The 72,089-nt window shown below is 36.5% G+C and overlaps 1 protein-coding gene and 1 long non-coding RNA gene across 2 annotated transcripts; one reads left to right on the top strand and one right to left on the bottom strand.

The window, feature by feature from the left end:
* The first annotated feature begins 25,127 nt into the window (after positions 1-25,127).
* Positions 25,128-26,890, top strand: LOC142172380 (uncharacterized). Its single transcript, XR_012701720.1, has 2 exons — positions 25,128-26,380; positions 26,455-26,890. It is a non-coding gene; the product is annotated as an uncharacterized LOC142172380 (long non-coding RNA).
* Positions 26,891-41,554: 14,664 nt separating this feature from the next.
* LOC107784319 (peptidyl-prolyl cis-trans isomerase CYP28, chloroplastic) lies at positions 41,555-46,569 on the bottom strand. The gene is made up of 2 exons (XM_016605431.2): positions 45,848-46,569; positions 41,555-42,072 (listed from the first exon to the last, which is right to left on the bottom strand). The coding sequence occupies exons 1-2, from the start codon at positions 46,524-46,526 to the stop codon at positions 41,864-41,866; spliced, it is 888 nt and encodes a 295-aa protein (XP_016460917.1). The 5' UTR covers positions 46,527-46,569; the 3' UTR covers positions 41,555-41,863.
* Positions 46,570-72,089: the final 25,520 nt, after the last annotated feature.

The following is a 72,089-nucleotide window of genomic DNA, read 5'->3' as shown; positions in this document are numbered from 1 at the left end:
TCACGAAAAAATATTGGGGTAAGTATTCCTTATCAATATTGATTGTATTTCATGATTCCATATGCATTTACGTCATGAATTTATGAATTTATGGAAGAAAAATCAGATTTTTTATAAAATCTTCCAAAAATATAAAATAAAGATTTGAAGGTCAATCCGATATCGGAATTCGATAATTTTTATATGGTTGAACTCATATCGGAACGGGTGTTCAGATTTTGTGAGTTTTTCCAGGATTAGAGATGTGGGCCCCACTATCAATTTTTAAAATGAATTTCGAATTTTAATCCGGAAAATTAGCAAATTCATATAGAATCAATTCCTACGATTTGTATTGAGTATATTGAATTGTTTATGACTAGATTTGAGGCTTTTAGAAACTAAATCGCGAGGCAAGGGTTTATTAGAATCTTGAATTTGGTTACGAAGCGAGGTAAGTGTCGTGGTTAACCTTGACTTGAGGGAATAGAACCTTTGAATGATTTGTTATATGAAATTCATGTGAACGACGTATAGGCGAGGTGACGAGTGTCTATATGTCATCAAATTAATTGTTTGCATAATTATTTGAAATCATAAATTTTTTTAAGACATGAATTAATTATTATATTAATTGTTTCTCTCATATTCCTTGTTCATTATTATGCCTTGAATCCATGCTATAGTTGTTACATATTTATTTGACTTATGTGACTTAATTGCTACTTGATATTTAGCATATTAAAAATTAAATTGCCTATTTTCTCCCTGATTTCCACAATTAATTGCTATTTGTCATTACTTGTTCCTAAATAATTTATAAATATTGTGTGCATTGTTGCCTAATAATTTCTTACCAAATGTGGTATTTATTGGAGTATTTTTATTTTATTTAAGAGTTGTTAAATTATATGGCAGGAGCGGGTTGCACGCCGCAAACGGAAATGAAAAGCAATATATTGGGGGATCGGGTTGCACGCCAAAACAGATTATATTTTAAGCTTATATTGTTGGAGCGGGTTGCACGCCGCAGCGGAAATTAATTGAAATAATAGTTGGTTATGACTGCCGAGTTGGCTTCAACTATTGAAATGAGTTACTTATTTTATTTCTATTATTGTTATTGTTACTATTATTGCGTACACGTTAATGTAAGTGACCTGCCTTAGCCTCGTCACAACTTCGTCGAGGTTAGACTAAGCACTTACAAAGTACATGAGGTCGGTTGTACTCATACTACACTCTGCACTTCTTCTGTAGATTTCGGAGTTGGTCCCAGCGGCGTACTGTAGATTGTGCTTGTATTCAGCTACAAGTGGAGACTTGAAGTAAAGTTGCACGGCGTTCGCAGTTCTGAAGTCCCCTTCTACTTTATTTTAGCTGTGTGCTTTCTTTAAGACAACTTTATTTTATTTAGACCCTTGTTTGTATTATTCTAGAAGTTCGTACACTTGTGACACCAATTCTAGGATGGTATTCAGACATCACTAGTATTATGGATTATTCACTTTATTTCATACTTTATTTCTGCATTTGTTTCTTTGTTATTAATTAATTTTTAAAAAAACTTATTCTAGGATGGGGAGTTCTTAGAGGGAGAGAGTCGAGGGTCTATCGGAAACAGCCTCTCTACCCCAGGGTAGGGGTAAGGTCTGCATACACACTACCCTCCCCGGACCCCACTAGTGAGATTATACTGGATTGTTGTTGTTGTTGTTGTTGTTACAAACCAACAAGTAATTAAACTCAAAATACTAATTCCCAAACTTATTATTCTACTCCTTTTAAAACTAAATTATTTTCAGCATATTCACTAGAAATACACAAACTATTCTAGTGATTATAAGTAGCAAACTACAATGTATTGAATATGTTTTTTTTCATGTGTTGAGATTTATCTTTTTGTATATTTAATCTTTAGACTTTATTTTTGAATCCCAACTTGGTTAATATCTTTTCACTCAAGTGATTTATATTTTCTTTGTATTTTGTTAGTTTCTTTTATACTGCTGTAGAATAGTTGATGGATCTATACTCTAGTCATCTTTCATTTTTTCTTAATTCATCATCCTTTAAACAGTAAAATTATTTAGAGAGTTTTGCGAAGTCCTATAAAAGTACATATGTTATTGCATTCTACTTCTGCTAATGACTTTTACGTGACAAAGAAATACCGAAAATTAACCAAATCGTACATATATCGAAGAGAAACCGACATGATTGGAAAATACCGAAAATTAACCAAATCGTACAGATACCGAAGAGAAACCGACATGATTGAGAAATGAACCACATAGTCCAGAATCTCGTCAACCACTGTACTTCCTCCGAAGCAACCCAAAATCTGCAACCGTGACATCCACGCTAAGTAGACCTTCTGTAAATTTAAAGTTGTTTCTCTAACTCCTTTGGTACTGAAGCATAGGATTATTAAAGAGGCGGACATACCGCAAGTCCTAACCTTATCCTCTACAAAATCTCTGGCCTTAAACATGTATAAATTTTGGGGAACCTTTTAGTACCTTTCAGTACCACATATATATATATATATTTCAGGCCAAAACCGATATAACACATGACCCCGCAATCCATCCATTGATAGTGGACTCCCCCACTCGGCGCGAAGTCATAGGTCACAACGTCCGATGATCCACAATATTAATCTTCACAACTCATATAAATCAACCAGATGCCAAGGTCCGTTGCACCCCCACATCATTCACTGGATGATTCACTCGGTGATCTCTCAATACGTCTGCATCTTCCATCGGAACCACACGTTGAGGCAATGTTTGAGCATCTCTGGCTCCCTCGTAGTCCATTTGTGGCATCACGAACTGTCGACGCAAAACTGATACCGAGTGTGCAATGTCATATATGAGTGGATACAAAGGAATATGGTATATATGTTTCAAGTTAAATCAATGCCGCACGATAAGGAATGGAATAAGTAAAATTATTCCTAAACTCTGTAGCCTCTGGAAGATAAGTGCAGACGTCTCTGTACCGATCCTTCAGACTTTACTAAGCTTGCTTGTGACTCGTGAGACCTAAGTAACCTAGTGCTCTGATACTAACTGGTCACGACCCGAAATTCCCACCTTCGGGACCGTAATGACGCCTAACATTTCACTTTCTAGGCAAGCCAACGTTAGAATAAATGCTCTTGGGGTAACTCGAACTCACAATCTCTTTGTTGGAAGTAGAGGGTGCTTACCACTAGAGCAACTCATTTTTGTCTACTTATTGGTTTGTAACTATTTTCATAATTCCAAAGCCCAAGGAAAAAATTAATATTTTATTATTTTTAAACTTAATATATAAATATAATTTTCATATATAAATTTATTCGATACGATTCAGTATTTTTTCGATTTATTTTCATAAAATAAAAAATCTACCCTAATTATTGATACAGTTATAAATTTATATAAAAATTTATAATTTTATTAAAAAAAAAAACCTGAAATCAGTTAAATACGATACGATACAATCAATTTTATCGATTTTTAAATATACATTAACGCCCCAAGATTGTGGTTTCCAAACACACCGCCGTAACGACATTATTATGGAATGAGAAAATAGGATAAAAGGTAGTAGTATTACTAATACTAGTACCAGCTAGGAGTAGAAAAAAAGCGCGCGCGTAAAACAGCAGAAAATGAAAAGTAAGTGTAAAGGGGAAGATGGGGTTTGGGGGTGGGGGGGTGTAGGAACAGGCGTAGGAGTAGGGAATAGACTTTTGCTGTTGCCAGAAACAGAGATAAAAGAGAGAGTCAGTGGTCTTAAAATTCCGTACTGTTTCCCACGCGTCACGCCCTCCTCTTAAATTTGTTGGGACCAATGTCGGGAGCACGCGCCGTAATGCACATAACCAAGTCCGAAACAGCCGGCAAAAGATCCGTTTTGGCCCACCCTACTATCGCAACAACGAAACTTTTGATTTTTAGCTGCCATTTGAATAAATTAGTTGAAACTTCGAAAAATAGTTTTTGAACAATTCAAAGGGTGTCAAAAATAGTTTTTAGAAGTTAAAATTATATTTGAACATATATTTTACATTAAAAAAAAATTAAAATTTTGTGAATGAAAAAAATATTAGAACGAATTTTTTTTGTCTCCAATTATGTGGTAGTATTTGAACTTAACACAAAATTTAAGAAAAAAAAAGAAAACTTTTAAACTTGTTGACTATAATAAAGTTTGTGTACACACTGTTCTCTTTAAATTTTAATTGTGAGATTTTACTAGATATATTGTTGTTGTTTATAAAAATATATGATGAGCAATAGTAATAATAATGTTATAAAATAAAGACTTTAAAGTAAATAAATCGAAAACAAGTATAGAAAGAGGTTGATATATTATTCAACTTCAAACTAATGTACATGATGAACTGAAAACTTCTCTATTTATAGAAGAAAGGAAACAGTTGCGAGGCTTTTCAGGAAGCAGCTGCGAGACTTTTCTTGAGCTGCTTGTAAGCTGTTTGCTTGAACTGCTTGCAACCTGTCTGTTTAATATGAAGCTGCTGCAAATCATTTTATTGATTTGCTTGCAACCTGCCTGCATCAACTGCTTGTAGATAAATTTCAATAGAGTACCAAACGAATAATCTTTTTCAGGAAGATTATCTATAGCGGAGTAATAAATGGACATCCAGATTATAATTATTTTCATAACACCCCCTTGGATGTTCTTTAAAAGATATTGTGCCTCGTTAAAACCTTACTAAGAAAAACCCAGTGAAAAAAATCCTAGTGAAGGAAAAAGAGTACACATATTTAGTAATACGTAATTCTAGCTGCCTCATTAAAAACCTTATAAGAAAAACGCCATGGGAAAACCTTAGTAAGAAAAAAAGAGTGCAGCGCGCATTTCACTCCCCCTGATGAAAACCTTGTTCCAAATATTTGAGTCTCTGCATTCCAATCTTGTATACCATCTTCTCAAAAGTTGAAGTTGGCAAAGATTTAGTGAACAAATCTGTTGAATTGTCATTTGAATGGATTTGTTGCACATTGATGTCACCATTTTTCTGAAGATCATGTGTATAGATTAATTTTGGTCAAATGTGCTTCGTTCTATCTCCTTTTATAAATTCTTCCTTTAATCGGGCTATGCATGTAGCATTGTCTTCATATAAAATTGTGGATCTTTATCACATTTCAAACCACATTTTTCTTGAATAAAATGAATCACTGATCTCAACCATACGCATTCCCTACTTGCTTCATGAATATCTATTATCTCAACATGATTTGAAGAAGTGGCAATAATAGATTGCTTTGTGGAGTGTCGTGATATGACATTACCTCCACATATAAATACGTACCCGATTTGAGATCGAGTTTTATGGGGATCAGATAAATAACCTGCATCTGCATAACCAATACGATTTGCATCGCCTTTGTTCGCATTAGCAAGATACATAAGTGCACCAACTGTACTGAGATAGAGTCCAGGACCAAGGAGTTCCTCATCCTCTTTTGGAGGTCGGAACAGATCCTTATTCACTTCAAGTGATCGAACACCCATTTGGTATACTTAATGGGTGCGCTTTGTCCATGTAAAAGAGTTTTAAGATATTTTCTGTATAGACAGAATGATGCATAAAGATCTCGTCTGCTAAATATTCAATTTGCAGACCAAGACAAAGTTTTTCCCTTTGGAGCTCTTCTGGAGTTCCTATGAGATTTATGTCATTAACATAAACGGCAAGTATAACAAACTCTGATGTTGTTTTCTTTGTAAAAACGCACGGACAAATGCCATCATTTATATAACCTTCTTTTAGCAAATATGCACTGAGGCGATTATATCACATGTGTCCAATTGATTTAAACCGTACAAATATCTTTGTAATCTAATTGAGTACATTTCACGATACATTGAACTATATGCTTCAGGCATTTTAAATTCTTCAGGGATCTTTATATAAATTTAATCAAATGAGTCATATAGGTTATGACTTGCATCTAAATGGCATGACATATTCAAGTGTCTGGATTACATGTCTGATCCTCACAATATTGTGCACTATATTGTATCAAATATATCGTCGACGATCATTTTGTATCGGTTCGCAAGTGACATAACTTGTTGAGATCTCATCACTTTTTTTATTTTCAGGCACCTGAACTTCTTCTGGAGTTTCATGAAATATTATGTCGTGGGCTCTTCTAGAGCTCATTCCTCCTCATTATGATCATTTTGATCATTTGCTCCTATCCTTTTCAAGGATTGTTACCTTTGAAACCGGTCGGTTTACTACGCTTCATGCATGCAGTAAACTTTATCCTTCGGGAACTTTAATCTTAATAGGAGCATTTGCAGCTGAAATATGATATTTTATTTTGGATCAGCAAATGCTTCTGGCATTTGACTTGAATTATATTCTAAGTGAGGATCATATTAATGATAATTTGATTTATATAGCATATTTTTCAGTTGTTTATTCCATCCCCCAAATGTTAGAAAAACTAACTCATATCCCCAGTCTTCTTTGGGAAACCTATCTTTGTGCATTGTGGTAGAGAGATTAATCCTATACCATACATCAAAAGTTATTAGATAGTAAAAATATTTGGTTTCTTATCCTAAACCAATTGTGAGAGGAAGACTTATCATATTTTGCTGGTCTGATGCATACAAGTGTTGTTGTATGCAATTTAGAAAATCTTAGACCAACACATGAGGCTTTGTTCTCATAAGCAATAGTTTAGCCATTAATATGAGGTATTCAATGCTAAACTAGCTTGGATATAAACCAGCATCATCAAGATGAACTATCTTGATTTCATAATCTGAAAATTATGCTCTTAATTGAGAAAGGCAATTTCAAATGCCAAACTGCAGGTTGACAATAAACACACATGTAACCATCTCATATATGCATCTATAAGTGGTTCACATGATAGGTGAATGAGCTCATATTCACCTTTTATATATTCCAGAATTCAAGGGTTTTAGTCCCAACTTTAGCTGGTATAATCAATTTATTATGAGAACAAGTAACACAAGAGAATTCTTGAAGAATCTTCTAGTTCTTCAGTATATGCTTATCTGAATTCTCAAATAGCTCATTTAAAAATGGCAAAAAAAAACTTCAAGTTTATCATGGCATGTGCTATCTCTAAGTAAACTTCTGATTTACTATGGCACAAACTTTTGCATCAGTAAACTTTTTATTTACTGTGGCTACTTTTGTATTAGTAAATTTCTGGTTTACAGTAGCTACTTTTGCCTCAGTAAAACTTTTGATTACTGTGACTGCTTTTGCATTAGTAAACTTCTGATTTACTGTAATAAATGATATAGTACAAATTGAAGAATAAGACGGGTCACTTCTCATATACATATTATTTTACCCTCTATGATTGTGGAGACATGAAAATTTTCAATCTTTCAGTCATTTGTAGTCTCAATATGATAGCCATTTGTATTAGTAAACTTCGGGTTTGCTACAACATATGTTTTGATCATAATCATATAACATGAATAACATATTTGTATATAAGCTCTTCGAGAGCCTTCATTTATTATCCACAATCTAATATTATTTGGACACTATTGGTGTCACGTGTCTTTTAAACAAACAGTTAGTTCTTCAGGAGTTTTTGATACATTTTGTACTATCAAATATTTCTCAGACACTTCTGGTATCATGAGAGAAAATCATAATCAAATAAACAATATAAAGACAATTCTAACTTTATAAATATCAGAAATCAAGAATTTCAATATTTTGTTTACTACCAACTTTGTGACAAATATCTCCTTCAGGGAGAAACGCCATTAATATCTGAATATTTTATATCAAAGCGGCAACCACATAGTCATTACATCCTCCAAGGAAATATACATGAGTTGTTATTTTCTTCGGGGTAGTTAATAATAACTAACCATAATATATCAATGTGATTGTAGTAGAAATTTTGCCTTAGAATAATACTTAATAAAATTATCCAAGATGTTTTACGTACAACAGGTACGTATGACAATGATCTTTATGCTACAAAAATAATATGTATATCCTCTATTATTCTACCTCTTCAGGAGGTGAGTTGTAATATATTTTCATCAAGAGCGCGTTCATATTTACAGCTTTATTAATATTATCACATTCACTTCATGGGAATGGATTAATATTTATAAAAAATTCTCATCCTTCAAGAAATCGAACATAATTATTTGAACGCGCATTAATCACATCAAATTGTGATGCTTCAATCTCTTTTAAAATATTTACTACTTTAGGAGCAAATCGAGGCATGCATGTAATATAGAGAATATTTCTCTAGCTTATCTTTAATTGTAACCATAGAAAACCTAAATTATCACTTCTAGTGGTCATATGTATATACCACTTCTGGTGGTTAACAAAATTTAGTTACAATGAGATATACGAAACATAACCACTTCTGGTGGTTGTATATTTCTTGCAAATTCTGATAGAGTTTAAGTGCAACTAACAATTTTATCCACTTTGTAATCCTTTATTAAGATAATTATGATAAAAGCAAATACCAAAATAGGTACTGTATACGTAACATATAACCAAGTAAGCGATGGTAAAGATATTAAAATATAAGCAAAAGGCTCAAATTAAATTATACAAATTTGGCCACTCTAGACGTAAGTGATATCTAAATCACTGCTATTAAGAAGAAAAACTCACTAGCTCAAGGATATAATCTGGCTTATAATGCTCGGAATGAACAAGATCTAACCACGGACATAAGAGTATCGCCTTACATCGAAGATGAACATTGAAATAGAAATTAAATTCGAAGTAAGTGTTCAAAATGGCAGAGTCTCGTGCTGATAACGTGTTATAAAATAAAGACTGTAAAGTAAATAAACCGAAAACAAGTATAGAGAGAGGTTGATATATTATTCAATTTCAAACTGATGTACATAATGAACTGAAAACTTCTCTATTTATAGAAGAAAGGAAGCAGCTGCGAGACTTTTCAGGAAGCAGCTACGAGGCTTTTCTTGAGCTGCGTGTAAACTGTCTGCTTGAGCTGCTTGCAACCTGTTTGTTTAATATGAAACTGTTGCAAATCATTTCATGGAGTTGCTTGCAACCTGCCTGCATCAACTACTTGTAGATAAACTTCAATAGAGTACCAAACAGATAATTTTCTTCAAGAAGATTATCTATAGCGGAGTAATAAATGGACATTCACATTATAATTATTTTCATAACATCTTACTCATTTAAACTAGTTTTAAAAAAAAGAGTAATCAGACGCGGCAGCAATGGGAGCAGGAGGAGCTGCTTTTTGGCTATTCATAAAAAGGGGAATTGTGGGGCTGACCTATTAACATGTGTCCAATTATACGAGATTGGTCCCCTACCTACTTCTTTTATTTAATTTAATATATTATATTATGTATTGCTGTAGTTGCCGTCACTGCAATGGCAATCGCTCATCAATCAACGCCTTGATCTTGTACCTGTCAATCTACTACTCCTAATTACTCTTTTTGTTTTCTCTCTTTTTTAAATTCGAAGATATTTGTTCGTTAGTCCACCATACCTTGTATTACGTCTGTCTTTATATTAATTAAAGACGGCAAAAATAGAAATTGACTAATTGAAGATGTGGTATTAGTTATATTCGTATATATTTCTATATTTGCATGGCTTATAGGTCATAAGTTCGAGCCGTTGAAACAATTACTTATACTTATATTAGGGTCGGTTGTCTATATCGTGCCCCTTGTGTTACGACCGTTTCTTGGACCCTGCATGAATACGGAATGCTTTGTGCACCAAGACTGTCATTTAATAAAATTCGTTAATTAACAAAAAAGAAATGGAATATCACTTGTTTATTTTATATTATCTATCTTGTTTTCTATTAGTCATTAATTATACCTCGACTAGACTCCATACTGTGAGAATATACTAGATATGTTGTTGTTGTATTAGTTGTACCCGAGGGCATTATGCCCCCACAAAGCCACAATGGCAGACGATATTTTTTGGGATTGGGTTTGAACAGAGGTGGATCCATGATATAAATTTTATGGGTTCAACGTTTAAGGTTCTTAGCATTGAACCCATTAAATTTTTAATACTATGAGTTCAATCTACTATTTATTGTAATTTTAGTGAATTTTTACACATTAATTTATACTCCGCGTCGAAAGTTATGAGTTCAATTAAACCTGTCATCGGAATGCTACATCCGCGCCTGGATTTGAATGAATTCAATAATTTATTAAAGTTGTGCGTAGATATATATATATATATATATATATATATATTAAATTTCTAAAAATATTTACATAGTAGTCGTTTTGTAGGATGTATTAAGGGAAAATATATATATATATATATATATATATATATATATATATATATATATATATATTAATTTTGGTATTATTAATTTCTTATTTAGTAGTAGTATTTTTTAACCTATGTATAACTAATTCGGGGTCATTTGGTATGATGGATAATCAAACATAATCTCAAGATAATTCAATTTTATTGATTTATTGTCACGCCCCGACCTTAGGGAGCGCGACCGGCGCTCAACCGAGATATCCCAATCAAGCAAGCCTACTTGATACCTTCTATCCGACCTTACTCATGAATAAAATAAAGATGTATTCTATTAAATAGACAAGGAGAAGATCACACAAACGACACCAATTTCAATACCAGTAGTTACTTCATTTACAATTTCCAAAAATATACACATTCATAGTTAGAAGTGGGTTTAACTTTCCAAAATCACAATACAACTCACAATATGTCTACGGAGTCTCTAATAGATACAAAGGAGTAATATGATGGTGCAAGCAACAAGGCCCCAACTATACCTCAAAACACTGTACACAGGGAACAAAAGATACAAGGCCCCGATTTGAAGTGGGGCTCACCAATTCAGCAGAGAAGAGGGTGTACCGCTATCATGATCAATGCCGCCTGATGTGGAACCATCTGCATCCATTAAAGATGCAGTACCCCCAGCAAAAGGGACGTTAGTACATATAGAATAATACTAGTATGTAAGACTAAACACCCTCTTAAAGAATCGAGAAACATTACAAGGAAAAAGAAATATAGAATCAATGAGGACCTCAAACAATGATAAAACATCAAGTTAAGAGAAGGATAATATTTCAGTGAATATCAATATTGTTATACAGGGAGATCTTTAGTACCAATATACCACTGTTATTTTAGCACAGAGTCTGATCTCGGTCCAATTGGCTAAGCCATCTCATCCCAAGACATCCGATCACAATACTACCATGTGCGCGATATGGCATCCGTTCTCAGCCCGATTGGCTAAGCCGTCTCACCACAATGCCGTATGGATCGACATCACTTTCCGCTAGCAATCACCTCATCCCAAATAAGGGAAATAATCTCAATACACCAATCTCATACCATTTAAGGAGAATAATCTCCACACATCAATACGAGGATTTACCCCTCAATAACTCCTACACCGACATGTATAGTTTCGGGGTTAGGTTATTTCAACCTACCCTTCCTCGGTGGCTAAATGATGCTCCCAAAACAATTATTATATAAACAAATTAAAACTCATTTCATAGTCTTTCATACATTTCTTTCATTTCATTGGCTCTATTGTCCACAAGTGTAATTTTATTCTTGGCACGATGACTATATTTTATATCTCATACTCACTTCTTTCACTTTCAAGTATCATCATAGATTATCAACAATAACAACATTTGAAATCAAGACTTTTAGTATGTATATGAACAATCGGGGCCTAAAGCACATTGAGTTTCTTTCAAAATTAGGCATAATAAACTTGCAATTGAAACATGATTTCAAATCATAACATTTTGATACATTGGTCATACTTTAATACATTCCCGAAAGAGAACGTAATATGATAGGGGCAATTGGGACACATTTTGGAGTATACATCTTACAACACAAAGTTTATTTGAAATCGCTGAATATACTAGGAATGACTCGAAACATGAGAAATAAGGACTTGGGCCAATCACAATGAACTTACGAGAATATCATAGAATTTGATTTTAGGAGAGAAGTTTAGCCAACATACATGTCTTGGGCTTTCGTTAAATTTACTACAACTTTCCGAAACTCCTAGCGACATTAATATAATTAGAGACATGACAAAAGGTTTTATGGGTTCTGCTCATTTAAGCATTTCATCAAGCACTAGGCGTGCAATTTGGTTACAATGGTTCTTTTATGGGATTTCCTTCACCCCACCACCAATCCAACACCAAGAGTTTACTCATATTAGTTCAATAACCTCCCCACCACCTTTATTGATACATGCATGCACAATAAGAACTCCCATTCCCAAGAATCACACTCCCCACTACCCATCTTCTGCCCCAAATTCGAAAAGGAAAGCTTGGGCTAGAACCTTACCTCTTTCGTAGACAATTTTATAACTTTTCCTTGTGAATTCTCCGAGGCTTGTTCAAGGAATTGAAGTGTGGAGATGTTAGTGCCCTTATTTATCTCTCTAGCTCCCTTCCCCTCTCACAAAAATATCAGATCTTTGCCTTCTAAACGAGCCCTAATGGCTTTTAATCAAAATGGGGTCGGTTTTAAAAAAATAGAAAATGGACCATCTGAACCCAATTCTGCGGTCGATTATGCGGTCCGTATAACGAACCGCAAAATCACCCTCAAAAACTTGGCTGCTCGGGTCAGGTCTATAATTTGTAGACCAGTTATGCGGTCGCATAACGCACCGCAAAAGTCCCTCTCCGAAATTTTTCATGATGAATTTATGACGGATGTGCGGCCCGCGAAATGATTATGTGATTGCATAATGAACCGCAAAATAATCTAAAAAATTAGCATTATTTCTGTAGCACTTTGCGGCGGATCTGCGGTTCGCGGAGTAGTTATACGGCCGCATAATGGACAACAGAAATGACATGCTCTGCAAAAATTATTCTTCCAACTTCCCAACGTATTGAACTACCCAAAAAGTCCGTACCGCGGCGCGCAAGCTCGCCGCAAAGATTGTCTACTACTTTCTAACGCATTAGCCTACTTCGGTACCACAAACCTCGAGTTCTAGGTAAAATTTTATGGGGTCTTACATCCTCTCCTGCTTAGGATCATTCATCCTAGAATGGGGAGTAGAGTCTGTGTAGGAACACCCAATATAATCCACATGTTCCTTCACATATCTCAAGCCCCCAAATTTTGGCCAACTCCCAAAATTTTCAGAAATTTCGGCAGAGTTTCCCCTGTAATTGGGCCCATCCACTTGTTAAAGAATCCTAGAAATCAATCCTAACAACATAACCATAACACAACGATGTATCACAACATGAAAACAACATCTACCATAACTCCATAAGCATTACATTACCAAGAGGAGCATCATTAACATAAGCTATACAAGTTAAACACAATTTATAGAAAGTAAGCTCTTTAACATTTTCATAGAACACAACTACATAGTTATTCAAACAAATGGAGATACTTCTTCTTCATCTCTTCCTCGGCCTCCCAGGTGGCCTCTTCAACCTGTTGATTCTGCCATAGCACTTTCACGAAGGCAATCTCCTTATTCCTCAGCTTTCAGACTTGCCTATCAAGAATGGCAATTGGAATCTCCTCATAAGTAAATTCTTCGTTGATCTCAATAGTTTCTACTGGAACAATAAGCGACGGGTCCCCAACCACCTTCTTCAACAAGGATACATGAAACACCAGGTGCACTAAAGACATCTCTAGAGATAGCTCAAGCATGTAAGCCACCTGAACAACCTTACGAATGATTTTGTACAGTCCGAGATACCTCAGACTCAATTTCCCTTTCTTCCCAAATCGCTTTATACCCTTCATGGGGGAAACCTTCAAGAATACCCAATTATCCTCTTTGAACTCCAAATCCATGTGACGCACATTCGAATGGGACTTCTGGCGACTCTAGGCAGTTTTTAACCATTCCTTAATGATTTTAACCTTCTACACAGCCTGGTGTACGAGGTTTGGGCCTAACAACTCTGCTTCCCCAACTTCGAACCACCCAATGCGAGATCTACATCTCCTACCGTTTAAAGCCTCGAATGGTGCCATTTAAATGTTAGCATGATAACTGTTGTTGTAGGTAAATTCTATGAGCAACAAATGATCATCCTAGCTACCCTTAAAGTCAAGAACACAAGCGCACAACATATCCTCAAGTGTCTGAATAGTCCATTCTACTTGTCCGTCTGTTTGTGGATGGAAGGTTGTACTAAGATTCACCTGAGTACCCAAACTTGCTGAAATTTCTTCCAAAAATTTGTTGTGAACCATGCCCCCCGATCAGAGATGATAGAATTTTGAGTGTCATGCAACCTGACTATTTCTTTAATATATAATTGAGCATATTGTTCTGCTGTGTCGATAGCCTTAATAGGTAAGAAGTATGCTGATTTCGTAAGTCGGTCCACAATCACCCAAATCGAGTCGAACTTGCGAGGCGTGCGAGGTAAACCTACCACAAAGTACATATTGATCATCTCCCACTTCCACATTGGAATTTCTATGTTCTGTGCCAACCCACCGGGCCTTTGGTGCTTGGCCTTCACTTGTTAACAATTTGGATATTTTGCCACAAAGTCTGATACATTCCTCATCATATCATTCCACCAGTAGACTTCCTTAAGATCATGGTACATCTTTGTAGAGCCTGGGTGCACGGAATACTTGGAATTGTGAGCCTCGATCATGATTCTTTCTCGGAGACCATCTACGTTTGGAACACATAATCGCCCCTGGTACCTCAGTGTACCATCATTCATGGTAAGAGAGAAATCCATGGTCTTATGTTTATGAACCCCCTCCTTCAACTGCACCAACAATGGATTGTCGTATTGATTTTCCTTGACTCCTACTACAAGTGATGATTCAGCCCTATTTTGCACCACCAACCCTCTTTCACTAGAGTCCGCAAGACGAACTCCCAAGCTAGCCAACCGGTGAACTTCCTTGGATAACGGCCTTTGAGATACATCCAAGTGAGCCAAACTACCTATGGATTTCCGGCTAAGAGCATCTGCCATAACATTAGCCTTCCCCGGATGATATAGGATATCGACGTCATAGTCCTTGAGTAACTCAAGCCATCTTCTTTGCCTCAGATTCAATTCCTTATGCTTGAAGGTATATTAAAGGCTCTTATGGTCCGTGAATATATCTACATGGACCCCATACAAGTAATGATGCCAAATCTTCAGTGCAAATACCACCGTCGCAAGTTCCAAGTCATGTGTTGTATAATTCTTCTCATGATTCTTGAGTTGCCTAGAAGCATAAGTGATCACCTTGCCATGTTGCATCAATACACACCTAAGGCTGATAAATGAAATATCACAATATACTACGAACCCATCTGTACCCTCCGGTAGGGTCAACACCGGTGTCATAGTCAGTCTTTTCTTCAACTCTTGGAAGCTCTTTTCGCAAGCGTCTGATCATTGAAACTTAATCGCCTTCTGCGTTAATTTAGTCAATTGAGAGGCAAGAGTAGAGTACATCTCCACAAATCTTCTGTAATACCCAGTTAAGCCCAAGAAACTATGAATCTATGTTGGAGTTATAGGTCTACGCCAATTTTTTACAGCTGCGATCTTCTGAGAATCAACCTTAATTCCTTCACTAGAGATGACATGATCCAAGAATGCGACATATTCTAGCCAAAATTCACACTTCGAAAACTTCGCATACAACTTGTGTTGATACAAAGTTTGCATAACTTCCCCGAGATGATCGGTATGGTTCTCCTGATTTCGTGAATGTACAAGAATATCGTCAATGAATACTATCACGAAAGAGCCGAGGAAAGGCTTGAAGACTCGATTCATAAGATCCGTGAAAGCTGCCGGGGAATTCATTAGCCCAAAAGACATCACCAAAAAATTCAAAATGCCCATATCGGGTTCTAAAAGCTAATTTCGGAATATCCTGCTCCCTGATCTTCAGTTGGTGATACCCCGATCTTAGGTCAATCTTGGATAAATACCTGGCACTCTACAATTAATCGAACAAGTCATCTATCCTTGGCAGTGGGTACTTATTTTTTATTATGACTTTGTTGAGCTGCCGATAGTCAATACACATTCTTAGCGACCCATCTTTCTTCCCTACAAAGAGAACTGGTGCGCCCAAGGCAAAACACTCGGTCAGATGAAACCCTTCTCTAACAAATCCCTCAACTACTCTTTTAGTTCCTTCAATTTCGTCGGCGCCATTCTGTAGGGTGGAATGGATATAGGCTGCGTGCCCGGTATCACATCGATCCAAAAATCAATCTCCCTGTCTAGCAGGATCCCACTGAGCTCATCAGGAAAAACTTCCAAAAATTCATTCACAACTCGCACAGACTCAAGTGTAGGTGCCTTAGCATCGGTGTCTGGATCCCGGATCAAATGGTAAATACACCCCTTGTTGATCATCTTCGCGACCTTAAGGTAAAAAATAAACCTACCCTTCGGCACTACATCATCCCCATTCCATGCAATGACTAGCTCATTTGGAAATTCAAACCTAACTATTCTAGTTCGACAATCAAGCTTGGAAAAACATGAATAAAGCTAGTCCATCCCCATTAACATATCAAAATCAACCATCCCCAATTCAATGAGATCGGACATGGTGTCTCGACCACGCACCGTGACAACACAATCCCTATAACCCGCGCGGCCACGATAGGCTCACAAACTAGAGTAGATACGGAGAACGGCTTATGAAGTTGTTCCTGTTCTATCCCGAATTCCAGAGCAACATAAGGAGTGACATAAGACAAAATGGAACCAGGGTCTATGGGAGCATAAACATCATGATATTGGACAGTCAATATACATGTGACAACATCTAAAGAAGACTCTGAACTTTGGCAACCCTCATAGCATAGAAACGACTTGGTCCTCACGAGCTTTGTGCATCACCCCTAGCTGCACCATACCCTGCGGGTGTTAGAGTGTTTCGAGCTAGAGAAGGTACTGCGAACGTGGTAGCTACAGAACTGGCTGGTTGTGTTGTACCCCTGCCCACACCCTAGCGGGACAAATGACAATCCCTCTAGATATGACCTCTAATACCGCACCCGTATCATATGGTTTGGTCCATGTAGTAGGACCCAAAATGCATCTTCCCACACCTAGGGCATGGGGGCCTCTGCTGCTGCTGGAATTTCCTACCAGACTAACCCTGCTGGTAGGATCCCCTGCTGCCTTGACTAGGCCTGAAGCGGCTCCACTGCTAGACATGGCTCCGAGATATCCTATGACACTTTAAAACCTTAGGCTCTGATACCAAGCTTGTCACGCCCCGACCTTGGGGAGAGCGACCGGCGCTCAACTGAGATATCCCAATCAAGAAAGCCTACTTGTTGCCTTCTACCCGACCTTACCCATGAATAAAGTGAAGATGTATTCCATTAAATGGACAAGGAGAAGATCACATTAACGACACCAATTTCAGTACCAGTAGTGACTTCATTTACAATTTCCAAAAATATATTACACATTCATAGTTAGAAGTGGGAACATGGGATACATGTACAACATTTCTAGTTTAACTTTCCAAAATCACAATACAACTCACAATATGTCTACGGAGTCTCTAATAGATACAAAGGAGTAACATGATGGTGCAAGCAACAAGGCCCCAACTATACCTCAAAACACTGTACACAGGGAACAAAAGATATAAGTCCCCGATTTGAAGTGGGGCTCACCAATTCAGCAGAGAAGAGGGTGTACCGCTATCACCGATCGATGATACCTGCTGTGGAACCACCTGCATCCATTAAAGATACAATGCCCCCGGTAAAAGGGATGTTAGTACATATAGAATAGTACTAGTATGTAAGACTAAACCCCTCTTAAAGAATCGAGAAACAGTACAAGAAAAAAGAAACATAGAATCAATGAGGACCTCAAACAATAATAAAGCATCAAGTTAAGAGAAGGATAATATTTCATTGAATATCAATATTGTTATACGGGGAGATCTTTGGTACCGATATACCACCGTTATTTTAGCACGGAGTCTGATCTCGGTCTGATAGGCTAAGCCATCTTATCCCAAGACATCCGATCACAACACCACCATGTGCGCGACAGGGCATCCGATCTCAGCCCGATCGGCTAAGCCGTATCACCACAATGCCATGTGGATCGACATCACTTTCTGCTAGCAATCACCTCATCCCAAATAAGGGGAATAATCTCAACACACCAATCTCATCCCATTTAAGGGTAATAATCTCCACACATCAATACGGGGATTTACCCCTCAATAACTCCTACACCGACATGTGTAGTTTCGGGGTTAGGTTATTTTAACCTACCCTTCCTCGGTGACTAAACGATGCTCCCAAAACAGTTATTATATAAACAAATTAAAACTCATTTCATAGTCTTTCATACATTCCTTTCATTTCATTTCCTCTATTAGCCACATGTGTAATTTCATTCTTGGCACGATGGCCATATTTTATATCTCATACTCACTTCTTTCACTTTGAAGCATCATCATAGATTATCAATAATAAGATCATTTGAAATCAAGACTTTTAGTATGTATATGAACAATCGGGGCCTTAAGCACATTGAGTTTTGTTGGCCCAAGTGAAGGTTAGTTTTGAAGATTGACAAAGGAAGCTCAGGCATGAACCAGGTCCATCCCTTGTGTGCATAGACACGGGCATATTCGAGCATGTGAGATGCACGTGAAGGAGATACGCTTAACTTAGTATAATTGATATCTCCTGATCGAAAAGGTTGCACAATTGATAAGGAGAAGGACTCCTTAATCAAAGATAACACTATCCAAGATAAGGAATGAGTTAGAAGTTGAAATCAATTAGAACTCTTCCACCAAGGAAGAGTAGCATTAGAACTCTAGTTATTTTCTACTCTACTAACTCTATAAATCGCAGGATGTTCTTATTCTACATGTGATGCACAAAAGTAGAAGTTAAACGTGAATTGAGAGCAAAATAGCAAGGCATTTTGCAAGCAGTTCGTGTGTGATTCAAGTGTGCGAACCTTAAGCTACATGAACAAGATAGAAGAACCAGTTCCAAGTGTCTATTTTTTATTCTAGTTCAATTGTAGTAGGTGTTTTCATATTGTACCTTTCAGCTTTATCTAGAAGTATTTGTAATAGGTACTCAGAGTATTCAAGTTAGAGTTAACTTGAAGTTGTCGCAACAGTTAGAGGTTGTATGCCACAACGTGATTAGAGTTAATTCTAGGTTTACAAAAGTGTTTTGTAAATACAGTTTTTGGCTCAGTGATTTAGTGAAGAGTTTGGGAAATCCTACTAGTAGTAGGTCGTGGTTTTTTTCACCTTTTGAGCCAGGTGTTTTCCACGTAAAAATTATTGTGTTCTTTAATTTCTGAATTTATTATTCCGCAACAGTAGTATATGGAACACAAAAAAGAACCAGGTCCTAAAAATAATCCGTGCACGCGAAAAATTGGGCACCATACAAATCACCCCCCTCTTGTGTGGTATTGAAGTTAAAACATCAATTGGTATCAGAGCGGGTTATCCTTGAACATGCTAACACCTTAGGAGAAGATCAAGATGAGTGCACCACCTGAAAACTGGGAAGGGCAATCCACTGCTAGGCTACCACTCTTCAACGACCAATATTACTCTTGGTGGAAAAACAGGATGAGAGATCACATCATAGGAGAAGACTATGAGCTATGGGACATTGTCACAGATGGTCCACTGGCTACCATGAAGATAAATGCCGAAGGAGAAGAGGTGCCAAAAACAAGAGTTAACTGCATTGCTGACGACTTGAGGAAATGGGAGAAGAATGCTAAAGCCAAAAAATGGCTTGTTTATGGACTTGGTCCAGATGAGTACAGTAGAATCCAAAGTTGTATCACTGCTAAGGAAATTTGGGACACTTTGCAAGTGGCCCATGACGGAACACCTCAAGTGAAGAGGTCTAGAGGAACACTACTATATACTCAATATGAGAATTTTACCATGAAGGGAGGGGAAAACATCCAAGAGATGTATACAAGGTTCACCACACTGACAAATGAACTTAAGTCTCTTAGAAGGATTATTTATGAAGAATACAGAGTTGAGAAGATTTTGACAAGGGTTCTGCCAGTTACTTGGGAGAGCAAAATCACTGCCATTCATGAATCAAAGAACATTGCCACTCTTAGGTTGGATGAGCTAATTGGAAATCTCACTGCTTATGAACTTAGAAGGCAAACCAAGAAGATGGATGTACCCAATAAGGAAAGGAGCCTGGCACTCAAAATCACTGAAGGTTCTGATTTAGAGGAAGATGAAATGGCTATGATCACAAAGGACTTCAGGAAGTACCTAATGAGAGTAAAGGGTTCTTCAATAAGTGGAGGCTACAGCAAACCAAGGGTTACTGAAAAACAGACCAATGAGGGCTGCTACAAGGATGGGAAAACTGATCACCACATCAAAAACTGCCCTCAATGGAAAATTGAATGGAAGAAGGAAAAAGCTGAATGAAGAAACAGGTTCATCCCAAGAAGAACAAAGGATCGACAAAAGCTATGGTTGCTGCTTGGGGAGAAAGCTCAGATGAGAACTCAGATGATGAAGATGGAGATGAACAAGCACTTATGGCAATTGGAGAATCTAATGAGGAATCTGAAGTAAGTATAATCCATCTAAAATACAAGATTAAGTTTTTGTCTAAAGAAAGGCTATCTGAGTTACTTCTAGATTTCATTGATGAATCTGAGGATATAAACAATGAAAAGGAACAGTTGTCTAAGGAATGTGTGATTTTGAAAGCAAAGTGTAAGAACCTAGAACTTAGGGTTAGTGAGACTATAAGTGAAAATACTGCATTAAAGAACCAGGTTCATGCATATGAATCAAATGTCCTAGAACTTAGATCTGAAAATCTAAAACTGAAATTAGGAAAAAGTAAGAAGACAGTTGATTGCACACAACTCACTCTAGAAGAAAATGTAGGTAAACTAAAAGATGAGTTGTATAAGAAGGATGAGCATGTTAGAATTTTGAAGGAGGATCTAGGCAAAGTCAAGCATGAACTAGACAGAACTTGTAAATGGAACAGGTCATCCGATGCACTTTCATGTCAACAGGAACATCATAGTATCAATAGAAGAGGACTTGGCTTTGGAAATCTGCCACCTAAATGGAATCCCAAAAGCAAGTACCTTACACTTCCTAAGAACAAGATTTGTACTCTCTGTGGTAAAACAGGTCACTATAAAAGTGAATGCAATGCAAAAGAAAAGGCAAGCCAAAAGAACAAAGAATTTGTTCAAGGGAAGAATAAGCTACCAAGTTGGGCTAAAAAGAATCTGATTCATCCTTTTGCCTATAGAAAGGGACCCAAACTAGTTTGGGTTCCTAAGACTAACCCCTGATTTCCTTTTGCAGGTCCAAGTGAAGGGGAGCAGCCAAATATGGTACATGGATAGTGGTTGCTCAAAGCACATGACAGGAAGCAAGAACCAGTTCCTTTCACTTGAGGACCTCAAAGGAGGTAATGTCTCCTTTGGAAATGGGAAGAAAGGTGAGATCATTGGGGTTGGAAAGGTAGGTAAGACTGATTCTCACTCTATTGAGAATGTCTACTTGATAAATGGCTTAAAATACAGTCTAATCAGTATATCACAACTGTGTGATAGAGGTAACTTGGTAGAATTCACCTCTATCAAATGTTTTATGATTAATCTTACCACTGACAAGATTGTTTTGCAGGGAAAAAGAGTGAACAATATATATATTGTAGATATGTCCACACTTTCATAAAATGAACTCACTTGCTTAAGTGTGTTGGACAATGATCCCCTCCTTTGGCACAAGAGACTTGGACATGCAAGTCTGAGTCAACTCAACAAATTAGTTTCCAAGGACCTGGTGATAGGGTTGCCTAACATCAAGTTCAAGGAAGACAAAGTTTGTGAGGCTTATGCAAGGGAAAAGCAGATAAGATCCTCTTTTAAATGCAACAAAGTGGTAAGCACCACCAGGACCATGGAACTGGTCCACATGGATCTCTGTGGTCCAATGAGAACATTAAGTAGAGGTGGTAAAAGATATGTGATGGTGCTTGTTAATGATTACTCTAGGTTTACTTGGACATTATTTTTAATATCTAAAGATGAAGCTTTTGACATGTTCACTTCTTTTGTTAGAAAAATTGAGAAACAACTAGGTAATCAACTTGCATCAATTAGGTCTGATCATGGCACTGAATTTGAAAATGCTAAATTTGTTGAATTTTGTGATGAGCATAGTATAGATCATAATTTTTCTGCTCCTAGGACTCCACAACAAAATGGAGTAGTTGAAAGAAAGAATAGAACACTTGAAGATATGGCTAGGACTATGCTTCTTTCTAGTAAACTGCCCCATAGCTTCTGGGCAGAAGCTGTAAATTCTGCATGCTACATCATAAATAGGTGCATGACTAGTCCTCTTGTAGAGAAGACTCCCTATGAGTTACTTAAAGGGAGAAAACCAAACATATCCCATCTTAGGGCATTTGGATGCAAGTGCTTTATGCACAATAATGGTAAAGACTCCATAGGTAAGTTTGATCCCAGAAGTGATGAGGGAGTATTCTTGGAATATTCTTCACATAGTAAAGCTTATAAGGTTTATAACAAAAGAACTATGTGTGTTGAAAAAAGTGTTCATGTGGTTTTTGATGAAACTAACATTCTTTATGAGAGACAGGAACATGATGATGAAGCAATTGGGCTGGTGAGAAACTTAAATGAAACCACAGCCCAGACTAAAGTTGCACTGGAAGAAGGAACAGGTGATGGAACAGGTCCTTCTACCCAGGGCAACCTGACAGGGGGAATAGAATAAAGAGAAAATGATCCTCAAACCTCAATGGAACCTGTCCATGAACCCGTTCCACAACAACAAAGCATTGAAGGAACGTCAAGGGGAAACTAGTTGGTTGTAAAATCTTACAAGTATCAAAGTTCTCATCCCATTGAGAACATAATCACTGATCCAACCTCTAGAATTAAAACAAGATCTTCATTAAAAAATCTTTGTACTTTTGATGCCTTCTTATCTCTTATTGAACCTAAAAATGTTGCTCAGGCTTTGCAGGATGCAGACTGGGTAAATGCAATGCAAGATGAACTCAACCAATTTGAAAGGAGTCAAGTTTGGCATCTGGTACCAAGACCCAAGGACAGATCAGTAATTGGCACAAAATGGGTCTTCAGAAACAAACTTGATGAAGATGGAACAGTTACAAGGAACAAGGCAAGATTGGTGGTTCAAGGATATAGTCAAGAGGAGGGCATACACTATGATGAAACCTTTGCTTCAGTTGCAAGGTCGGAAGCAATAAGACTCCTTATAGCCTTTGCTGCTTACATGGAATTCACCCTTCACCAGATGGATGTCAAGAGTGCCTTCCTCAATGGCTATCTAAAGGAAGAAGTGTTTGTCAAGCAACCTCCGGGGTTTGAAAGCAAGGAAAGTCATGATCATGTGTACAAACTTGACAAAGCACTTTATGGACTCAAGCAGGCTCCAAGGGCATGGTATGAAAGATTATCAAAGTTTTTGCTTGAGCATGACTACAAGAGAGGTAAAATTGACAATACTTTGTTCTTGAAAGAAAAAGGTAAAGATCTCTTTGTAGTTTAGATATATGTTAATGATATAATCTTTGGAGCAACTACTGAAAAGTTAAGTAAAGAATTTGCTAAACTAATGGGGAGTGAATTTGAAATGAGCATGATGGGCGAGCTTAATTTCTTTTTAGGTTTACAAATTAAATAAAATTTAAATGGAACTATGATCCATCAGCAGAAGTATGTAAAAGAGTTGCTTAAAAGGTTTAAAATGGAAGATTATAAAGAAATTAACACTCATATTGCAACAGCTACAAAGTTGGATATAGATGAACCTGGTTCATCTGTTGATTAGAATTTGTATAGGGGAATGATTGGCTCATTGTTGTATCTCACTGCTAGTAGACCTAGCATTGTTTTCAGTGTAGGCCTTTGTGCAAGATTTCAGGCAAATCCAAAGGAGTCTCACTTGACTGTTGTCAAGAGAATTTTGAGATATCTAAAAGGCACCACTAATCTCTGTCTATGGTATCCAAAAGGTAGTAATTTCAATCTAGTGGGATGTGCTGATGCTGATTATGCAGGTTTTCTAATGGATAGAAAGAGCACCTCAGGTATGGCACACTTTATTGGTTCATGTCTTGTGTCTTGGGCTACCAAAAAGTAAAATTCAGTGGCCTTATCTACTGCTAAAGCTGAGTATGTTGTTGTTGCTTCATGTTGTGCTCAATTGTTATGGATCAAACATCAATTAATAGACTTTGGAATTGATGTTGGTTGTATCCTCATTTTTTTTATAACACTAGTGCTATTAGTATGACCAAGAACCTGGTTCATCATAAGAGAACTAAGCACATAGATGTTAGGCATCACTTTTTGAGGGATAACTATGAAAAAGGGTTGATCACTGTGGAATTTTATGCTACTGACAAGAAAATAGCTGACATCTTCACAAAAGCCCTGAGTAGAGATCACTTTGAAAGGAACATGTTAGAATTAAGGATAAATAAGAACACCTAAAAGGACCAGTTCAGAATTCACAACGAAAAAAAATTAAAAAAAAACAATTGAAAAAAAATTATTTTTGGTTAGAAAATCTGAAAATGTGTATATAATTAGATTAATTTTTTCTCAGAATCATACTTTCAATAGTATACTCTTGTGCCATGTGTTAAAATGACTCATTAATCTCTAATGATATTTTCTCTATTTTGGCAAATTTAGACTTACACAAGAGAATTATCAATGAAGAACCTGGTTCATCAAAGATAACACGGTATGTTTTTTACACTCTACATAATTTGAAATAATAATATTTGGATCATGAGCAGAGTCCTACCTAATTCCAAACTCCTTTTGGACTTATCTGTTACAAGTGAACCAATTCCATTCAAAAGAATCCCAACCGAATTGACGTACCTAGATTCTAGGGATATATTCCAAAGTCTTTTCAAAACTAAAATTGAGTTTGATTAGACGTCCACACCCACTATCATCCTTTCCACCACCCCAACCTCTAAGAAAATAGTAAAGATGCTTGCTCGCAAGGTTGTTGCAGGGAGAGAACAAATCAAGAAATTAGATAAACAATTAAAGGATAGCCAGGTCCAGGAACCTCAAAAATCTGAAGACTAATTTAAATCTGCTACTGAGGGGGAAGAAACGGTTTCTTCTGAAACTGAACAGGTACTTCTGGCCCTAAAATTACTCCTGAGACAATTTCTGAAGTTGATACAAATTTGGAGAATAGGTTTGTGCTGGTAGGGTCTATAGCAGGTGTTGAAACTACTGAGTCTGCAGAAGTTGGTGGTAAAAATAAAAAGGTAAAAGAAAAGGAGAGCAAGGGAGTTAGGAGTGTTGTGAGGAAAAAGGGTAAAAGAGTGGCTGAACCTTCACCCACTCCTGTAAGTTTAACCAAAGACACAAGTGCAATGGTTGTTTGGGAAGAGAAATCTGGAGGAGTAGACGAGAGTGTACAGAAAACAGGGGTAAGTGGGTCTGGCAAAGCTGCTGAAGGGCTTGTTCAACTTGGAAAAAATAGAGATGAACCTGGTTCATCTGTAGAGGAAACCCTCGCAGACCTACTGAAGAAAGTGGGGCTAAGTATGATGAGATTGAGAGGATGAAGAAGAGGTTGGCAGAGATGGAGACTGAGAGAGATGCTCTCAGAACTGAGCTGGCAAGAGAAAAGGAGAAGAATGATGGCAATCTTCAGGATATGCTGAAACTCCTCCAAGCCAAAAACCAAACACCTAGTCCTTCTCGACCTTAAGCCTCCTAGCCTAGTGTAGATCAACCAGTGACCCAGTTCAGGATTTTTTTGTTTCTTTTGTTCATGTTTCTAGTATTTTTATTTCTTCTTATGCTTTGTGGTAGAAGCTTATCAATCATCAATGAAATTCACTGTCTTTTGCTCTAACCGTTTGTTTATATTTCTTTGATGGTTAAAATTGTTAGCTTGATCTATGATGATTAACCCATGATTGCATTTGAAGTAGCCCCAGTGGCCATGAGTAAGTTTTAAAATTTGGTTATCTTACTTATTTATGCAACTTTTCGATGATGCCAAAATGGGGAAAAAGGTTATGCTTTACACTTTGAACAGTGATGTTTATAACCTAATGAACCTGGTCCTTGATGTTAAGTGATAAAATAGAAAAATATTTCTAACATTCTGTTGATGTTGAGCTAAGTTGAAATAGGGCCTAAGCTTATGAAGAGCACAGAGTTTGTCATCATCAAAAAGGGAGAATTTGTTGGCCCAAGTGAAGGTTAGTTTTGAAGATTAACAAAGGAAGCTCAGGCATGAACCAGGTCCATCTCTTGTGTGCATAGATCTCTAGTTATTTTCTACTCTACTAACTCTATAAATCGCAGGATATTCTCATTCTACATGTGACGCACAAAAGCAGAAGTTAAACGTGAATTGAGAGCAAAATAGCAAGGCATTTTGCAAGCAGTTCGTGGGTGATTCAAGTGTGCGAACCTGAAGCTACATGAACCAGATAGAAAAACCAGTTCCAAGTGTCTGTTTTTTATTCTAGTTCAATTGTAGTAGGTGTTTTCATATTGTACCTTTCAGCTTTATCTAGAGGCATTTGTAATAGGTACTCAGAGTATTCAAGTTAGAGTTAACTTGAAGTTGTCGCAACAGTTAGAGGCTGTGTGCCACAACGGGAATAAAGTTAATCCTAGGTTTACAAAAGTGTTTTGTAAATGCAGTTTTTGGCTCAGTGATTTAGTGAAGAGTTTAGGAAAATCCTACTGGGAAATAGGTCGTGATTTTTTCACCTTTTGAGTCAGGTGTTTTCCACGTAAAAATCCTTGTGTTCTTTAATTTCTGTATTTATTATTCCGCAATAGTAGTATAAGGAACACATAGAAGAACCAGGTTATTCTATAATCTGTGCACGCAAAAAATTGAATACCACACAAATCAACCCCCTCTTGTGTGGTATTGAAGTTAAAACATCAAGCTTGTTCTCAAAATTAGGCATAATAAACTTGCAGTTGAAACATGATTTCAAATCATAACATTTTGATACATTAGTCATACTTGAATACATTCCCGAAGGAGAACGTAATATGATAGAGGCAATTGGGACACATTTTGGAGTATACATCTTACAACACAAAGTTTATTTGAAATCGCTGAATTTACTAGGAATGACTCGGAACATGAGAAATAAGGACTTGGGCCAATCACACTGAGCTTACGAGAATATCATGAAATTTGATTCTAGGAGAGAAGTTTAGCCAACATACTTGTCTTGGGCTTTCGTTAAATTTACTACAACGTTCCGAAGCTCCTAACGACATTAATCTAATTAGAGACATGACAAAATTAAATCATAATTAGGGATATTTTTTATGGGTTCAACTCATTTAAGCATTTCATCAAGCACCAGGCGTGCAATTTGGTGACAAGGTTCTTTTATGGGATTACCTTCACCCCACCACCATTCCAACACCAAGAGTTTACTCATATTAGTTCAATAACCTCCCCACCACCTTTATTGATATATGCATGCACAAGAATAACTCCCATTCCCAAGAATCACACTCCCCATTACCCATCTTCTGCCCCAAATTCGAAATAGAACCTTACTTCTTTAGTAGACAATTTTGCAAGTTTTCCTTGTGAATTCTTCTTAGGCTTATGCAAGGAATTGAAGTGTGGAGATATTAGTGACATTCTTTCTCTCCCTTGCTCCCTTCCCATCTCACTAAAATATCAGATCTTTGCCTTCTAAACGAGTCCTGATGGCTTTTAATCAAAATGGGGTCGGTTATAAGAAAATAGAAAATGAACCCTCCGAACTCAATTCTGCGATCGCAGAGTGAACCGCAGAACAGGTATGCGATCCGCATAAGGGAGCGCAAAATCACCCTCCCAAACTAGGCTGTTCGGGTCAGGTCTGCGGTAGGTTTACGGTCCGCAGACCAGTTATACGGTCTCATAACGCACCACAAAATTCCCTCTGCGGAATTTTTCATGCTGAATCTGCGACGGATGTGCGACCCGCAAAATGATTATGCGGTCGCATAATGAACCACAAAATGACCTCAAAAATTGGCATTGTTTCTGTTGCACTTTGCGGCAGATCTGCGGTCCGCAAAATTATTATGTGGACGCATAATGGGCTGCAAAAATTATACTACCTTCTAACGCATTAGCCTACTTGGGCACCGGAAACCTTGAGTTCTAGGTAAAATTTTACGGAGTCTTACATTTAATTTGGGATAACTTATCTTGAATTACTATTCTACTATCTGACAAGTATAGGTTATGCCAAGATAAAGTAATAAAATTGACGAACTCTGGATTATTACAATATACTAAACAATGAATTAGAAATAATATCTCGATAATTAATCACAACATAACTAATCTCAACATAACTTGTCTTCAAATCAAATAATCCCTACATGTATTAGTTATACACCCTATTTGATTTTATCATATGTATAACTAATACATAGCAAACCATGACATTAGTAATACCATAGTTTTTAATACATAGATAAGCATGTAGACACCCATATGCAATTCATATTATTTTTAATACACCAAATCAAATCGTGGAAAGGAAATAATCAAAGCATAACGGATCCCAGCATAATTAATCTTAACATTACTAATATACCATATTCAATACTATTCTTATATAACTTATCAAATGATTCCTAAAGGTATAATATTTTTAGTGCAAATTCATCAAATTTAAATTATATATTAGTTCGGCATGCCATTGTTGAGCTTAGAATTACTCGACATTTAGGCCTTCTTTGTGTCCATGATTTGGTTGATTTGATAGGATTTAACCTGATTATGGTCTAATATGTTGCCTTCAGTGCAGGTGGTGCAGAGAGGATAAATAAACAGATAGTGTACGAAGTGGGAGAAAAACAAGTTGAGAGAGAAAGAAAGGCTCATGTGCGGTCGCGCACGAACAACCCCAACCACGCACTTGAGCGCGTACATACCACATACGGCATGTACAAGATGCACGGCAATATGCGCGCCTATACACCCAGATGCATGGCCGTGCACATACGTCTTCGAGAATTTTTTGCCAGGCCTATTTTTGTAATGTGAGAGAAATTCTTTTGACCTATGTGAAGCCAAAGCTCGTCCCAAATGAGGCATCTTGGATTTTGGGAGTAACTTTTGGAGAGAAGAAGGTAAGAAAATAACATAGACTTTTAATACTTCATCTGAATCATTAAATACAAAAGTTTGTTTGAATTCGTGGGTTGTAATATTTTTTTGTTCTCTTAATACTCTTGTGATGAACAACTTCTTCACTATGGAGTAATCTTTCTTAGGGTTATTGACAGATACTGTGACTTGTCTATTATTTTGGGTTTGATTTCTGTTAGTTATTTGAATTTTTTAAACGAGTTTCTAATTGAATTGCAAAGTTAATTGTGATTTTACTTTAATCGAAAGAGAAGTGTTGCTGCAATTCGCATTGTGTTATCTTGTTTGGGTTGATTTCATGACTCTTAAAGGTAATCGAAAGAGTTTGTAGAGATATCGATTGGCCTAATTTAGAGGAATAGTCGATAGGCGTTCTCCATAAGATCATTCATTCAACGTATTCTTGCATATGTTCATAAAACATATCATTAGGTTGTTTAGCAAACTCTAATTCATTCGGAAGAAGAATTTGAATTCTTAAGATAGCCTAATCATCTATTGAAATCGGAAGAGTCAATAAAACTTAAGAGTGAACTGAACACAGAGTTATACCCCGAATAATGGTTGAACACGTATCTTGTCAAGCCCTTATTTCTCTCATTGTTATTCTATCGTTACTACTTAGCTACCCAATTTTTATTATTCACTCGTAATTGATAATGTTAGTTTTTTACCCGTAGTTCGTTGATGATACCAAATCAAAGGTTATTTTCATGAATAGTGTTAAGCTAAAGATTTATTTAAATATTATTTAAATCATTCTCTGTGGAGACGATTAAAATACTATACTATCTTTGACTAGAGAGTCTAAGTTTTATACACCAGTTTTGCGCTCGTCAAACACAAAATTTAAAGGACCTCATTAATTGAACACCAATGTTGAATTTAAATGTAACCTATGTATTTCCACACATAAGTTACATAATATAGCATGAATTATCTTCATGTTTCCTCTTTTGTATTGTATGTGATATATTTTTATTTTTTCGATTTTGTATTTTTTTTGGTCATTTAAAAAGAGCTATGTTTCTTATTTATTTCTTGAGCCAAGAGTCTTTCAAAAATAGTATCTTTACTCATCCGGAGTAGGGCTAAGATCTACGTACACTCTACCTTTTCCAGATTCCACTTATGAGATTTTACTGGGTTGTTGATGTTGTTTTATGTTTCTGTTTACCCTTTTTATATGCGTGATTACAAATTGACACTACAAACGTAAAAGCAACAATTAAATGAGTTTATACCATATAGAGGTGCTTTGTTAAAATAAAGAAGTCTTATAGCATGCTTTGCCAAGTTTCTAAAATTAACTTATTTTGATAAGTGTTTTTTCTCAAAAGCGCTTTTCTCAAAAGTATTTTTGGTGAGAAACAGTTTGTATTTGATTAATTAATTTGAAAAGCGCGTCCGAGCAACAATTAGTGTTTGACCAAGATGTAAAAAAGTATTTCTAAGCGAATTTTTTTCTCATAAATGCTTTTTAAAAAAGTGTTTCTCAAAAGAAGCTACTTTTTTCTGCTTCTCCAAAACTGTTTCTACTTCTACTCAAAAGCATTTATTTTCCTTTTAAAAACTTGGCCAAACATTTCATCTTTGAAAAAAAATAAACAAAAAGTGCTTTCGAAAAATTTGGCCAAACATGCTATTAGTAGAAAAATCGATTTTACAATAGCAACAATTTGTGTTAAGGCAAAACAAAATATCACTTTGAACACATAACAATTTGCAATTCTATTTCAAACGGAGAAATAGAAAACTCTTTTTTTGCCTATGAAAAAGGTGATTGCAAAATTTTAATTTGACAAGACCGAAAGTCATATAGCCCTTATTAACTATAAGGATTAAAAAAAGTAAAAATATTGGGGTCACATTGTCTCCGAAAAAGTCAAAATATCATTTTGTTGTCCATGGTCTATTATGGTAGGAGTATTTAAGAGACAAATGTGGCCTGTTACATTTACTCGATTCCGATATTTATTATAAATCAATAGGTATATTAACTACCTATATTTGCTCGAAATGTGGAAGTATTAACGAATGCATACATTAAGGTAGGCTATCGATATTATTTCCTTTGAGGTGCGTTCCTTTCTCCGCGTACCTTAAGTGAACAGCGAACCTCGTTATTTGAGGCAATTTCGTTAAGGGAATTCTACGTATGAAGAAATATGCACATTAATAATCCAAAGAGAATTAATACATACTATATATACATAAAAAATAATTTTAAATTTGTATATAGTATAATTTTTTGGGGATGGTTCTAAGGGCAAGTAGATTCCTTTGATCTGAAAATAACAATACACGTATTTATGGTGCAAAAATAGAAGATGATGAACAAAGATATTTAGTGAGCTTTAGAAAGATAAACACAATGAATTCTTAATCCTAGCCAAAAGTGTCTTCTATTACAAACTATCTTTTTTTTATATAGCCAAGGATCACTACTTTATCTACAGCAGCATGATGGAATAAATATTACTAGTGGAGGACCCATGATGGTGTGTCTCCTCCTTAATTCCCGCAGAGATTCTCTCCTTTGGTGCGGTTGTAACAGCTTTTTGTATGTGAACTCGATACCGACTCGAGCTCGGTATCGGATCGGAACCTCGGCCTTGGTTTCGAGCTAGGTGATCACTTTTGGGCATCGATATTCGGGACATGTATCGGTCGATGTTACCTCGGTCGATTCGAACACCCGAGCTCGACGCCCCCATCTCGGAATTCGTTCGGGGTCTTCATGAAAATACCCCTTGATTGAAATGCCATCCTCGATCGATCTTCATGACCGAGGATCGGTTTTAACTGTATACACATCCACTTCACGTAAAATTCACCTAAGGCATCTTTAAAAATAGACTTTCGAATGAGCAAAGCAAAAAAGAAAGGGTATGAACCAAACACAAGCGAATGGCTCAACACTAAGACACAACATTAAACTATGGTTAAATTAGATATAAAAAAAAGTATGAAATGTTTATAGTTTCTCTCTCACATACCATGTTTATCTACCACTACTATGTGGCAATTATTGGTATTGATTGGGACCACACAAGAATTCTCCTTTACTTGTTTATACTATTCACTAGTGTTAATGTACCTTGTGCATTAATTCGTAGGGGTTTGGAATTGACACTAGTTGGACCGTGGGATTGTGTCTTCATAAAAACAAAAAACACTTGTAGGTGAAGAGAGTTTCTTTTTTTTAGTGGGCCTTACGCAGTTTATGAAAATTCAAAAATAGTCAGATTTATGAGTGTTAATTGAAAAATAGATATAATTTCAAAAGTAATCGAAATTTATCCACTTTTTATGTAAAGATAAATCTGAGCGAAAATACTATTCAAAATCCGGAAAATATTCTAATATAATATACTGTAGTTCGATTTTTTTACATGTGAACTTCCAGCATAATATGCTAGAAGTTCATATACAGGTACTCCAATCTCCAATATATTATGCTGGAACTTTTCGTGTGCTGGAGTTCCAGCATAATATGCTGGAAGTTCATACACAGGTGCACAAATCTCCAGTATATTATGTTGGAACTTTCCGTGTTGTAGCAAAATAGTGGTTATTTTTCAATAACTTTACAAATGATGGCTATTTTTCAATTACCAGTCCGAAAACTGACTAGCACGTGTTATTTTTATCATATTTATGTCTCAAAAAATTAAATTAAGAAACTGAAATTTAGAACATATAAATTAATTTCTAAATAGTAGTCCTTTACTGTGGTTATTTGGTATCATTTCTATAATGAAAAATTTCTAATACGGAATGCTTCTCTCTTTAGTGGGACTTATACGACTTCTTAGTCGAGAGACTCCAATGAGAATACCAAACATCCGGTAAAAAAACCAAAAAAAAAAAATAATACCTTGCATAAGTTCCTCGTTAATTGGTCAACTTTGCAATCAATGAACAAATTCAGATAGCGAAATTCAAGAATATATTTTACTGATCGGACAATATTTAGTTGAAATTAAAAAAAGTATTTATAACACTCCCAAATATTGTATTTCAACTTTAACTTCAAAACTTTTGTTTGTAATATTAATTTCAATCAAATACAATAGTTCCCTTTTCCTTTTTACGATAGTTCCAAAATGTATCACCACTACTCTTCTTTTCATTGTTCTTTTTATTTTCCCTCTTTGCGTTTTTTTCTTTTCTTTTTTTTTCCATTTTTAGTTCTCAAACAGAACATTGAAAAGAAGTCCTCATCTGAAATATCACAAGTTGTACATGTTGCCATCTTCTATAACGGGGGCCACAAAAACATTCAAATATTTAATAAATTTTGGTGACCTAAGTAAGACAAGATCAATATTCACTGACACGTTTGTTATTGTACGAAAACCTAAAGTTTCAGGGATGATTATATTATTTTGAAAGCTCCAACTCTTTAACTAATAAGTACTACAAAAATGGAACTTTCTTATTTTATTTTATGGATTTTGTGATCTCAAAAATAACGACGAAACTCAAAATAGGAGAGTAGAAAGATTTACCTTTGACTTAAATTTATATCTCAATTATTTAATTTATTAAAATAATTGAAAAACAAGTCATGTCCATATATGTTCTTATATTTACTTTATTACTTATGTCTTGCCTTAGAACCAGAAATAAAGATGATTGGTTGCTATCCATTTTGTTCCCTTTTCCTCAATACCCAAATGTTTTTTTTTTTTTTTTTAAGTTTCAATCTCATATTTTGAAAATGACAGAGTTTTAGGTTTTTTCTTCTTGACTATTTTTATTTAATTTGGCTTTTTCAACCCACAATATATGACATGTGAGCTATATTGGTAATTGCACAAGCAAAAAGGTTACCTTCAGGCTGTTGGTATTTATCAAGTTAATGTAAATGTCTAGTACATATAAGTTTTTGTCTATTTAATATGCACATTCGTTAATTAATCCTAAAAGTTAAATATATTTAGTTGAAGAGCACAAAGGATCAAAATTGAAATAATACGATTATTTTCCTTTTTAGATTCTGATAATCATTGTGTTTGGATCAGCTTACGCACACATCGGCTAATTTTTCGGGACACCTACCACCTCCTACCAGTAACAGGTACCGGATAACTCTGTTCATCAAGACTTGAATATATAAAATTTAAATTTGAGATCTCATGGTTTCTCACATATTCTATTGATCATTAGGCCATAACGTTAGGTTATTTTCTTTAATTTAGATATATTGAATTGGAGAGTTTTGGATGTATTGAAAATGTCATGTACTAATCCTCATTGTCTCCTACATGATTATTGATTACATCTCCTAACAACCACCATTATTAGCTTGTCATTTCAATCTTTTAGAGATTTTGGCCCATATTAATTGATTTTAATGTATTTAAAACTCGATAATCAAAATTTAACATGTGTTAAGTTTAAACCCCTTTTCAGATGAATTATCACTCTTTCATTTTGCCGTAATCTGAAATATTACTCTTTCTGTCTTTTATTTTAAAGAACGAAAAATGGTCAAAATTGTCCCCGAACTATCGAAAATAGCTTAAATATATTCTCCGTTTATTTTTGATACCAAATTTGTCCTCGCCGTCTAAAAATTGGACCATTATTGCCCTAAAAACTAACGGCTGCCACATCAGCTTTTGGACATACTTAAATATTATGGAAAAAAGGATTAAACTAGCCCTCAAACTATCGAAAATAGCTCAATTATATCCTTCGTTTGTGTTTGGTACCAAATATGTCCTTGCCCTAAAACCTAACGGTTGTCACATTACCTTTTGGACCTATTTAAATATTATAATCATGTTGACATGCCAGTACAACACGACAAAAAAAAAAATTCTCCACCGCAAGAACCCATTTTCTGCGAGGGGTTGCTGCATTTCCTGTGAAGGCATAGTGAATCACTTCAGATAGCCTGCTAGCTAGGCCAGTGAGGAGGAGAAGGATTAGGTAGTGTCTAAACGTGTATATTTTTATGAGGTTTTGGGTCTAGGTCTTATTTGCGGTCGGTCTTCTTTTCTTTTCTGTTGATGAAGGCCGGAAGTGGAAGGGTATAGTATTTTAGAGGATAGTCTCATTTTAATGGTTTTCGAGTTTTTTATGAGAGTTATTTTTAAAAGGATATATCTCTACAACTAATTTATGACCTTTTTGAGCTATGAGCTTGAATAGCTAGCCATGGGAGTACTGCAATATGCAACTTTTGTTGTTTTCCACCATTTTTGTGATAAGATTTCTGATTTTAAGTGATAAATGTTGATATTTTATTTCTTGTATAGTATATTAGATTTTTTTTTACAGATTTGTGAATTTTAAGAATAGCCCAACTAAATTTCCCATAATAAGATTGGTGTAACTTTAATTATTTGGAAGGGGCAACACTTAGATGAGTCAATGAATGAAAATGGAAAAAGAAATTTAAAATCCGTCTGGAGATACACTTTTGTTGTTCACATGAGCTCATGTGACGACCGTTAGTTTTTATGGCAGTAATGGTCTATTTTTAGATGCCAAGGACACATTTGGTACCAAACACAAACGGAGGATATAATTGAGCTATTTCGATAGTTCGAGGGCAATTTTAACCCTTTTTTCGTAATATTTAAGTATGTCTAAAAAGCTGATGTGACAGCCGTTAGTTTTTAAGGCAATAATGGTCCAATTTTTAGACGGCGAGGACAAATTTGCTACCAAAAACAAACGGAGGGTAAATTTAAGTTATTTTTGATAGTTTGAGGATAATTTTGACCCTTTTCCGTTTAAAGAATTAGCTTTTTATTGCCTTAAATTTTTGAATTAAATACTCAAATTATTTAACGTGGTATCAAAGATCATGTATATCTCGACACAAGTAGTTTTAAAACCAATTACAAGTCGAGTTATCACTTACGTTTATGTCTGATCGTGCCATGGCTAAGTAGTTTTAACAGAATGCATGATTTTAATTTTTAAGTATATTATATTTAAAAAACGTGGATCAAATTAAATGGAGAGGAGGACGTGTCAGTGATAATTAGGGATTTAAAGAGGTGATTAATTGGGATTTGTGGGTTAAAGGTGATCCAAGAAAATGTTTTAATAATAATAATCAAGCATTATCATCTTGTTTATTAGTACTAATTAACAATGCATTATCATCTTGTTTATTAGTACTAATTAACAATGCATTATCATCTTGTTTATTATTAGTATTAATAACAATGCATTATCCACTCATAAATTAAATACGATGTGGTTGGAATCAGTTAACAACATTGTCTCCTGTCTTATGTTTATCTTGACAAAAAATCTCAGGATCCCCTGTGATTAATCATAGTTTCAGACAAAAGATATTTAGCAGAATAAAAATATAAAAATACGAAAAGTATAAAAATTGTTCATTCAATTCAGCTACATGACGAAAGGTAGATATTCTTTGTATTAACAAATTTATTAGTTTCAACCAAGCCCATTTGTGATTATTATTATCAATTAATTAATATTATAATTAAATTATGTGAGGAGATCTTTTTTCTGTTTTCTTTTTCCTTTTGAGATAACGTCTAGAGATGGATGAGTTCAATTTTTATGGTTTTTAGTATTTAATTCATTATATTTTTAAAATTATGGGTTCATATCTATAATTTTACAATTTTAACAAATTTTTACATATAAATTTTTACTCTACGTCGAAAGTATTGAGTTCAATTAAACCCGTAAATAAAATACTACGTCCGCCTCATCGTTGATGATAAAGGTAAATGCAGTATAGAGATTAATTAGTACTTAATTAATTAGGATTAGGACCTACAAGCCATTAACTAATCAAACATATTAAATGAGAAAAAGGTTTGGTGGCCTGTCTTGTTTGTTCTTTTGATGGTTAACGTTTCTAATTGTGATAAGTTGAAGCACAATTAGCACTTAATTATTCTAACATGAGATGATCTTGCAAATTAATAAGCATTACCTACTGCTAGTTGTTTAATTATCAATTGATACTCCCTATCATAAATAAAGAAAGTATGATTTTTAAAAAGATAAAAAGCTTCTTATTCTTCATTCTTCCTAATTCTCGTGGCAAATTTCTCTTCAAAGCTTATAGTTATATACCGAGGTAGAAGCGGATCCAGAATTTGAAATTTATGAGTTCCTACAACGATTTCGAGTTATATATATAATAATAACTGAGTCCCCAATTAGATTTTTATAGATATTTAATGAATTTCTTAATACAAATACAAGATTTGAGCAAAAGCTACTAGGTTCACGGGAACCCACAACCCTAAAACTGGATCCACCCCTGTACTGAGGTAAGCAGTGACGTACGCAAGATACTTCATAAGTTGAGCCATAATTTGAAGAAATAGACTAATGAACAAATTACTATAATGATAACCGATTTTTATATTTATTCTCAATATTTTTTATTTTCTTATGCATATCTATAGCAATAAATTTTGAAAAAGCGGTATTCCGTGACACCGCATGCAACAAGGTGCATATGCCCCTGGTGGTAAGAACCTGATTTGTAAGGATTATAGTGAATGATAAATACCTATTCATCTTTAATTAGTGGTTTTTAATTCGATCTTTGAGTATAGAATTGCCTTTGTTAGGAAGCACTTTACCCCTAATATAAAGTTTTCAAATACGAATTCAGATTTATTTGAGCCCCAATACAAGTAATGAATACCAAATGAAAAATCTTTTTTTCTTATAAAAGAAAAGGAACCAGTATTATATCAAAAGCTCAATACACGAAATAAGTGTCAATTGGCATCCCAAAGCTTCGCAATGGAAGCCTAAAAAACGACACAAAATTGGCTAAGAGTCAGTGGTCCCCTTCTGATATATTGAAAAACATTCACTATTATCACCAACATAAAAAATTTGCAAACAAGAAACTAAATTTGATAATCTACATACACATTAAAATACACTCTTCCCTGTGTGTCTGCGACCGATTTAGAATTTAAATGACATATATTCTGAATTGAAAGAACGAGTTTTAAAATGTATATGTAACTTGGACGACACACACACACACGCATATATATATATATATATATATATATATATATATATATATATATATATTCGATCAAATCAATTTGGATCTAAAAAAGACAGGTTCTGAGCATTGATCACCAAGTTGAAACCATGTTCAATTCTTGGTTGTGGAATTGTGGTCCTTCTCTTATTGCTTGTACAAATGGGGCTTTGCATTTTGGGGACCTCTTTTTCTTTCAATGACTTTGTTTTAGCAAAGTGTCAGTGGTCCCTTTTTGTTGTACTTGTGAAATCTTATCCCTTTATCATCATCATGAAACATCTTTTTAGCTCAATGGACCACCCCTTCTATTCCAACCTAATCAAGCATGATTTTGTGTAATAGGAAATTTCCTTATCAAATTATGAAATGACATCAACTACTTTCTTGCATGAATCATTGTTGTTCACAATATTAGCTACATTCATTCTCTCCAAATTAGCCAATTATGCAAAATGAATTTTTTTGGGGTTCAAGTTTCGAAATCAACCACTAATGCTTGTATTAGAATAAACTGTTTATATCACATTCTTTGGGAGGCAGTCTTTTCACGGATCCTGCGTGAATGCGGGATGCTTTGTGTAGCGGGCTGCCTTTTTAAATCGATCTTCTTTATTTAGTAGGCGTTTGGACTAAAAATTATAATTTTTTTTTAAAAAAATAGTATTTGAAGTTAAGTTGAAAAATGGGAGTATTTGAAATTTAAAATTATGTTTGGACATGCATTTCACTAGAAAAAATATTGCAGTTTTGTGAGATAAGAAAAAAGTTTTTCTAAAAATTTTGAAAAACTCATTTTCGATTTTTTTTCAAAAACTTACAAAATTTCGTGACAAACACATCTTTGGAAAAAAAAAAATTCGAAAAAGAAAAAATTTATTATGGACAAATGGGTCCTTAATCATTCACTATTCAAAACTCACTTATTCGACTAATTTAAATTTATGTATGTTAAGCCTACTAAGAGAAGTAAAACACTTCCTACTAAGAAATTTTCCATTTGCAAGACTCGAACTAATTGTTGTAAAAGTTATTACCCATATTTAAAATCCAATCTTTTTCTCAAGTCCAATTGGGACTTAGAATGGAAGTTTTTTCCAAAAAAATTTCACTTTTTTTCGAAATCAATGTTTGTTCATAAAATTTTCAATTTTCACTTAAAGATGTATTTTGGAAATTTTTGAAATTTTGAAAAACTCCAAAAAGTTATTTTTCAAATTTTACGATTCTTATATCCAAACGCATACTTAAGATATGTGAAAAAGCTTGAACCATAATTTTTAGTGGTGTATGGAAGAAAAATGGAATATGAACATTGTATTGTCCATTGGTCAATCACGTGGGAGAAAAGCATTTGCTTTTAATAAAAGCTCGCATGAATCTTAGCAGCAGTGAAGTTGACTTAGTCAACTTGAAATTCATATGCTTTGACATTGTCTTACCTCAATAACCTTTTTAGTAGTGTAGGGTAGGGAGATTGCTTTGCTCTTCTCCTCTTGTCTTCATTTTCTTCTTTGGAGTTTAAGATCTAAGAAATAAGTATTAATTAGTTAGTAATTTAGTACAAATAATAAGAAATCTATTATAATAAGTTAAACTCCACTAATCACGCAAAACAACTTTACACTGTCAATTTTTGTATATAACCAAAATCTTCTTCTTTTACATGTCTTATCGGTGTTTTAAAAGGCATTTTCGGGGTGAGTCCTGGGTTGAGGCGCACCAAAAACGCTACGAGGCGATGATGTGGAGCGAAAGTCTCAAGAGGCGTACGCCCAACAATTCAGGGCGTACGTTTGAGGCTTATTTTTTTAGTGAGGCGTAAGCCCAGAGACTTTTTCAAATTAAAACAAAATTTGTTGAATAAGTCATTCATATAATATCCAAATTCTCAAAATTCAGCTTGGTAATTACTCAAAAGTTTTAAAAAGGAACTGAAATGTATTTAGCTTAAAAGTCAAGACCCTTTTTTTTTATTGATTGAAGTCCTAATTCATGGTCTTTCCCAATTCTTACCTTGTCCGCTAGTCTTCTAATATCTCCCAACATCAACAAATATTCAATTTAATTTTTACAAATACAAAGAGAACTCTATTCTCCTTCATAACAACAAGTTCAAAGTTCAAATTGTAGGTTAGTCATCCTTTTTGTTTCTCAATGTAGAAAACTTTATTCTTTTCGACTCAAGTTACTTGTACTTCTAAGTAGCGTATAATAGATTGTTTTGACTAGATTTTTGTGGGGATGGAGCGCGCGGCGCGCGCGCGCACACACACACACACACACACACACACACACACACACACACACACACACACACACACACACACATATATATATATATATATATATATATATATATATATATATATTTCACATATTTATAGTTTTCTTCAATTTTTATGCAATTTTACCCGTTTATAAATATTTACTGTAATTATATTATTTTATAAAATATTAAAAATTAAATATCTATGAGACTTACGCCTTGTGCCTCGGGGATTACGCCTCGCTGAGATATATGTAAAATATCTCGCCTTGTGCCCACGACTTTTAAAACAATGGTCTTACCCACTCCAAATCTCTCTCTCAATTATTTATTGGCAATTCATGAAAGTACAACTTGTAACTGACTTTGGTATATTTTGTCAAGGGCTTCAGTAACGTGGGGCTTAGGTCAGATGAGTAGAAGAATCCCATGGGCTGGTCCATTACTATAGGTCCAAATGACCGATGGACATTCCTCGGTCAGATTCAATATTTACTTTTTCTAGCCGGTATATATACATTATATATTGATTATACATAATTAAACATGAATTAAACATATATTATATATCCGCTGACTATTTTTAGTTTAAGAGATTAAGTGGGTGACTATTTGGGTTAATTGTCACCCCCCCAACATTCACTAGAGATGTATCAAGAAATGACGATATTTTGATACAAGATATAGACTACCTTATTCTTTATTCTGGTCTATTTTTGAAAAATAAAGGTGACTTAAAGTTGGTGGAGGAACCTGTTGACATAATGCAAGGTGATAAGCTTGCTTCTTCACAAGCTAATCGCCCCCCAAAAAATCAACAGTACAGTGCTAATGGATGCATGCCACGGACTTCAAACACTACATACGTGTATAGAAGAAAATTTAAGGTTGAATTCATCGACGATCCCTCAAACTTGCATAGATTTTTTTATTTAAACAGCTGAACTAAAGCTACGATGAATTGGACACATTAAATCTATTTGAAATATAAATATATACTTAAAGAAATAGATTCACTGCCTTTACATTACGGATCAGCCTCTCCAACCATCTCTATTTGCAAAATCCTCCACTAAATACTTTAGCTTTATTAAGCTCATTGGCCTTTTTCTATATTGATTCCAACATTATCCCTAATCATACAGACTTATCAACTTAAAATCTGTGCATTATGTGAATCCTCTTCTCTCAAATGTAACATACAGAAAAGAGAATCCTATACAAGTCATGGTAATATATAACAAAGTGTATGGAAATAAAATGAGGAATGTGAAGAGATGTCGACATATCAAGGTAGGCTAGGCGAAAGTGTAGGTTTTGCCACTTTGAGTTCTCCACAGTCACTGATGTAAACAGTCTGTTGTGGTTTATTCCAGATTGCGCGAGCAGTTTTTGCTCTTCCATCTCCAAGAAGCTCGGCAAAACCATTATACTGTCGAATATTTTCGGATGGTTTATAAGTGGGAATGGCAGCTATACTTGTCACAATATCCATACCTGTAGTATGGAGCAAGAAAAAGAAAAAAGAGAGCTTTTGATATGAATAGATGGATACTGTTTAAGCATGTAAGTTTCATGTTAGTAACTATGCAGAAAATGGTATTAGTATACAAAAGTAGTGGCATGTCACTTTAAGTAATGCAGTATCTTCTCGCTATATATATATATATATATATATATATATATATATATATATATATATATATATATATATATTGCAGACCTAAATAGGGAAGGGACCAATTCAATAATTTTGAACACGGGCTATTGAAGGGTGTTCAAAGTCAAGTTTTTTAATCAATAACAAGTACAATATTTTACCCTATACATAGTATAATTTTTTGACTAAGGGCATTCAGTTGACCACCCTTGGCCACACATAGCTTCGCCCCTCCTCCAGGAGGATAGGGTCTTTTTGTACCATCCCAAAAGGTCCTTTCTTTAGTTTTATTTTTTCATATGGAATCCCATCCCCAGGGGCCAATAATAGTCTTTCTCTTTTCCCACTTGGTGACTCGAACTCCCAACCTCATAATTGGAGGTGAAGGGTCCTTCCACTAGGCCGACCCTCTCGTCTTGTTTCGCTCGTTGAGTGATGAATGTAAACCTTGAAGAAAATATGTTGGATGAGTAGCTTTTCACTGTTCACAGATGTGAGTTTAGCCCACTTCACAGCATGTTTAAACCGGAAACTTTTATATTGAGTCTTGCTTTATTGCTTTTACATTGAGTCTTTCTTTACTGTGAATTTGCATAATCTGTTGTCCTATTTTTTTTTCCTCTACAAGAGACAGTTGATTAAATGATAGAGAGCAAGACTTGAATCTTATCGAGAACTGGCAATATTAAGTCTCAAATAATGCCACAGCAATATCTCACTGCATAGAGGAGATGCTGCTTGGATATGGATTTCCAGAAAAGTTCACAAAGTTAATAATGGTGTGTGTTACAACTACAAAGTTCTCACTGAAAGTGAATAGAGGAAATCATGGGTATTTTGAAGGAAGAAGGGGGTTGAGGGGACCCCATTTCTCCCCTATTTCGTGATGATAATGGAGTACTTGTCTAGGATCCTAGATAAAATGAGTGCATTGCCTGACTTCAGATTCTATCCAATGTGCAAAAAGCAAAAATTGACTCATCTTATATTTGCGGATGACTTAATGATTTTTTGTAAAGGGAATGAGGCTTCAATCCAAAGAGTGATGGAGGCTTTGAAACATTTCTCAAAAACTACTGGGCTTGAGGCAAACATAGATAAGTCTAACTTGTTTATTGCAGGGGTTGATGCAGCCACTAAGGAACGATTGCAGAATATTACAGGCTTCTCAATTGGGAAGTTCCCAATTAGATACCCGGGGCTTCCATTGACATCAAGGAAGTGGAATAAACTTGAATGCTACCAACTGAGCATGAAGATCACAACCAAAATCAGGGCCAACGCAACTAGACATTTGTCATATGCAGGCAGACTGCAGATCATAAATTCAGTGTTATTCTCACTACACAATTTTTGGGGGTCAGTTTTCATTCTACCTCAAAGTGTATTATCAGAAGTTGATAGGAAGTGTAGGGAATTTCTATGGGGCAGTACAACAGAAAAGAAGAAGATATCACTAGTAGCCTGGGATAAAGTCTGTCGTCCAAAGAAACAGGGTGGACTAAACATTAAAGGGTGCAAGTTATGGAATATAGCAATGGTTGGTAAACTGATATGGTTGATAATGGAGAAGAAGGATATCTTATGGGTGAAATGGGTGAATGGGATTTATATGAATGACAAGCATGATTTCTGGATGCATATTCCATCCAATGATAGTAGTTGGTATTGGAGGAAATTGCATAAGATTAAACTTAGAATGGGAAGATGGTATAATGAAGGGAGATACTGCCTAACCTCTAATAACACTACTCAGCTTCTAGAGGTTACTTGGAGTTACTGGGAGATGCAACAAAGATGGAAGCTGCTGAGTTGATATGGAGTAGGATCGTACTACCGAAGCATAGGGTCATTCTACGGTTGGCTGCACAAGATAGATTGCTCACAAAAGAGAGGATGCAGAGGATTGGTCTTGTATGTGATAATACTAGTTGTGGCTTATGTGAGGAGGACAAGCTGGAGAGCTCAACACACTTGTTTTATGAGTGTAACCGGGCAGAAGTGGCATGGGATACACTGCAACAGTGGATTGGGATTAAACTACAACACAAGGAAATAACGGAAGCATTGATCAGGATAAAGCACAAACACTGGAGCAGGTTCAAGAAAGGAATCATGGTTGCAATTTATGGAGCAATGATATATCAAATATGGATAGCTAGGAACTATAGGATCTTTAGAGGGCAAAGTGCACATAGCAGTTTTGTGTTACAACAAATACAGGCAGTAATTAGGGAGAGATTAGACATGTATAGAGGATCAAAAAGAGGTCAGAAGAGTGCTTTTCTTATACAGAGTTTGTGTAACTAGAGATATTTGAGACTCATTAGTACCTGCAACTTTCCTGGAAGGGGCAAGACTATGAGTGCTCTTTAGGTGTATTGAATTGATTTTGTTGGTATTGTAATATTTCACAAGTGTTACCAAAAAAATATCTCACTGCACAACAACAGAGCAAAGCAAATTAACAGGTAGCTGAATTGACTAAGATAGTGGGTGAACAAGTCAATTAGCATCTAATGCAGCATTTCACCAGCAATCAAAGAAACTCGTTATGCGCACATCCCGTCCCATTTTTCCATTTAAGAAGACTTTCTTACAAGAATGTAAGGCTCAGAGGCGCCTCTGCTACTGGTTTGAGCAGCAGACAGGATGATTAAAAGGAGAGGAGATAGAAGTCAGAATCAATTGTAAACACAGAGGATAAAGCTTGAGAAACCCTAAGGTTTTGATCGAGCTAGCATGTCATCTGGCGGGCACCTGTTCATATATAATAACAAAGCCTTCTTTCGATTGAGCCATTAAAAGTGAGGTCTTTAATCACTCAACCAAAAATACAAGAACCAAATTGAAGTCTCAGGGATGAAATGTACAGTTTTGCTTTAAAAAAAAAGAAATAGCTTACTTAGTAAAGAAAATGGCTCTGAATTTATACCATTAAAACCAATAATAAGGTAATAAAAGACTTAAACAAATGGCACAATAGCAAAGTAACAGACTGATTCTAGAACTACACATCCATATGATGTATCTATGGACTAATCAGTCAATCAACTATGCCTCGATTCCAAATTACTTGGGATCGACATGGACTAATCAGTCAATCAACTATGCCTCAATTCCAAATTACTTGGGATCGACTAGTCAATAATCTGTCCATCCTGCTTCACTAGGTCCATTATCTCAATAAAATATTCACCCGTATTTCTCTAATCAAAACATATTTGACAGACTTTCTTAAGCAAACATTTGAGTTTGTCACAACATACACTATATCAAGGCACCATTTTACACTAAAAATGCATATGCCAACTAAAATAAAGAAGTTTTCCAACGTTAGCTCAATTGGTAAAGCTTAGAACTATAGTGGGATTAACTAAAGTGTTCAACTTCTATACACCGACAAGGTAAAAGAAACATTACACTATCAAATCACCTAAGAGATAAATACACTAGCTGTTCATAAATTTTGAGATTATTATTAACTGGAATATAAGGCATGTTACCTGTTTAAATAGACAAATAAGTAAAAAATCTTTGTATTGTCAATGTATATAAGGTAAGTTAACTCAACTGAAAGAGGTTATAAATTTATAGATTATGAGGACTGACCTTCAAGAACAGTTCCAAAAACAATATTCTTGCTATCAAGCTGAGGAGCAGGACCAGGTCCAGTAGTAATCAAGAACTCCACATTATGATACTTAGGATTCAACTTCAAATCATCATCATCATCATTCTCAGACAAAGGCAATGAAACTATTCCACCCCTATTATGTTCCAAAACAAAAGCTTTAGATTCAACTGTCTCTGTATTCCTAATTAATTCCAACGGTGGTTTCACTTCTCCTTTATCTCTCCTACCCTGTCTTCCCGCCATAAAAAACTGACCCGGGAAAATTTTCTGGACCAAAGTGCCCTTATAGGTTGAGCCAGAGGTACCCGTACACATAGATTTGAAATTTGAAACAGTTATAGGAACTAAGTTTCCGTATAGGCCAAGAACAAGGCGACCAATTGGCTCAGAATCAGAGCAATTTGACAAGTCATCGCCGAGAGTTCTGTTTGTGAAGTAATTAGGGCAAATGCTGAAGTCTAAATAGACACGTTCGGTTATGGTGGTGTCTGGTTGGGGGGGTGGGGTGGCGGAGGAAGTTGAAATGGTGGTGGCGGGGAATGAGAGGGTGGTGGAGAGGAAGAGAAGTGAACGGCGGTTGAGGAGCGGTTTGAAGGTGGGGGGACGGTGGAGATGAGGAGGAGGAGAAGGGAGGAGGGTGGCGGAGCAGCCCATAATGACGACGGTGCATGGTGGTGGGGGAAAACTAGTGATAGAGATTGAGAAGATAGAATTATTTGTTACGTGGAGAGCGCAGGCCACACAAAAGTAGGGTGGGGCCTAATTTTTAATTTTATTTTCTTTTTGATCCGTTATCTCCCCTTTAAGATTTGTTTTTTACATAAATTTCTTAAAAAATGTATAATTACCATTATTTAGACGGAATTAAGACTTTAAACTTTAAAAACTTGTTTGGTACAAGGGATAAAAAGATAATTAATTTTAAGATTAAACTTGAGAAGAGTTTATGCCGATTAATTGGGATAAAATCCTTGTATAACTAATCTCGGGATTAGTTATCTTGAGATTGTAGTGTTATTTTTATCCGTATGAGAAGGTGAGATAATAATTCCGAAATAACTAATTCTGAGATAATTAATCCTGAAAACTTGTTTCCCAACCAAATGACTCCCAAGAGTTCGAATTCATAAATTTTAATCACAATTTATTTTATTTACTAGATTCGAAATATATATATTTTTTATTTAAAAGTATCTTTCTTACATATTATTATATACAAATAAAGAAGAGATACATTTCTTGCTCAAGCTTGCCAAATCAGCTAATTGGAGTCGAAAATTTCCAAATCCCGGCCAAATTAATTTTTTGTATAAAATTTAAAAACGATGAATTTACTCAATTTTTACTATAGTAATCAACTACAAATACATGCTACTTTGACTATTACATTTGAAGGGACGCGATAAACCTAAACACATTAGATAACGCGTAAATCGTAAAACGAGAACTTACTTGTTCTTCGTGAAGCGGAAGCGAAAATCTGAAGTGAACCGCTTCTGGAATCACTGGTCGGTGGTGGTTGTCACGATGTTACGGAGCAACCCCCTATTCCACAGTCTAAACCCTAATATGATTTTAGGAGAAGACTAGATGCAGGAAAATACTGCGTATTCAATATCTTTAGTTGTACACTTTATGTGTACTTATATAGGGAATATAGGGTTAACTAGTAATCATGTTGGGCCTTAAAGCACCCCTTATGGGTGGACCCAAAATTTTCTATATCTCCCACTCACACATAATGGGGGTGCTCATCTAGTCTGAGAAACATATTCTCATCTCACCTCCTCAATCATTCAAACAGGGAAGTAGACCGTGCGACCAACATACTGTGAGAGCTAAGTGTTATACATCTGTTAGGAGTATATAGCCTCTCGTCGAGTACAAACCTGCATGTAGATCATAAAGTATGCAGTACCCTAGATTATATGAATCACATTCGATATAATCTCAAAATCTCATATATCATTATTTCTTGTATTCACAATCATAACTCATACGTTATAACTGGTGCACCAGTGAACACAAATAAATGAGATTGCATTAATGATCTTTCTCTTCTCACGATCCCCTTAACATTAGTTTGACTGCTTTTCTATATATGCTCCGCTAGATCGAATCTGTGTACATGGTCTTTTGGAAATACACTAAGATAGCTAACATCACACTAAGTCTCAAGTATCTAATTGGAGTTTCCGAGGGAACAAAATCTTGAGCCAACATAAAAGCTCTGGGTCTCACACAACAATAAGTTGAGAATGGACTTATGTTAACCCAATTGGTCGATATTAGCTCACATGGTATGAAACACGTGCTACAACATTTTCTCCTTTTTCTCAAGGATCACATGTCTTTATCTCATAAAGAATGTTGTACAGATGATATTTAGACACCATAAGTATCTAAATTTGAAATCCTTGATCTACAAAATCATATTTAACTCACATCTGGCTCACAAAGTAGACTAGGTGAATCTTTTTCACCCTAATGTCCTTATGTCATTGTTTAAACGACATTCTGATTTTAAGCGAATAACTCTCAAATTATCCTTATGATAATTTTGCTTTAAACCATGTCTCATCTCCTCACATTACTAAGATAAGGAGGCGATTTCTTGTGTGAGAAGGCCAACCTCTTGTCTACTCAACATACTTATAAAAAAAAAAATGAACAAAGAATGTACATAACATTCAACAATAAAAATATGTATGTATGTAAATCAATTTTATTAATAATTAAAGAACATCAATTTTGTGAACCCGGAAAATGAATAACAAAATGAAGAATATCAAAGTCTACGCAAGCCTTGAGACCTAGTGTGTCTCACAAATGCATCTCTAAACAAAGGCTTGGTCAATTGATCTACTAACATATCTTTTGTAGACAAATACTTCACATTCACTACCTTGCATCTAACCATGTCTCTAGCATAGTTATACTTGATATCTATGTGTTTGGTTTTACAATGAAATTTAGGGTACTTAATAGAGGATATTGCAGCTTCAATGTCACAATAGACTAACACTGGCTCAATATTTGCTGCGATATCCAGCAAGTGTTCCAAGAACTTTTTCAACCAAACAACTTCTTGTGCTGCTGATGTGAGATCCATATATTCGGCTTCCATCATAGATAGTGATACATATGATTGTTTCTTACTACTCCATGATATGGCGCCATCACTGAGTAAGAAAATATGTCCTGAGGTAGACTTCCTCTCATCTAGATCTCCTCCACGATCAGCATCATTTTATCCTCTTTACTGCTTGCTAATGTGCTAAACCTGGGTCGGCTTGATATATACTTGCCAAGCGAACTGCTTGACAGATATTAGGTCTAGTGCACACCATAGCATACATTAGACTTCCGATTGTGCTCCTATAAGGAACTCGACTCATTCTTTCTGTCTTTTCAAGAGTGTAATGACCCAGCCGGTCATTTGAGTATTACAATCCCGTTACTCCATTTACTGCTCAATTTGTACTTTACAGTTGTTATATGACTTACCGGAGTAATTGGTTCGGGTCCGGTGAGGTTTTGAAATGAATTGAGACACTTAGTCTCATAATTGAAAATGTAAGTTGAAAAGGTTGACCAGATGTTGACTTATATGTAAATGAACCCGAAATAGAGTTTTAATAATTCTAATAGCTCTGTATGGTGATTGTGGACTTAGGGGCGTGCCCGAAAAATTATTTGAAAGTCCGTAGTGGAATTAGGCTTGAAATGACGAAAGTTGATTTTTTGGGAAGTTTGACCGGAGAGTTGACTTTTTGATATCGGGGTCGGAATTCGATTCTGGAAATTTGAATAGATCCGTTATGTCATTTATGACTTGTGTGCAAAATTTGAGGTATATCGGACATGATTTGATAGGTTCCAGCGTCGTTTGTAGAAATTGGAAGTTTTAAAGTTCATTAGGCTTGAATCTATATGTGATTCGTGTTTTTAGCGTTGTGTGATGTAATTTGAGGGTTCGACTAAGTTCGTATGATGTTTTAGGACTTGTTAATATATTTTGTTGAGATTTCGGGGGTCTCGGGCGAGTTTCGGGTGATTAACGGATCGAATTCGGACTTAAAAGAAATCTGGAAATTTTCTGTCTTCTGGTGTGATCGCACCGCGAGAGTCTAGGCCACATGTGAGATTCCACGAGTGCGGAAGGTGGAGCGCAGGTGCGGAGTTTGGAGAAAGGAGCAAAGGTTGCAGGTACGAGATTGGGTCCGCACCTACGAGGTCGCAGATGCGGCATTGGGGACGCAAAAGCGAAGGGACCGAAGGTGCGATAGTGAGTTCCGCACATGCGATTGCGCAGATGTGGTCCAAGGCTCGCAGAAGTGGAGGCAATTGGAGTAAGTAGATTTCGCAGAAGCAGAGATTTAGATGCAAAAGCGGACTCGCAGAAGCGAGAAATTGAGCCGCATGTGCGAAAGCACTGGGTAGTGTACAAAACAGAGGAGTTCCGACATTTTTGTCATTTTTGACATTTTGAGCTCGGGTTTTGGCGATTTGTGAGAGGGATTTCGAAGGAGAACTTGAGGTAAGTCACTTGTGATCATTGTTAGTCAATAATATTGGATTATCATTGAGTATTTCGACTAAATTACATGTTTTTGAGGTGAAATTAGAAGATTTAGGCCTAGGGATTTCAAAATAAGATTTGAAGATTTGAGGGTCGAGTTGATGTCGGAATTTGGTAAAATTGGTATGGTTAGACTTGTGGTTGAATGGGCTTTCGAATTTTTTAAATTTTGTCGGGTCTTGAGACGTGGTCCCCACGGGCGATTGTTGGGTTAAATTTCAGATTTTGATGGGAAATTTATATTTTCATATGGAATTAATTCCTATAATTTTTTTTGACTGAATCGAATTATTTATGACTAGATTCGAGGCTTTTGGAGGCCGATACGTGAGGCAAAGGCATTGCAGAGTAAAGAATTACACAGCTTGAGGTAAGTAACACTTCTAAACTTAGTTCTAAGGGTATGAATCCCTTAATTTGGTGTTATATAAATTGTTTGGATATGACGCACACGATAGTTGACGAGCGTGTGGACGTGCACCATAGAAATTGTGACTTGAATAAATTCTGTGAAGTTGTAAAATTAAAGAATCATGTTATTATCTGAATATTTTTCACGTGTTAAGAAAATTGAGCTGAGACTCGTATTAAAGATCATGATTGGGTTACATACCGATATTTTGGGACCCACAAGGTCGTGTTGCTGTTGAATTTAATTATTTTAAAAATTTATATTTCATACTCAGTCATGTTCATCCATTATAAGGATATTTATGGGATCGGGGTTGCCCGCCTGCAGCAGGCCATATTGGCTTTATATATATATTATTACTATATGGAACGAGGCTGCCCGCCTGCAGCAGAACTTATAGGCTTTGTTATTATACGGATCGGGACTACCCACATGTAGTAGGCCATATCTGCTTTATATCATGCTTGGGCTGAAAGAGCCCCCCGGAGTCTGGACACACCCCTAATGAGCGTAGATGATTATATATTCGGGATGGAGTTCCCTGGGCATGGAATTGCCTTACTTATTTATATCGTGATGAATTTTTCTAGACATGGATCTTGTCCGTATCATTTATATTTAGGGATAAATTACCCCAGGGCTGTATTGGCTTTATACGGTACTGAGTGACTGACTGTCAGCCGATGTGTATATATATACTGAATGAAATATCCCTGGGCTGGATTGGCCATAAATAGTACTGAGTGACCGAATGATTAGTGACTAGTAGTACATGAGGTCTTTCCACTGAGATATCATATTCATCATATCATACAATATTGATCTATTTTGCTTAAACTGAGTTTAATTGTTTAACTTGAAAGTATGCCTACATTTATATACCATTATTTATATATTGGGTTGTACCTGCGGAGCTCGTCACTACTTTCAGCCCAGAGGTTAGTCTTGTTACTTATTGAGTTGGTTGTACTCATACTACACTCTGCACCTCGTGTGCAGATCCAGGTGCTTTCGGACATGGCGACTGTTAGATCTCAAAGTGCTATCAGTTGAAGACTATCAAGGTAGCTTCCTGGCGTCCACTGACCTTGACTCTCTTTCCTTCAGTTATTGTACTGTTCTATACTTTTAGACAGTATTTTATCAGTCAGACTTTGTATTCATATTAGATGCTCATGTACTCAGTAACACCGGGTTTTGGGAGTGTTTATATCTGTATTTGTGAGATTTCTTCCGCTGAATTCAAACATTATGTTTTTCAAACTTAAAAGATATGGTGGCTTATTGAGATTGTCGGCTTGCCTAGTATTGAGATAGGCTCCATCACGACATGTGAGATTTTAGGTCGTGACAAGGAGCCTTAGGACACATCTGACTTCCCAAGGTATGACCTTTACTGATAGGAGTTTCAACTGGGCTACTATTTTTCATATTGAATCGTTCAAGAATTTTTCTAATGTAATTCTCTTGTGAGAGATACAATAGTTTCTTTGGACGATCTCTTGAAATCTTAACTCCAAGAATATATGCAGCTTCACCCATATCTTTCATCTCAAATTGGGATGATAACCATGACTTTGTCTCGGTTATAAACTCCCTATCATTTCCAGCTATAAGTATGTCATCTACATACAATATTAAAATCACAAGCTTGCTCCTTGATCTTTTGGTATAAACACAATGGTCTTCATCCATCATGGTAAAATAATTGGATACAAGAACATTCTGAAAGTGTATGTACTACTGCCTTGAAGATTGTTTGAGGCTATAAATAGACTTCAAAAGTCTACAAACTTTTTGTTCGTGGCCATTTTCAATAAAACACTCTGGTTGTTCCATATAAATTTCTTTATCTAATTCTCCATTGAGAAAGGCAGTATTTACTTACATCTGATGTAATTCAAGATACAAGTATGCAACAATAGCTAGAACTAGGCGAACAAAGGTAAATCGTACAACAAGGGAGAAAGTCTCTTCATAGTCTATTCCTGTAACGACCCGACAGTCGTTTTGAGCTCTAGCATATCGTTCGGTAGTTTGAGGCCATGAGCAGCTTCACTTCAGGTATTATGACTTGTATGCGTGGCCGAAATTGAATTTAGGAAGTTCAGAGACGATTTGGAAAGAAAATTCTCATTTCGGAAGCTTTAAGTTGGAAGAATTGAACAAGGTTTGGATTTTCAAGTAAACGACCTCGGAATTGGGATTTGAAGGTTCCAACAGGTTCGTATGATAATTTTAGACTTAGGCGTATGTCCGGATCGGGGTTTGGATGACCCCGGGTGCATTTTGGCGCCTATTGTGGAAGTTGGCATTTTGAAAGAATTTCATAAATTTGGGTTGAAGTGTATTTCAATGTTATCAATGTCTGCTTGGGATTCCGAGACTGGGAATAGCTACGTATGGTAATTTTGGTATTGGGAGCGCATCCGGAAGTGGTTTCGTAGGTCCGTAGGTCATTTTGGAGTCATTTGGCAAAAGTTAGAAATTTGAAGGTTTTTGAGAAGTTTGACCGGAAGTGGAATTTTGGTATCGGGGTCGGATTCCGATTCCGGAACCTGGAATAGGTCCGTAATGTCGAATGTGACTTGTGTGCAAAATTTGAGGTCAATCGGACGTGATCTGATAGGTTTCGGCATCGAATATAGAAGTTGGAAGTTCTAAAGTTCATTAAGTGAATTGGGTAGCGATTCGTTATTTCGATGTTGTATGATGTGATTTGAAGGATCTTCTGAGTTCGTAATGTGTTTTGGGACGTGTTTATATAATTGGTTGAGGTCCCGAGGTTCTCAGGTGGAATCCGGATGGTAAACGGATCGAGTTGGGACCTGGAATAAGGGCTGAGGGCTAGTGTCATCTGGTGTAACCGTACCTACGAGATTTTGGCCGCAGATGCAGAGGGCACATAAGCGACATAGGAGCCGCAGAAGCGGAGCAGGGCACCTAGGTGAAGGACCGCAGGTGCAGAGTTTTGGCCGCATCTGTGCAAGCGCAGAAGCAAAGGGTTGAGCGCAGAAGCGGAAGAAGGCGCAGAAGCGGAAGGGGTCTCGCACCTGCGAAGCCGCAGGTGCGGCTACTGTTCCGCAAATATGGAAATGGCGCTAGGAAGAATGGTTTTAAGAGCGAGATTTGGCTCTTCTTCTCTCATTTCTCACTTGGTTGGGGTGATAGTGGAGAGCTCCTAAGGGAGATTTTCATCAAGCAACACGGGCTAAGTGATTCTCACTTATTATAAGTTAAATACATGGATTCTATGAGGATTTAAGCATGAAAATTAGTAGAAATTGTGGGGTTTTGGTAGAAAACCTAGAATTTGGTATTTTTGATTTTAACCACGAATTTGGGTATGGAATGAGAAATAAATTATATATTTGAGTTCGTGGTGTCTTGAGTAAAGTTCATCTTCAAAAATTTTCGGAATCCGGGCGTGTGGGCCCGAGAGTGATTTTATCTATTTTTTAAGCAGAGTTTGGAATTGTTATAAATTGGATTATAATAAGTATTAGAGTGTATATTTATGGATTTGCACGTTTATTGACTAGTTTTGGAGTGTTGGGCATCAGTTTGAGTTATTGGAAGGGCTTGGGAGCCGGTGATGGAACTTTAGAGCGAGGTAACTCTCTTTTCTAACCTTCTAAGAAGGAATTTACCCCATATGTGAACTTAATTAATATGTGTTGTTATTTGTGGGGGCTACGTATGCACGAAGTGACGAGAGTCCATACGTAGCTATTATTCTTGTTTACGTCCGAGTAGTTTTAGGTTTACACCATGCTTTGTGGACACCGTTATTTGATTATATTTGTTAATTGTATCAAATGGAACTAAGTCGAGGATTTTAAGGATTTAAAAGCTTCAAGTTGAATCGTATTTATTTTGAAAAGAATCAAGAAAGGGTTATGATTTATTGATAATTTATATTTGAACGCGTCGCAAGTATATTCCGCGAGTGGGGTAATTCTTTCTACTATTCTTATGGGAGCGGGCTGTTTGCCTCGGTAGGTTAATAGATGCATCTATGGTTCGTGCCATTCGACCCTCGGCAGTGCACAATTTACATTTATGTTGGATCGGGCCGAACGTCCTCGGTAGAATTTTGTGCATGATAATAGAACTGGAAGTCCCTTTTATAATTGGTATAAATTCATTATTTGAAAGATTATTTGTTTTAAATGAAGGAAGTGATTTGGGTTCTTAAATATGGTGATGAATTGTTCAGTTATTTCTTGTTCTGAGTTTTATTGTTCATATATCATACTTAATTAGAATTTCATATTATCATATTGTTGGCCCTTAGTAAGTGTCGGAGTCGACCCCTCATCACTACTTATTCGAGGTTAGGCATGATATTTACTGGGTACGCGTTAATTTACATACTCATGCTACACATGCTGCACATTTTTGTGCAAATGCATATATGTCTAGTGGCCTTGTAGGCACATAGGCGCGGTTATTGCGGGGAATTAGGTGAGCTGCATCTTATGCTACGATCCGCAGCCAGCAGAGTCTCCGTCAGAGTATCTGTATTTTTCTTTCCTGTCCAAATTTGTACTCTGGACGAATGTTGTATTTAATTTATTCTCCTAGTTGATGCTCATGCACTTGTGAGACCGGAGCTTGGGGTGATTACAGGTTGTTCAGTGTTGAAATTGTTAAGAACATTATTTTTATTCTGTAAAGTCTATCTTTCATTATTTATTCAAAGGAAATTATGATTTCAAAAAAAAATAATTGATTAATGAGAGCTAATTAACTATTTAGTGTTGGCTTGCTTGATAACGGTGTCCGGCATCATCATGACCCTTAGTAGATTTTGGGTTGTGACAACATGGTATCAGATCACTAGGTTCACTTATGTCTCACGAGTCATGAGCGAGTCTAGTAGAGTCTTGCGGATCGGTACGAAGACGTTTGTACTTATCTTTGAGAGGCTACAAGACTGTTAGAATCACTTCCCTTCTTGATTCCTCATCGTGCGATTTGATTCCTTTGAGGCGTATGCCTTCATTTCCTTCCTATTCAATCTTATGCGACATGAAGCGCTTGTTATAAATTTGGAATCAAAGAATTTTAATGGCACTACAGATGTGGTGCAGGATGTTCTCCCTGCGTATTTGCTTTAGGCTATTGTCATCGCCTTATGGAACGTCGTTCTGTCGTTTCAACTCAGTATCAGTATTACATAAGGTTTTGAGACTTGGCATTGATTGTTATGACGACTCGCACGTTGCTATCTCACTGTGTTGGTGTAATTATAGGATGCTTGTCTATGCGTCGAAGAAGTGAATGACTTGGAAGAAGGTTTACTCAGTGCATGATTCAGAGATTCGGTATATTATTTCTGGTGGAGGAAAGGCAATCAGACTATAAATGTTCAGGTTTGGGTTGATGGAGTAACGAGACTTGGTATTTTCGAGCGTGGTGGAATTTTCATCTGTGATGTGGTGTCGTCATCCCTCTTGAACACGTTAAGGTTCGATGGTGTCATGGTCTTCATCAATTTGCCTTCGGGGCAGAGTAGTGTGAGATTGTGCCGGAGAAGCGGTTGTCAGAAACAATGGAGTGCAGTAATTCCAGAATTTAAATGGGTATTTCTAATGTTGACGGCTCGAGGAAGATGATCTTCCGAGGGGTTTAATATTGGTAGCGATCTATTGGTTCAAGTGATACAGAGATAGATATTGAGTTAAGGCAACAACTGGGCAGCGAAGGATGAGGAAGGACATGTAAGGGGTGTCTTGCGGTGGTTAAATTTCTAGAAGGCCAAGTGTGAGAAACAGAAGTCGGGTAGTTGCTTAAAGGAGAGGGTTTGACCAAAGTGGGAGAGTGGCAGAGTAGCATATGGGTTCTGTGGTAGGATGACTATACGCCTTGGGAAAAGTTTAAAGTGATTCGGGATTTCATGGTGGATAGTGACTAGGTCTATGGACTTAATTTGGAATATTGGCTATTATACGGGGGAGAGTGGATACGACGGGAAGAAGTTGCTTGATAGGAAGAATACATCATGACTTTGGATGGGAATGTACTGTTGCACCTTTTAGTTGATGTCCATGAGGAGTGAACAGACTTGTACAGCTGGTGAATGAGCACATGCTCAGGATGGGTTACTGATTATGTAGTAAGTGTACCCAGTGCAATGACGTTGGAAGATGTCGGCATATAATTTCCACATGTGGGTTATCTCCTGTGAGCAGGTCAGCGGTCGCGTGGCTGACGAAGCTTCTATGAAGAATTCTACTAGCTATCCAGTGTGAGGTTGAATATGAAAACGTTGCTAGTGATTCAGAGTGTTTATAAAATGGTTAACAGGAAGATTTTGAGGCAAATTGGCGGGTTGATTGTGCAAGATCATGTCAATGTGGGATAAGGAGCCTTGGTGGATTCTAGAATTATGCAATGGTAGCTTCAAGCTAAGTGGGAGAGCCCTCACCGCGTACGATGGAATTGCATGGTTGTCTACTCGTGATATTTCTGGTTATCGACATATTGGTGGGTTATTACGACTAAGGAAAGAGAACATCAGCGGTAATTTGAGCAAAGGATTGAGGAATGTGTGCTATAATTGGCCTTATTGACTCATGTTCAGGCTTTAGGAAGATTTAGGATTTATGCTTCGTATAGAGGTGATTTACAAGGACAGTGATTCAGCCGGGTGCTTCTTTGAGAGGGCATTCATGTGCTAGTGAAGCCTTGGAGTTTGATTATATTCGGGACCAAGTCAGAGTGGGTGACTCTCAACAACGGTCCTAGTGGAGTCAAAAGTTAAAGTGCGGTACCTAAGGATTTTGAGTCAGTAGTATGGTTGAGTATCGAGCTTTTGCAGTGGATTATGAAAAGGGGCTTGGAGTGTTCTGTGTTATCTTTGGTCTGCGGTGTAACATGAGAGGAATGGGAGCAAATGACTTCGGATTCATAGAGAAATTATCAGAATGGGTGTACCAGTTGAATACGCAAATATGCGCACAAGGAGGGTATGAGATGGTTCGTGGGTTTTGGAGATAATGTGGTCTCATGAAATGGGGTCACTTAGGATGAGTGAAGATTGAGTTTGTTGTGTATTGTATGAAGCTATCATTATTTCTAAGGCAAGTCTAAGGTAAATTAGAAGAAGTCGGATCGGTTAGCAATGGTTGAATTGGCATGATGGCGGCAATGATCAGTTCCTTCAGCGTGTTAAACCATGCATGTGATTTGTGGCGGTACGTGCGAGGATTGCTGTGTTCATTCAGCATAGCATTCCTTATGGAGAAGTATTCGGGCGTGGGAAGTTAATTTCGTCGCTAGTTATTTCATGTAATACCTTATTGTGCCATGTGGGTCATAAGTCGGCTTGATTAATTGTACAATGTGTTGAGGTCCCGCGTAGAGGTGGTATTCTGTGAGCAGGATGGCTCTTGAGATGCAGATCATATATCGCACCTTAGTTGTGCTTGAGTTTTATAGCGTATGATGCTACCCTTCTCCTCAGGATTTGTATTATGCACTTGGCATGCTTATGGTTGATATTCGGGCATTTCATAAGTATAAGCGTTACAGCTCGATGTGTGTTTTCTTGAGATTATCATGTGTGGACCGGGTGGTATGCCACCACGGGCATATGGTGGGATCGGGTGGCACGCCGCCACAGATATGTTGTTTGTATCGGGTTGCATGCCATAACGGTATCATGTGTGGATCGAGTTGCACGCCACAACAGTGTGATGTTAAGCACAGTTCCCTATATCTATTCCTGTGTGTTTTGTCCTGCATTTTCTGAGAAAAATTCATGACACCTTTTCGGTTGTTTAATTAGTTATTTGGGTTGAGAAGTTCGTTACAGAGTTCGTTCTCCTTATGTACCACATTCGAGTTTGTGGATTGTTGGCACGTGATGGCATCATATGAGACCTTTGGTGGTGTTTGTGGTGGCTTATTGCCGGAACGACTTATACTGGGTGAGATGATATTTTTGGACTTGGGATCAGTGCGATTAGATTTAGATGAAGTATATTAAAGAGCAATTATCGTTGCATGGTTCAGAATGAGGTCATGGTTCTTGTCAGGAGAATAGACTCAATGATTTGTTGACTCGGCAGTTGGTTATAAGTTTCTACACATCTTTTCCGTCGTGGCAGTATTGCAAGAGCTGGAATGGGACTTATATGTGTCATGAGGTGTGTTGTGAGCGTAGGATTCGTGGAATTTTGGCTATTGTTATCAGAGGATGTTATTATGGTCATGTGAATTATGCGGTGCATGGTGTGGATTCAGCAAAGGTATGCAGGCATGTATTGGTGCATCATGTGGTGATTGATACGGTGTTCAGATGATGGGAGCAGGCCTGGCAGAAAATTCCGGATGTTGGAATTTGGGTCTAAGGCTAATTTGACTGAACAAAAGAGGAATCTTCAGATTTGCTTGAGCAAATATACTCAACTGAGTGATGGTAGCATGGGTAGGTGCACGAGGTTTTAAACAGTGATTTCAGACAACTCCAACACAGTTCTTAGCACGTTCGAGGACGAACACATGTTTAAGTGGGAGAGAATGTAATGACCCTACCGGTCGTTTTGAGCTCTAGTGCATCGTTCGGCAGTTTGAGGCCATGAGAAGCTTTATTATGACTTGTACACGTGGTCGGAATTGAATTTTGAAAGTTTAGAGACGATTTGGAAAGAAAATTCTCATTTCGGAAGCTTTAAGTTGAAAGAATTGACCAAGGTTGGATTTTCGAGTAAATGACCTAGAAATCGGAATTTGAAGGTTCTAACAAGTTCGTATGATGATTTTAGACTTGGGCGTATGTCTGGATCGTGCTTTAGATGACCCGGGTACGTTTCAACGCCTATTGTGGAAGTTGGCATTTTGAAAGAATTTCATAAATTTGGGTTGAGGTTAATTTCAATGTTATCGATGTCCGTTTGGGATTCCAAGACTGGGAATAGCTCCGTATGGCGATTCTGGTATTGGGAGCGCATACGAAAGTGGATTCGGAGGTCCATAGATCATTTTGGGGTCATTTGGTGAACGTTAGAAATTTGAAGGTTTTTTAGAAGTTTGACCAGAAGTGGACTTTTGGTATCGAGGTCAGATTTTGATTTCGGAAGTTGGAATAGGTCCGTAATGTTGAATGTGACTTGCGTGCAAAATTTTAGGTCAATCAGACGTGATCTGATAGGTTTCGGCATCGAATATAGAAGTTGGAAGTTCTAAAGTTCATTAAGTGAATTGGGTTGCGATTCGTTATTTCGATGTTGTATGATGTGATTTGAAGGCACGACTAAGTTCGTAATGTGTTTTGGGACGTGTTGGTATAATTGGTTGCGGTACCGAGGGACTCGAGTGGAATTCGAATGGTAAACAGATCGAGTTGGGACTTGGAAGAAGGGCTGAGGGCTGGTGTCATCGGGTGTAACCACACCTGCGAGATTCTGGCCGCATGTACGGAGGGCGCAGAAGCGAAATAGGAGCAGGGCGCCCAGGTGAAGGACCACAGGTGCGGAGTTTTGGCCACATCTGCGTAAGCACAAAAGCGAAGGGTTGAGCGTAGAAGCAGAAGAAGGCGCAGAAGCGGAAGGGGTCTCGCACCTGCGAAGCCACAAATGCGGCTACTGTTGGCGCTGGGCAAAATGGTTTTAAGAGCGAGATTTGGCTCTTCTTCTCTCATTTCTCACTTGGTTGGGGCGATATTGGAGAGCTCTAAAGGGAGATTTTCATCAAGCAACACGAGGTAAGTGATTCCCACTTATTATAAGTTAAATACATGGATTCTATGAGGATTTAAGCATGGAAATTAGAAGAAATTGTGGGGGTTTGGTAGAAAACCTAGAATTTCGTATTTTGGATTTTGACGACGAATTTGGGAATGGAATGGAAAATAAATTATATATTTGATTTCGTGGTGTCATGGGTAAAGTTTATCTTCGAAAATTTTCGGAATCCGGGCACGTGGGCCCGAGGGTGATTTTCTCGACTTTTCAAGAGGAGTTAGGAATTGTTATAAATTGGATTATAATAAGTATTAGAGTATATATTTATGGATTTGCACGTTTATTGACTAGTTTTGGAGCGTTGGGCATCGGTTTGAGTTATTGGAAGGGCTTGGGAGTCGGTGATGAAACTTCGGAGCGAGGTAAGTCTCTTTTCTAACCTTGTAAGAGGGAATTTACCCCATAGGTGAACTTAATTAATATGTATTGTTATTTGTGGGGGCTACGTAAGCACGAAGTGACGAGAATCCGTACGTAGCTACTATTCATATTTACGTCCGTGTAGTTTTAGGTTTACACCATGCTTTGTGGACACTGTTATTTGATTATATTTGTTAATTATATCAAATGGAACTAAGTTGAGGATTCTAAGGATTTAAAATCTTCAAGTTGAGTTGTCTTTATTTTGAAAAGAATCAAGAAAGGGTTATGGTTTATTGATAATTTATATTTGACCGCGTCGCAAGTATATTCCGCGAGCAGGGTAATTCTTTCTACTACTCTCATGGGAGCGGGCCGTTCGCCTCAGCAGGTTAATAGATGCATCTATAGTTCGACCCTCGACAGTGCACAATTTACATTTATGTTGGATCGGGCTGAACGTCCTCGGTGGAATTTTATGTGTGATAATAGAACTGGAAGTCCCTTTTATAATTGGTATAAATTCATTATTTGAAAGATTATTTGTTTTAAATGAAGTAAGTGATTTGGGTTCTTAAATATGGTGATGAATTGCTCAGTTATTTCTTATTATGAGTTTTATTGTTCATATATCATACTTAATTAGAATTTCATATTATCATATTGTTGGCCCTTAGTAAGTGTCGGAGTCGACCCTTCGTCACTACTTCTTCGAGGTTAGGCGGGATACATATTGGGTACGCGTTGATTTACGTACTCATGCTACACTTGCTGCGCATTTTTTGTGCAGGTGCATATATGTCTAGTGACCTTGTGGGTGCAGAGGCACGGTTATTGCGGGGACTTAAGTGAGCTGCATCTTATGCTACGATCCGCAACCAACAGAGTCTCCATCAGAGTATTTGTATTTTTCTTTCCTGTCCAAATTTGTACTCTAGACGGATGCTGTATTTAATTTATTTTCCTAATTGATGCTCATGCACTTGTGAAACCGGGTTTTAGGGTGATTACAGGTTGTTCGGTGTTTAAATTGTTAAGAACATTATTTTTATTCTGTAAAGTCTATCTTTCATTATTTATTCAAAGGAAATTATGATTTCAAAAAATAATTGATTAATGAGAGTTAAATTAACTATTTAGTGTTGGCTTGCCTGACAGCGGTGTTCAGCGCCATCACGACCCTTAGTAGATTTTGGGTCGTGACAATTCCTTTGTGTTGTATATACCTTTTTGCCACCAGTCGAGCCTTATATCTCTCAACTATGCCATCAGCCTTGAGCTTAATTTTGAGAACCCATTTGCTCCCAATTTCTCTGTGTCCTTTAGGGAGGTCAACTAGTTCCAAAACTTTGTTGACTCTCATAGACTCCAATTCATCTTCCATTGCTTTTGTCCATTTATCGTTAGAAGGGCATGAGAGAGCTTCTTTTATATTTTTAGGCTTGTTTTCTTCTTGTAGGAGCATCATAAATAGTTCGCCGCCTTCGACATCAAATCGTCGGCGGTGAATCTTTTTACGAGAACCACGTCTTATTTGTGATTCATCATTGTTCTCATTTGGATCAATGTTGCTCCCACTCGGATCAAGAACATTTATCCTGATCTCACTTGGAACAAGATCTGTGACCATCTCGCTCCCACTTGGATCAAGATCCATTTGGTCACTTCCACTAAATGTAGAAGGATTACTTTCATTTGCATCTGATGAAGAAGGAGGTCTTTGATGAGAAACTAATGCATCATCTGCTAAAATTATCCCACTTGAATGAAGTGATCCTTGTACTTCTTGATCCATTATCTCAAATAAGATTAGGTCTTGACCTACCTCTCCCTTCTTAGGGAACTCATCCTCAAAGAATGTGACATCTCATGATTTAAACTCAGTTACATTCCCACTGTCTTGCTGACCTATAAACACCTAACCCTTTGAGGTTTCAGAGTATCTTATAAAGATACTTTCCTTTCCCCTCGGGCCTAATTTTCCATATTTGTGAAAGGAATCATGTATATAGGCAGCACAACTCCAAGGTCTTAATACACTCAGGTCACGTTGTCTTCCAGTCCATAGCTCATATGAAGTAGTAGTAACTGATTTTGTAGGCACTCGGTTAAGTACAAAGGTTAAGCAACGCATCACCCCGGTAACTAACTGGGAGGTTAGCTTGTACCATCATTGACCTAACCATTTCTAGGAGAGTTCTATTTCTTCTCTCCGCAGCACCATTTTGTTGTAGAGTATTTGGGATAGTCAACTGATGAACTTGTCACGACCCAAAACCACATGACCGGCACCCGGCACACTACCCGACCCGAGCGAACCAAGCCATGTGATGCACCTAAATCATATGCATGAAAACCAATTTAACTACGGAAGCTCCTTAAAATTATATACATTTTCGAGTTAAATGATAAAATATTTTTCAATTCAAAATCACACATGACGCCTTTCATGATAATAAAAATGAGACTGAGTAAAATAAATATACTTTCATGTATATCGTGTACAACCCCGTTACTACAACCTTTCACAACTATCTATGGAGCCTCTATACCAAAGAATAGAACTAACGGTTGGAGTAATTCCAACAAAATAAAATAAGGAAGAACATGATAGCTACCACGAAATAAAAGTGGTGCTTCATAATACCTCGGAAAGAGAGTCATCCTAGTCTGACCGCATGCCACGTATCATACATCATCCTGAAACATGTAAAGTAAGCAGGGTCCTGGAGGGCCCCCCTAAGGGCTGAGTACACCACAACAGTATTTAATAAGTGTCATAGACTCTCTCTAACTTAAGTTCTTGGGACAAACTTTATAAAAATAATGCACCAATATTTAATATAAAATGATAAGAAATTTTATCAATTCATGACCCTTTTTATTTAAATAACAACCAAGTGAAATATAACCCACAATATAAACTTTTAAAACATTAACATCAATCCAAGATTTTGGATAAAAATCATACTTAATAATTTCATTTGCTTTAAGTCATCGAAATCACTTTCGGCTTCTTAGGCCTAAACATAAGAAAATCAGACTTACCTTTCTCTTGGAGTACTATACCATTACCGACATAAGAAGGTCAACTAGGTTATGTACCTAGCGGCAAGTATCATATACCCTACTTGCTCATGTCGTCTCATCGTAGTGCCGTATGAATCGACTCAGCCATGCTAATAATAGCACAAAATAGTACTCTCTCTAGGGAGAGTACTCTGTCGTAGTATATACCACAAAGTGGCCATTTACGCCTATACCGGCACGTGTAGTTTCATGACAACGACAATATATCCGAAGCCAATCTCGGTGAACACAAGTAACTCCCAAAATATTTGATACTTCAAAAATAGATTCATAGCATAGTAGCCCAAATGAACTATTTTTATCAAATCATATCATTTATAGAAAATCTAAATCATTTGAACAAAATTTAAATAAATAACCTTTTATATGCTAAAGCCTTTAGCAATTTAACATCAATCTTTAAAAGATACCACAAGTGTTATTCTGTTCGTTAATTTCCAAAAGAAATACTTTCCACGAAAACTTATCTTTGGTACTCAAATATGTATACTCTTGTAAATTCGTAAGTTTTGATAAAAACTTATAACATTTACCTTGATTGTCATTTTGCCAACAAGATTTAAAATAACATTTTTTAAAACAGTATGACCCTACATATGCAACATAATATTTTAATACATGGAAACATCCGTACTTGTTTGTCCCCACAAGCACGAAAGCACATTTGCAAACAACTTAAGTATTAACTCGAAACATGCTTTTAGAGAAAGTCCCTCAAGAAGAGTAAGTTTTAATCAACTTACCTCGCTTTCGCTTTATTAACATTCGCAAGCTTTCAATCCTCCTCCATTATTCCAATGTTGATTAAAATGCTCAACATCACCAACAAGTCGATATCTAATATTAGATATCCTAATTACATTAGAATATGACATAAGATATTGATCAACATCCATATATGGCTCATTAGTTGGCTACAAACCTCCAACAACTCAAATCGCCAAATAGTTTTACATGCTAGACCATTCAATTTAATTCTTATGTTTTAATACCCATACGAAGTCATTAATGATACTACATCAATTGTCCATTGCCACCAAGTTACTATTCATCGTCTTCCATCATCAACAGTTGCAAAATATACAATTTGGGTGATTATTTAGTTGATCACTTCTATCTTTTACTAACAAATAATTCCACAGGTTCATTATATTCATAAATTTCACTTCTAGCATTGGAATTACCTCTAACAGATCAATCTTGAAAAATCACAACTTGGTGATTTTTGTGTTCTTGAGGCTTTGATGATGAAATCTAGTATTTGAATGTAAGAATGATGTTAGAACTCATGTATATTGAGTAAGAATCAATCCAAAATATTATTAACAACTTACCTTAGTTGATTGGACTTGATTTGAGCTCAAAATCGTCTCCTCACCATCAAGAACCCTAACCCTCAATACACAAAATACTCTCTTCCCCTGATTTTGTATTTACAAGCCCATAATTCTGGGTTTCGAATGCGGACCTGGATGTTTCACATCCCCACTTCACTCCTCTTTGAAGCTCGGATGCGGACCTGGATGCTACGGCAACACTTCACTGCCAGCCTTTCTTTCAAACGCGGCCTCGGATGCTTCGCATCCGCAGACTCCTTCGCCAGCCTTTGATAATTTGGTCATAACTTCTTGTAAGAATGTCCAAATGACAAATGGTTTGAAGAGTTAGAAACTAGAGTCGAAGATATTTTATTTGATAGGTTGTATATCACATAAATCCCTATATATATGTAGATAATTTCGTCCAAAGTTTGATTTTGTGCGTACTCATTTGGAACTTTAGTCTATCATGTAATTTCCAACTTGACTTGGACTTAGGGTTATCCTTAGACCCCACATCACTTATAATGTGTCTCGTACACTTATTATCATATCCAATTGATATCCATCATATTAATAGTCCTCGTCTGTACACAAAATAATATAATTAGCGCACATCAACTTTCTTAATAGCGCTTAAGTATTTCAAAATTTTCCAGGATACTACATTCTCCCCCACTTAACAACATTCGTCCTCAAATATTTTACAAGTCACTTCTAAGAATAGAGTTACCATACTTTTACCTCCAACCATTATGCGTAGGAACTTATGACTACATGGGTCTTATACTGTCTTTCCAAAATCTCAACTTACTTATGGCCCTCAAAATTTGGCTATCTTTACAAATTCTTTAAAATTTCGGCAGAGTTTCCCCTATAACTAGGACTATCCAAAAACTTTAACCTGTCCAGACCAAGCCCCCACATGGGCACCAATAACAATATCGCTCAACAACCAACAATACACAGTATAATGTACCATCTTGACCTCACTCGGTCGTACATATACCATAAGTGTATTAAATGCAAAACTTTAAAACTTTTAACTTGTAACATATATGAGTACCATTCAATATCAATAATTGCTACTATACATAGCTCCCATCATTATTATACATGATTGCATTTTCTTTAGTCATGCATACGTCAAGTTGTACCTGAAAAGTATCTTCAAATTAATCAAAACTCTCTCTGTGATTGGATTTCCTTAATAAACAATAACTTATTTTCATACCCCCTTAATTTCTTAGCTTGCTCAAGGCAATATCTCATAGTTTATGAGATCGAAGTTATATTGCCCACTTGGTATCTGCAAATCTTGTTCATTACGACTCGTAGACTTGGATTATTTTTTTTTCCCAAACAGCACTTTCAAATAAATCTGTTGCCTTTTACGATTCTTGTTTCCATACATGATGTTTTCCACTTAGGACTCTTGATGTCCTATAATTGTTAAAATTATTCTGGAATGCTCTTCTGTTCCTTTCAAAGTCTAACAAGATATTTGTCCTAAATTCATCCATCATAGCAATTAATAACCCCACTTTCACTCGTGATTTTTGGAGTTCCCGAAGATCCCAACATGATAACTATTATTTCTTACAACTTTGCTCTATGGAAAAAAAATATAATCATCCATGTTTTATTCATTTTTACGATACTACTTTGCCATCCATTCTCGAATATCAGGGTTCATTTCTTAACTTTAACCAACTCCTTAACTCTATTGAGTTTCTTGTGATGGTTTTCTAACAAAAAAAATGAGATTTTATCTACTTATGGGTGCAATATAGGTATACTACCACATCTCGTAAACTTCCAACACTCGCGTATCATTGCTATCACGATGACACATACACCTTTTAAGATTAGTGCCCTTTCTTAAACCCGTGCTTTTTACTGGCATACTTCATTTTTGGTGTACAAGAGTCATTTCTCATTCAAGAATGCACATTATATTATCCTTTTCTATTTGATTCCGTGCTAAGTGTGTACACATTAAAATACCCTCTTATTCCACTTAATCCTATGTACAATTCAAAGTACTTCCTTGTTCTCCGCCAATACTTGAATTTAATTCAAATCGCACTTGTCACCAAGTTGTAGGAATACATTCGAGTTGCCCATTAAATCCTTGACTATCAGACATAACTTTCAACATCCCTGATGCAGAACATCGTAACTATTACTCGTAATGAGTTTGTAATTGCCGTACACGCACTTCATGAAAATTGTACCCTTCTGATCATAAAGGTTACTGATAATACCTCATTCGTCTTGTTTTTAGTAACTATAACCTTTCCTTTACCCATAATTTTAAACCATCACTTTAAAGGTGACATCTGCTTACTCAGACGCTTCCTCACTTAGGAGTAAATGAAATTTGAAACTCTTACCTACCACTCAAAGAGTTAACTGAAATTTCGAATAAATTTTCTCGGACCATTTACATGCTCACCTGCTTTTACGGGCTATTTATCCCCCAATTAGAAATATCTATTTTACATCTTCAATCTTTCATCGTACATTTTCTTTTGTTTCATCCTTATAGCGATATGCTCATTATTCTGACAATATGATATATTGGTTATACTCGTAGGAGCTTTCTTTGTTCATTTTCGTATCCAAGTATCACGTCGCTACTAGCTGCAACATATATTGCTAAGGGTGATTATTTTTCGCCCTTACGATATCTTTATAGTTAGCACTTCACTCTTTCATGTTCACTCTACCGTTGAAATCTCTTCTAATATTTTACCCTTCAATCCATGCTCTAATACAGTTCTAGCAAGTACGACTACCTTGCGCCTCTCATATCATGCTTGAATATGCTAAAAAAGTGTGACTCCCTTAGGCTAAATCCACATATCATTATATAACTTTTCACAACATGTACCATCTTTACAATACTACATGTAAGAATTATACATCCTATCTTTATGCCACCATCATGTTCTCAAGCAACACACACACACACACACACACACACACACACACACACACACACACACACACACACATATATATATATATATATATATATATATATATATATATATATATATATATATATATATATATATATATACGTAGCATATATCTCTGAAATTATATTTCTTGCTCTTAAGTCCTTTCATGAAACTTTATTTTGATGGTATCCCACCGAGTAGGCTAATACTTATGATAAAGATGGCATGCGTGTAGGGTCTTATTACCGCATGTCTTCATCACAATGTGAACTCTTTTGGTCATAGCTAATACCACATATTTACGTCAACACGTTTCATACGATAAATATATGCTTGCATATTTTCCCATTCTTCATGGTATTGTTGACCTCGTCTATACACATTCATGTAGGGATTTATGACACATTATCATGTAGTCTTAGAATTCTTGTAACTTCTCAATCTCCAAATCCGTACCATAACCGTTTTCAATCATTGTTTTGAGCCTTACATCGTACACCTTATATGTATAACTTTCCAACAAATTTAACTTAGCCCATGAGCCATTTCTGTATTTATTCTTCTTGAATCATAAGGACCCGTTTACTCACAAGTTAACTGTTTTTTCAATATCAGGCACATATAGAGTTGCTTTGAGATCATTATTGGAAATTCTCAATTTTTTCATCATTTCAACATAATAAAATAAGACATACCAGGACTAGAAAAACTCAAGATTATCATTCCACGTCATTTTTTTTTCTTCTCTAACAACCTATATTGTTTCTTATAACCTCCAAGATTATACCTTTTGTGCATCTCATGCCTTAATATTTTCACGCTTACCTATTTAAGTTCACATACTTTACCCTCGCATACCTTGGTATGCATAATTAGAGATTGACTTTTATTTGTATCATATTCATCATCTGGAGGAACTCAAGGTTGTCATGCCCATCTTTTACATATGGCATGCTTCATCTATCCTCAACTCATACTTACACATGGTACTTTATTTCTTATGTGCCACTTCTATTACCTATGATACCATCATGACGATAACCTATCATGCTTAGGGGAAACCCGATGTCAAGTACAATTAAGGGCCATCTCTCTCATCTTATAACATTCCCTTTGCGGATGATCAAGAAATCCCCTTTCTCTTTTCTTGGGAAGCTGTATTTGGTCATTATTAACACTGTCTTAACTATGCCATACTTCTTACGAGTCATACTTATGTTTACCACAAACTTGGCTGACTCACATTCACTTATCAATTAGATCCATATCACCTCTCTATATCTTATCATGATAATTTAAGACAATATCTTCATTTACAATATTCTCTTTTTTTTGTACCTTTGCTTAACTCATTAATGGTGATTACCATAGTAAACAGTCGCTCCAACAACTTGAATAATCTTGAATTGAAATCTAGGGTCTAACATAAGTTCCCTTATTCGCGTCCTTTAGTAAAATTCTTTATAAGTCATGACACTATCCTGACAATACTAGCCGACATCATCACCTTATTTTCTTCCATGATTTCTTAGTATTCGACTGATAATTTTTATTCATCGAAGTCATACGCATTCACTGTATCACTCCCAATCTATTATCAACTTATCCTTCTATTTTGAACAAATCTGATACTTTTTGGATATTAGTGTAACGATCCGACCGGTCGTTTCGAGAGTTATAGCCCCGTTTTTCCTATTTCTACTTCTTTTGCTTTATTCAGCTATATTATGTTATATCGGGTTAGTTGGTTCGGGACCGGAGTGGTTTCAGAGTGAATTGAGATACTTAGTCTCTTAAGTAGAAACTTAAGTTGGAAAAGTCAACTGGATATTGACCTATGTATAAACGATCTCGGATTTAAATTTTGATGGTTCTGTTAGCTCTGTTAGGTGATTTTGGACTTAGGAGTGCGTCCAGAAAGTGATTTGGAGGTCCGTGGTAGAATTAGGCTTGAATTGGCGAAATTGGAAATTTGGCGATTTCGGTCGGCAGTGGAAAATTTGATATCGGGTTCGGAATGGAATTCCGGAAGTTGGAGTAGGTTTTTAGTGTCATTTGTGATGTGTGTCCAAAATTTGAGGTCATTCGGACGTGGTTTGGTTAGTTTCGGCATCAGTTGCCGAATTTGGAAATTTAGAAGTTCTTAGGCTTGAATCCGAGGGTAATTTGATCTTGTTTTGAGTGATTCGAAGGTTCGACTAAGTTTGTATGTTGATATATGACTTGTGGGCCTCGGGGTGATTCCGGGTGGTTAATGGATTTGTCGAAGTTGGAATTTGCAGCTGGAGCTGCTGCTACTGTTATTTTTGCACCTGCGGAAGAAAGCCTCGCAGGTGCAAGGCTGCTGGTGCGCGTGGGTAGTACGCATGTGCGAGCAATGCCGGGCTAGGCAGATTGCACAAGTGGGAGTTGGAAGTCACATCTGCGAGCCCGCAAGTGCAAAATCTGGGGCGCAGATGCGGAAAGGGCGATGTTGGGCAGGCTTCGCAGAAGCGGAGGAAACGCGCAGATGCGCCTTCGCAGGTGCGATGATGTTCCCGCAGATGCGGAGCCTGGGCGCGTAAGTGAGTTGCGCAGGTGCGGCTCCTTAGACCGCAGGTGCAGTCGCGCGGGTGCGAGAAAATGGCCGCAGGTGCGAAAAACCTGGGCAGAAACAATAAATAGCACCCTTTGTTATTTTGGTGCATTTTTCACCATTTCTATTCGGTTTTTGGAGCTTTTGGGAAAGATTTGAAGAGGGAATCAAGGGGGTTTCGCTGAGGTAAGTTACTTGAGCCCTAATACTTGTATATATGGTGATTTTTCCTTAGTTTAATCATGGTAATTAGTGAAAATGAGGGGTTAGGGCTTGGATTTTTTGGAGAGTAGTTTAAGGATTTGAAGGACCAAACGATATCGGATTTTGATGAATTTGGTATGGTTAGACTCGTAAGTGAATAAGCTTTCTAATTTTGTAAATTTTTTGGATTTCGAGACATGGGCCCGGGGGCCGAGTTTGAGCCAATTTCGGGTTTTGATATAATTTTGTAGCTTTTCTTGTGGAATTCATTCCATTAGCGCGTATTGATGGTATTGTACTACCTGTGAATAGATTCGGAGCATTTAAAGGCCACGTCCAGAGGCAAGAGCATTGCGGGGTAGAGATTTGATCGGTTTGAGGTAAGTAACGATTATAAATCTAGTCCTGAGGGTATGAAACCCCGGATTTTGTATCATTCTACTATTTTTTAGTGACGCACATGCTAGGTGACGGGCGTGTGGGTGTGCACTATTGGGAATTTGTGACTTGGTCCGTCCCGTAGCAACTGTAAAGTTGCATACTTTGTTGAAACCATATGATACTTATCTATTTTAGAAAGAATTTCTGTAAATTGGGCTGAATGCCATTTTTGGGCCTTGCGCCAATGCTGTTTGGACCCTTAGGGGATGTTTCTTACCATCCTCATTGTTTTCGATTGAAAATCTATACTCAGTCATGTTTATACTTGTTTACCGCATAACTCAGTTTTACGACTCTATTTTGATGCATATAAATATTTTGGGCTGAATGCCCTGTTTTACTGAAATGCCCGAGTGGCTTGAGAGATTTATGATTGAGTGAGGCCGAGGGCCTGATTTGTGAGGATGAGTGTGGATCGGGGCTGCCCGCCTGTAGCATACTTTATTATTATAGTACGTGAGTTGTCCGTGCATCACGTGAGTTATCCGTGCACATTATAGTGCTTGGGCTGAA

This window comes from Nicotiana tabacum, chromosome 18 (assembly GCF_000715075.1).
Source record: "Nicotiana tabacum cultivar K326 chromosome 18, ASM71507v2, whole genome shotgun sequence".
NCBI classification, from domain to species: Eukaryota; Viridiplantae; Streptophyta; class Magnoliopsida; order Solanales; family Solanaceae; genus Nicotiana; species Nicotiana tabacum.
This window is presented reverse-complemented; position numbering and strand designations above follow the sequence as displayed.

Bases quoted from the DNA above. Each gene is read 5' to 3' on its own strand.
- LOC107784319 (XM_016605431.2), bottom strand. From the start codon at position 46,526: ATGGGCTGCTCCGCCACCCTCCTCCCTTCTCCTCCTCCTCATCTCCAC. The intron at 42,073-45,847 runs GTCAGTCCTCAT...TCCATACTACAG, and splicing joins TTTTGGAACTGTTCTTGAAG to GTATGGATATTGTGACAAGT.